At 32.7% G+C, this 72,089-nt stretch overlaps 8 protein-coding genes and 1 long non-coding RNA gene across 12 annotated transcripts in view; 6 read left to right on the forward strand and 3 right to left on the reverse strand.

Moving 5' to 3' along the window:
* The first annotated feature begins 3,940 nt into the window (after positions 1–3,940).
* dbo (Kelch-like protein diablo) lies at positions 3,941–10,509 on the forward strand. Of its 3 annotated transcripts, none has more exons than XM_076623241.1 (7): positions 3,941–4,425; positions 5,567–5,619; positions 5,709–6,082; positions 6,164–6,479; positions 6,557–7,254; positions 7,601–7,943; positions 8,118–10,509. In XM_076623241.1, exons 3-7 carry the CDS (start codon positions 5,769–5,771, stop codon positions 8,307–8,309), a joined length of 1,863 nt encoding a protein of 620 aa, XP_076479356.1. In that variant the 5' UTR covers positions 3,941–4,425; positions 5,567–5,619; positions 5,709–5,768; the 3' UTR covers positions 8,310–10,509. The 3 variants fall into 3 exon arrangements, with proteins under 3 accessions (XP_076479356.1, XP_076479355.1, XP_033186498.1); XM_076623240.1 differs by having other exon boundaries at positions 3,941–4,320; XM_033330607.2 differs by lacking the exon at positions 5,567–5,619 and having other exon boundaries at positions 3,941–4,320.
* Positions 10,510–11,964: 1,455 nt separating this feature from the next.
* On the forward strand, positions 11,965–13,084 carry LOC117155055 (uncharacterized). The gene is made up of 2 exons (XR_013059700.1): positions 11,965–12,537; positions 12,820–13,084. It is a non-coding gene; the product is annotated as an uncharacterized LOC117155055 (long non-coding RNA).
* Gp210 (nucleoporin 210) lies at positions 12,494–19,975 on the reverse strand. Its single transcript, XM_033330603.2, has 14 exons — positions 19,761–19,975; positions 19,240–19,511; positions 18,795–19,012; positions 18,546–18,686; positions 17,884–18,473; positions 15,018–17,778; positions 14,602–14,937; positions 14,299–14,517; positions 13,959–14,214; positions 13,642–13,883; positions 13,417–13,566; positions 13,216–13,342; positions 13,075–13,131; positions 12,494–12,997 (listed from the first exon to the last, which is right to left on the reverse strand). The coding sequence occupies exons 1-14, from the start codon at positions 19,907–19,909 to the stop codon at positions 12,801–12,803; spliced, it is 5,715 nt and encodes a 1,904-aa protein (XP_033186494.2). The 5' UTR covers positions 19,910–19,975; the 3' UTR covers positions 12,494–12,800.
* Positions 19,976–20,548: 573 nt separating this feature from the next.
* On the reverse strand, positions 20,549–21,669 carry LOC117155096 (BLOC-1-related complex subunit 8 homolog). Its single transcript, XM_033330665.2, has 2 exons — positions 21,255–21,669; positions 20,549–21,183 (listed from the first exon to the last, which is right to left on the reverse strand). Exons 1-2 carry the CDS (start codon positions 21,307–21,309, stop codon positions 20,726–20,728), a joined length of 513 nt encoding a protein of 170 aa, XP_033186556.1. The 5' UTR covers positions 21,310–21,669; the 3' UTR covers positions 20,549–20,725.
* Positions 21,670–22,148: 479 nt separating this feature from the next.
* Positions 22,149–23,788, forward strand: CNPYb (FGF signaling regulator protein canopy b). The gene is made up of 5 exons (XM_033330664.2): positions 22,149–22,565; positions 22,655–22,781; positions 22,863–22,997; positions 23,071–23,235; positions 23,327–23,788. Exons 1-5 carry the CDS (start codon positions 22,460–22,462, stop codon positions 23,478–23,480), a joined length of 687 nt encoding a protein of 228 aa, XP_033186555.1. The 5' UTR covers positions 22,149–22,459; the 3' UTR covers positions 23,481–23,788.
* A 316-nt stretch (positions 23,789–24,104) lies between these two features.
* Positions 24,105–25,655, forward strand: LOC117155094 (uncharacterized). The gene is made up of 2 exons (XM_033330663.2): positions 24,105–24,704; positions 24,819–25,655. The coding sequence occupies exons 1-2, from the start codon at positions 24,322–24,324 to the stop codon at positions 25,471–25,473; spliced, it is 1,038 nt and encodes a 345-aa protein (XP_033186554.2). The 5' UTR covers positions 24,105–24,321; the 3' UTR covers positions 25,474–25,655.
* mRpS33 (mitochondrial ribosomal protein S33) lies at positions 24,883–28,922 on the reverse strand. Of its 2 annotated transcripts, XM_033330668.2 has the most exons (3): positions 28,814–28,922; positions 26,052–26,136; positions 24,883–25,936 (listed from the first exon to the last, which is right to left on the reverse strand). In XM_033330668.2, exon 3 carries the CDS (start codon positions 25,908–25,910, stop codon positions 25,572–25,574), a length of 339 nt encoding a protein of 112 aa, XP_033186559.1. In that variant the 5' UTR covers positions 25,911–25,936; positions 26,052–26,136; positions 28,814–28,922; the 3' UTR covers positions 24,883–25,571. The 2 variants fall into 2 exon arrangements, with proteins under 2 accessions (XP_033186559.1, XP_033186558.1); XM_033330667.2 differs by lacking the exon at positions 28,814–28,922 and having other exon boundaries at positions 26,052–26,193.
* Positions 28,888–43,506, forward strand: Ggamma30A (guanine nucleotide-binding protein subunit gamma-e). Its single transcript, XM_033330669.2, has 3 exons — positions 28,888–29,005; positions 33,176–33,342; positions 42,059–43,506. The coding sequence occupies exons 2-3, from the start codon at positions 33,230–33,232 to the stop codon at positions 42,162–42,164; spliced, it is 219 nt and encodes a 72-aa protein (XP_033186560.1). The 5' UTR covers positions 28,888–29,005; positions 33,176–33,229; the 3' UTR covers positions 42,165–43,506.
* Positions 43,507–50,251: 6,745 nt separating this feature from the next.
* The window catches only part of Cht7 (chitinase 7), a 29,444-nt gene continuing 7,606 nt past the window's right edge, over positions 50,252–72,089 (forward strand). Inside the window, exon 1 of the mRNA XM_033330995.2 lies at positions 50,252–50,540. Within this exon, the coding sequence (XP_033186886.1) occupies positions 50,538–50,540 (3 nt within the window). The 5' untranslated portion in view covers positions 50,252–50,537. The remainder of the gene's footprint in view (positions 50,541–72,089) is intronic.

The raw sequence follows: 72,089 nt of genomic DNA on the forward strand, positions 1-72,089 counted from the left end.
GGAAGCTAAAAAGTTGCTCGTCGGTACGGCAAAGGATTATCTTTATTAAGTAGGATAATTTCATCTTTTTGGTTAAGATATTTAGACTAACGTTTATCGATATGAGTAATCTTTTGCTTTTATCGTTTATGCTTTCGCTGAATAAACTAAAAAGATCATATTTCGATAGATACGTAATCAATTTGTAGCGACAATACGAAACTCGGGGAAATTTCTTCTTAAAAAAATGCAAAGGGCTGCTCTCGAACATAATACCACGTTATTTCGTTAATTGAATTCGACGACAAGACGAGTAAGTAATAAAAATAATGAAAAAACAAAAACACCTTGAAGAATCGCGAAATAATGATAACTTGAAAAGGACGGTTCCCAAATTGTATCACCTTTATTACGAGTCTGTGAAGTAAGTATATTTCAATTACACGTATATGTGTAGTCCGTGTCATAAATTTTGTGCTTGTCACCCGAAGACACGTCCTGGGAAAAAATCAATGTTAATCGAGTGGCATTAACGCAGATGACGTATTAACGGAGCAATATTAAAATCCGTGTCTCGGGAGAAGAAGAAAACGAGAGAAAAAGAAGGGAAAAAACGGGGAACGGAGGGACATTAGTCCGGGTCGGGTTCCGAAAAGCTGCAATCGGTTCGAGTTTCTGTAATCGGAGTTAAACGCGCCTCCAGGCAGTGCGTTTAAGTCGAAAAACCGCGGTAACACCGACGATACCTCTTAAACCACTTTAATGACGCATCGACGCATCGCGAATTTAAAATTACACTGACGACTTACTCGGTCCGCGCCGATAAAGATCGTTGCCGATGCAAAAACCGGCCTGACTCGGTCGCGCCGACTGATAAACCGCGATAAAACTCGCGTGTGCGCGTGTAGCAACAGTATCGTAGCGCAGCCTAGTTGTTCGTTCATGCACACCGAGCGCAGTGATTGCTGCGATTTCATTACGGACGAAACGTACGACCGACGATGGATGTCAGCTTGAATCGTGTAACATACAGTGATTGCCGGAAGTACTCGAACGCCAGCATAGAAAAAACGTTTACCATTTTTACGAAAACACGACGTGTTTCCTACTTTCTCCGTACGGGTATAATCTTCAGGTGGAAATAAGAGAAAAACGTTGTATAGAGTCTGACAATAAAAGCTTCGTTACAGAGTTGAAGGCAAATATCGAACGTAGGCTGGATTTAGGTTTATCAACGCGTATTCTGCGGTAAGGAATGCGAACGATAGATCGTATTTACCTTAGTTCTATCGAAATTGTTCAAATGCTTCAACTTTCATTAAAGAATGCCACGTAGATGCGTTGATACACGCTCAACATCGATACAGCGTATAGTATACAGGGTGGTTGGTAACTGGTGGTACAAGCGGAAAGGGGGTGGTTCTAGGCGAAAAAAGAAGTGGAAAATATAGAATAACAATTTTTCGTTCGAGGCTTTGTTTTCGAGAAAATCGACTTTGAATTTTCGCTCGGTACGCGTGCGGTACGTTATAACGGATCTCACTGTAGATCGCTGTCTCGATGGAAAAATTAAAAAAGAAATTTTTATTCTATATTTTCGACTTCTTTTTCACCCTCTTTCCGCTTGTACCACCCACAGTTACCAACCACCCTGTAGATATAAATACGAGCAAAGTCTTGCGTGAATCGACTATAGATCATTTGAAACTTTACTAGAAAAGTATAAAAAGAATTCGGAGTGGGAATAGATGGTCACAAATGCGTGGTTACTACGAAAGTTTATTCTCTAAGTTGTATCTATTTCTAGACTTCGTCAGCATGATAAACTAATCAGAAGAATGGGTCTTCTGAAGTTGTTATACTTGCCCTAGGGAAAAAATATAATACTAAAGGTCAAACAATTTGTCTAAATTAATGTTTGAAGATGTTTCCTTGAAAGTAATAAAATATCTAATAGGTTAAGAGGAATTTAACGAAGAGTTCGTAAAATGGCTGTAGCAATCATCGGTGAAGGACTATGAATTCACAGTAGTACGAGTGTATCTTGTGTCAGACATCTAGCGCGGGGCTTATTTCTTCGCTCGAAACGCGTCTTTTTCTTTAAGTTGGTCTCAATGAAAGCTCAACTTTATATTATACATTCTTATATTTTTTTAAACAAACGTTTAAGCAATGTACAAAATTCCAGTTAGAAACAATTAATTGCAACTTGTTTGGAAAAAGGAGGAATACAAATTGTTGACGTAAAAAGCATGATATTCGATAATTAGAAATATATTACGTGCAGAAAACCGGTAAAATTTTAATTTATATCTCCTTTTATCAACTGATCGAAAGCATCTTAAAGAAACGTAGCAACTGCCGCGATGGAAATTATAATTACGTATATTCAAGCGACACCTGTTCCACAGTTAAGCAAGTAAACCTTCAGCAAGTAGTATCTTTCATTCTAACTAATATATTTATTATACGATATTTCGATTATTACCAACCTATCAAATACTCAAATATTTCTATCTATCCTTCTGATGTCGACTTCTTTCCCAATAATTCAAATGTTTAGTAAATAATTCTTTCGCAAGCTTCCAAATATTTGCTCACTTTTGAAATACATGCGCAACGCGTAACACGATGTTCGAACGGTATCAAACCGAGAACTAAATCACAAGCTATACATATATATATATATATCCTTTCGTCAATAATTCGAATAATTAAACTGGCAATACGGTTTTCCCTGAAACGGGAACAACTCGTCTGGCGCAATAAAACAGGCAGAACTTCCGTGAACGCAGCGTGACTGTGTGCAAGCTGCAGAAATAGCAGGCGCGCGATACGATAAAACGATTAAGCGGATCGTCGTGAGTTCGGATGGCAGGTGCCAATAAAAATCGGTTACGTCTTATTACGGTTGACCTAGATTTTAGCCGACTCACAGGCAACCAGCCCTTGTAATCTTAATAAGGTGATCCACACGGTGTAACGGCGGTATATACGGCCCCATTTGTCCCGTTCGTGATGATTGAATAATCTTGCGGCAGAGAATGAGAGCCGATGTTCTCGGAAGCGGAATATCCATAGACACGCGACCGGCTCTTTCCGCTTTCGCTCCAAGCGCATCGATCGCCGTGCTATTTTATTAAGCAGCGGCTTGATACAACCGATACGATGGCCGCGAAACACGGCCAGCTTTCACGATTCGCAGCCAAGATACGGTGTTCGAACATTGTTCACCAGATGCGAACACGAAAACAGTGATTGCGCGTTTCGAGATTCGAAGAGAACATCGTGGACCTTGTTCGCTGTGTAATCTTGTAACTATACGTTTAATGACGTACAGGATGTCTCGGGAAACCAAGTTTGACTACGTTACGAGACAAAGATGGATTTATGGCTATGCGTCATCATTAATTGTTAATACTCGATTTCAACATGACAGAAATAAAAATTTCCATTTATTAATCTGTGATCTGTTTGCTTCTGCTTCGTCTCAATGAACCAATTTCATTCTTTTTTAATTGAAATGTCTTCGATAATTGAAACATCCTCTATTAATATTATCGACTTGGCCTTTTTTATTTTTTGGTACTGTCGAGTCTGTAATTTCGTGTTGTTTCTGAACCTTGAGATTCTTACGGAATCTCAACAGGTAAGTGATTTTAAAATGTAAAAGTAGAAGCTGGTAGTGATTTAATCGCGCAATCTTATTGAATATGTTATGGGATAATTAAATTCTTAATTTAACTTAATTCCTTAAGATGTTGAATTTTTCGACTGGAAATAAACATTTTTTTCATGAAATCTTTTTTCGTTATTATTTAATTTTGCTTGAGAGCTATACGCGGGAAAGAAGTTTAAATAAAAATAACTGTAGTTGTGCCATCTGTTGTTGAAAAGAGAAAGCGTTGACACGGTTACAACGATTCGGACAGTTCTAACGATACAGTGCTTCTATCTGTTGGTCTTGGACGGAAAGCAAAGGTAGAGTGACACAATTGGCACAACGCGAGCGTAACCCTGGGGATTCGGTTCAGAAACGAAGGAATCGCTATTTGGTGCATTATGCATCACAAGCAAAGATATCAAAATGAATGTACCCTTGTGATATCATCCACGGAAATTTAGTGAATCGGATTTTAAACTGGTGTATCGGTTCTGAAGCGCGACGCTGATTCAACATCTAACATCATGCTATTGTTTTAACAGTATCGTGAAAAAACGAAGCTGGAACGGTGATCAAATTTTTGTTTATCGCTTATTAGCTGGGAAACTACCCAAACCATACAGAAATTCGATCGAGTTTCTTAATCGTACGTCAAAAATCTTCGTATCCATCATACAGTGAGTGTCAACGATGTTTCTACTATCACTTTCTCACGCCTACGAGCTGTCCAATTCCTTGAAAACACTTTTACACGATCCGTCGTTAAGATAAATGTATAAAAGGTGAAAATATCACATAAAACTCGTATCATTTATTCAATATGCAAAAATATATTCGCGTAATTAATACTTTTGCTACATTTTCGATTCTTTGTAAATTGTATTGTAAAACTGTATTAACGACGATTTATTTCCGACGTAGAAAAATTCAGTTAATTTAATCTCAACGAAAATCTCATTTTTCATAATGGCAGTAGTGTCTCAGTGTATAAATTAAAAAGATATATTTTTATGTTAGAATGTGTTGTATTAGATCTATGTCAGTATTATCCATGTTATTTTGAAAGATAAAATTCTATTGAAGATTTGATTATTTTTAGAACGCGTTTCGTATATAATGATTATTTTTTATATATTTCAAGCAAAATTTCCAACTTTATGTTATGCATATACAGAATCGTTTATTTTGATGACTAAATCTTTTATCTATAATACTGAGTAACATAGTTTCATTCAAAGTTTAGACAGATAAAGAGATTAGATAAAAGAACTATGTGTTTACTCATGTACTTAACACAAAGAAAACAAGAAAGTTTAACAAAGAGATTTTATTATATATATCACAAAACTTAAATGTATGTATAATTTGCTGTTAAGTTAAAGATAAGTTAATCGTACTATGATTTTGAAAAATTTATGTTTCTTTCTCATAAAGTGACTTTTAATATTTGTGGATATTATTTTAAACATTAATTTCATTATTAATTGCTACTATATGTTATTACTGGGGTTATGTTGTTATTTACAAACAATCATGCAATTACTATGATTACTATAAGAGCATTGCATTATTTACAAATAATCTGTATCAATTTGGAATCTTTATTAATTGATCTTATATCTATATACGTATCCTTTTACAATATAAGAGTCTTCTTTTCAGTTGTTTTCTTTTTAGGTAGAATATTTGTATCAATGAATCGTTAAGTCACCACACAACTATATTAATTTTTCTACTCATTCTAAGCTTTTCCAACTTGTTATATAATTCAAAAGTAAAATTTGAGTTTATTAAATTCTGTCAAATTTATATGGAAACAGTTACTACGTATAACTATAAAAGAAACTTGTTTGTAGCATGATCGTAGTTGAGAAGCCATAATGACTAATTTACAAACACTTCTTCAACCTTTGGTTTATATAGGAAAATAGAATTTTAGCACACGATAGCTCCTAAAATTCTTCAATGTATCAAATGTAATTATGTAAACTTATGTCAAATTATTTGGATACTAAAGATCAGTTAAATCGTTCAAACAGATAAGAAACGAATGCTTTGGTTTTAGGGATTTGAGAAGATCAGAGGGCCTGGTGCGGGCACGTTCGAGAGCCGTGGTGGTTGGTGAATGGTGTTGCAGATAGACTCGGTGTGGGGTTGGGCGTCACCCCCGCTGCGCCTCCAGCTAGGGGGGTCTAGGGGCGCCTCGGGGAGAGCGACCGCGGGCGCCCCATCCTCACAGAGGATGGGTGAAATGGTCGTAGAACGCGCACCTTCCCCAGCCCGCCTCAGTCACACTTCAGAGAAGCATCCTCGTGCTACACTCACCGAACTCAATGTTCTTCGTCGTCATCGAGAATTGTGCGATGTTGTTCTCAATGTCGGCTCTAGAAAGATATTTGCTCACCGTGTTATTTTATCGGCGTGTAGTCCGTACTTCCGGTAAGATACTGTAATCGTAATTAAACATTGGAACTTTCAAAATTTAAATTGACTAAATAGTGAAAACTGTATTGTTTGTAGAGCGATGTTTACTGGGGAGCTGGCGGAATCTCGACAAACTGAAGTCACGATACGTGACATAGATGAAATGGCGATGGAACTATTGATAGACTTCTGTTACACTTCTCACATCATCGTCGAGGAAGCGAACGTTCAAACTCTCCTTCCAGCAGCGTGCCTTCTCCAGCTAGCAGAGATTCAAGATATATGTTGCGAGTTTCTCAAACGCCAGTTAGATCCGTCTAATTGTCTAGGTATACGAGCGTTTGCTGATACTCATTCTTGTCGTGAACTTTTACGAATCGCGGACAAGTTTACACAGCACAATTTTCAAGAAGTATGTATTCTTCATTCTCCAAGATATATCTAATAACTAGATTTATAATAATTGTTTACATTTTTGTTCCTAACTAGGTAATGGAAAGCGAAGAATTTCTTTTATTGCCTGTTGGCCAATTAGTAGATATTATTTCTTCGGACGAGTTAAATGTTCGAACAGAAGAACAGGTATTTAGTGCAGTTATGAACTGGGTCAAATATAATGTCACTGAGAGAAGGCAACATTTGGCGCAAGTTCTTCAACATGTACGACTACCCCTCCTTAGCCCAAAATTTTTAGTTGGAACCGTAGGTTCTGACCTTTTAGTTCGGTCCGATGACGCATGCAGAGACTTGGTAGACGAAGCGAAAAATTACTTGCTGCTTCCTCAAGAAAGGCCGCTGATGCAAGGACCTAGAACACGACCTAGAAAACCAACCAGACGCGGTGAAGTTCTGTTCGCTGTCGGAGGTTGGTGTTCTGGCGATGCAATCGCTAGCGTGGAAAGATTTGATCCTAACACTGCGGATTGGAAAATGGTGGCGCCAATGAGTAAACGAAGATGTGGTGTCGGAGTAGCTGTACTGAACGATTTGTTGTACGCAGTAGGTGGTCACGACGGACAAAGCTATTTAAATAGCATCGAACGATATGATCCACAAACGAATCAATGGTCCTGTGATGTTGCACCTACCACATCGTGTCGAACTAGCGTAGGTGTTGCGGTATTGGATGGTTTTCTTTACGCGGTAGGTGGGCAGGATGGCGTCCAATGTTTAAATCATGTTGAGAGGTAAATTGTCCTATTTATAAATATTTTATTGCCATATAGTTAAAATCAAATTTTATTCATTCAGAGTCTCTTCACTAATTATACATCACAAGTATAAATAAACTTTGCCTACTTATCATGCATGTTATTCACGTTTTATTGTTAGAATGCTATCTCTTCCATTCTTTACTTTATAAAACACAATAACAAAGTGAGAAATAACATGACATGATAACTGTATGATATGATAGAACATTATTTGTAAGCTTTTACTCATTTTATCTACTTTCATGTATCAATATGAAATATAAAAATTAATATAATTTTAAAAGGATTCAAAACGAAACAAAGGATTTATTATATACAGGTATGATCCTAAAGAAAATAAATGGTCCAAAGTATCACCAATGACCACTAGAAGGCTTGGAGTAGCTGTTGCTGTGCTAGGCGGTTATTTATATGCCATCGGTGGATCCGATGGCCAGTCGCCTTTAAATACAGTAGAAAGATATGATCCGAGACAAAACAAATGGTCTCAAGTATCACCTATGTCTACAAGACGTAAGCATCTAGGCTGTGCGGTATTTAATAATCTAATTTATGCCGTTGGAGGACGAGATGACTGCATGGAGCTCTCAAGTGCAGAACGGTATAACCCTCACACAAATTCTTGGAGTCCGATAGTCGCTATGACATCAAGAAGAAGCGGAGTAAGTTGCCTTAACTTTTACTATTTATTGTTTAAAACGGTCATTAACCTGATTTCTTGTAAAAACCTGTTTCACTAAAAATACTTCACTTAAATTTCATAATATTGGATGCAGATAAATTTAAAAATCATACGTTTCTTACTAACAAAAGAATTCATTCACTTATATTTTCAGGTGGGTTTAGCAGTAGTGAATGGTTTACTATATGCAGTGGGTGGATTTGATGGAACTGCCTATTTAAAAACAATCGAAGTGTACGATTCAGAACAAAATCAATGGAAACTATGTGGTTGTATGAATTACAGAAGACTCGGTGGAGGTGTGGGAGTAATGCGAGCCCCTCAAACCGAAAACTACATTTGGTAGCTCAGGCCCCCCTCTTCAGCCCAAATGGCTGAAACTCCTTTAACTCCTCTTACACCGATGACTCCTGTTACACCCGTAACTCCTCCCGCCCCTGTGTCGGTTCCTGTTGTTATAACTAATACTAGAAAACGCTACCGCCGATCGATGAGCATTATATAAGTAATACGTACGTTTTATAAGACTTTGCCTTTCTAGAGATGAAGTCATTTTTGTTAGAAACTATTCTATGTTCTTTCATTAGCTTTGTGTAGCTTACACTTCATTTTCACGAGACAATTACTTTGTACTAAGTACGGATGTATATTTTCCTGATGTAGAAAATTTATTCCTTGATAATGTTTATATTGTCGCGATTTAATCATGTTTTTTATACAAGACTTTGTAAAATATTTCTCTTATGTTATTTATACATTCTGTTATGTATTACAAAATACCAATTCCAACTGTTCTAGATTTAAGTGCAATACTCTTGTAATTTCTGTTCTATTTTCCTTTTCTTTTTCTTTTTATATATATATAAAGCAGCTGTGTTTATTGTGAATATTTAAAATACAAAGGAACAGAAAGGCAAAATCTCTTTGAAACATATTCTCGAACACAATATTCACTTCAATGGAATGCTTGCAGCTTCCATGTTTTCAGTGATTTAAAAAAAACAGATTTTTAAAGTATATATTGACATCAAAACTTCGTTATGGAGGACTGCTTGTGCAGTCACTGATAAAAAAAAGAAAAACAAAAATAAAGAGTTAATCAAACAAATTGTTTCTGTCTCGATAGTATACTTTCTACATGTATCGTATTTTTATCAATAAGACTGAAGTGAAACCAAAAGTTTATGTAAAATTAATAAATGAAACGAATGTTTCAGGCTCTAAGAATATTTTTGTTTTAAGATAATGTATAAAACATGCATAAGTTATAACATGATTTCATCATGTACTAAATATTACAATCATTGGATTTACGTTTCTTAATCCTTTTAATATCTCTACAGAAAACAAAGCTTGATAAATTTACGTTTTGTTTGAAGCGATAAAGGAGTACTCTTATTGTACAAAATGGTAATAGGGATCATTATCCAACAATTTCATAATGTAACGTTTGTGATAATAATCTAATAAGAGTCAGTAAATTTGACTGATTGTGAGCAATATTTTACTAACATAACAAAATATTGTTTTGTAATTATTTAAATAGAAAGTTATAAGAAAGCTGTGAAAATTTCTGTCGATTAATTACAAAATTAAAAAGTTTATGAACTTACTAGTTGTGTTACATCTATGAGATTGTTGAAGAAAACAAAGCACATGTCTAGTATAAGAATATGCTGACGATATGATGTAACTATCTTTAAACAACTTGTTACAAAATATCATTATTAGAAACTGTACAGATTCTCGATATTGTATCGTAATGACTTTCTTCAATGGAACAATCAGTTTTAATTAGACATGAAACGCAAAAACGTTTCTATTTCTTTACGAACACAACAAATTTATGAAATCTATATAGTATATCTATATAAATGAAACAATTATATTGAGTTGGAATAATCCAATTACAGATTTAAAATGGTACAAATTATTGTAATCACTAAACAAAGTTCAAATAAGTGTTCAAAATTACAGATTTAATTTACAAATAGTTAAAACTGTAGTTTCATTATAAGATGTTGCTAAAAATGTTAGTATTTTAGTTGCTTAAATCAAAATTTAATTCAATTTTAAACTCATGTTGAAACATTTTTACAGAATGACATTTACATTTTTTTTTACATCAATAAATTTTATTATAACCAATTGCTATTCTCTAATGAGACAATGGAATCTTTGAAGTAAAATTATTTTATTATTTTTTATATATACATATATACAAAGATTTCATTATATTCCTTGGGAAATATATTAAAAATGTTTTATTTTCTGCCTACTGGTGAATTCTATTACGTGGAGCAGATAATCAAAATGAAAAAGTTTTACACATAATACGGAGTAATTTATGGAAATGCTAAAAATTAGATGTTTTTTTACAAATAAAACATACATTTCAAAAGTACAGATTAAATTTTTGTTTTATATAAGATTTCATATATGTATAATATAAGTTTATAGAAATGATAAGTTTTTAGTGTACTTAATAATTCTGAAAGATGAATTTCTTTTTTAAATCTTGTATAATAAACAAATTTCAGTTTGTATTTTTAATTTGTTTTTATGCTAATGATCTCTTTCTCAATTATACCAAATGTTACCTCCTATCTTCTACAGTGAATAGCCAATTTTCCACCATATTTTATATGCTAATCTTGAACCATTAATTTTATTTTAAATACTTGTCATTTATACTATACAACTATAGAGTAATCATATATAAACAAAGAGTTTTCTTAAGGTTTAGTTACAACGGGAACAAGTAAAGTGTACTACAAACTGTCTTTCTAAAACCATTGAGAATATCAAGTATTATTTCTTTCAAAATAGTTTCTAACACATGAACACAATTCCAGAGATAATTTACCAGAACGAGAACTATTTTATTATATTAAACACACTTCTGTAACAGCATTTTTATATTTTACTTTTGTATTACAAAGGTAGAACCATAAAATGTTCTACTATTTTCTTATATATTAATGTATTTGTGAGTTATCTAATACAATTACATCCTTTTTCATTAAAATTTTTAATAAAAGATAAGGAAAATATTAGAATATATAAAATTAAATAAATGTGAACTAAATAAATATTTTGAAACATAATCAGTGCAAAAATTGGAGATATGTGATATCTTTGATGGTTTTAGAGAAAATAGTCTGATTAATGGATCATGTTACATGTTGTTTATATGCAATATAAGAAACTGATTAGAACAATATCATTATACATATGTATGTATATCTTTGGAGTAAATATGAAAAAGTATAGTACAAAACACTTTATAAAATAATCTTTTCAGTTTTTAAGCAAAAGAATGGGGGAGAAAACAGAAGAAAATTAAAAAAATTATGAACATTTTACTGTAAGTAACATTACATGCAATTTCCAATTTCTTTTTATCATTAACATAGAATACTGTGCAATATTATTTAAACTAAGAAAGTTATCTTGCATAATTACTGTAATTGGAACCATACATGAATATATAAAATTTTAGTTCAATATTCAGTCTACACATACTTTATTTTCTAATTTTATATGCTTTATTTGTATATGAATACTTCTGTATATATTAAAGATCTGTTTAAATCCTTTAACAAAGAAAATATATCGTTAAGATAGAAGAAGAAAAATTCATTTTGCTGTAATCAACCCTTTTATCAACTAACATAAACTCAATTTTAGGAAAGAACATTTTTCCTAACATTCTCATATTTGAATGATATGAAGGTGGAAAAGAAATAGTCCATCATGATAATTTTTTAATAAGTTTAAATAGTATTTAATTATGATTGTATCCTACATCATAATAAAATAATAATTTCAAAGAGCTATCACATCAAAAATTAACCAAAGCAATAAAAATTAGTAATCAGATTGAGATCATTATCTATCGAGAATATAATTTTTGGCTGAAAATTGAGGAATGTTAACAGGAACATAGAATATTAAAGGAGGTATCGTCATGATGAGATAAGGAGTGATACTGAGTGACGATGTCGAAATTAGAAAATAAATTTTACATTTTCACGCAATTAATTTACATCCTACGCGTATGTATCAAAAGTTGATGCTTTTAACTATTTCCAGGTACAATTTTGATCCAAGTACCGAATATAGTTTGTGAAAAATGAAATATTATTCAAGCAAATATATATCTATTAAATGAAATTTGTAAATCTTTATTTATGTATTTCGTAGATTAAATGGAATATTGGAAGAAAGCTGAGAGCCTAATTTGGGAGAATCAATCATAAAAGTTTACAAATTAATCGATTTAATTAGTTTTTTTCGAAATAAAATATTTCATCTATTTGTGGATATAGAAATACTATTCACCACGCAGTGATGAAAAGTGGAACTAATAATTTCTCTATCTATCCTTGTTGCACAGAAATGTGCTCCTTATCTAAGAACAGACGAATGCTGCCATTTATCCATAACATTCAAAGCTTATGTTCCTTCTTTATCTCATAGATGACGCCATATAAATGCCATTAGATCGGAGTTAAATTACTTAAAACATTCTACATATACATATAATAATATATTTCAAATTATATATTACAGTATGTACATTGGCCTACATACGTAGTTATTTAATAGTAAATTACAAAATGTACACTGTTCTATACACATACACACATCTAATAGTAATACACAAAACCATATCATGATCATAAACAACATAAAAAATTATTAGTTTTTAAATATAAATAAAATATGATAAGTTGTGACAATAAGGCACTATTCTGAAATAGTTCGTATAAAAACAAATCTAATTAGTATAAGTACACTGTACAACGTATCTTTAAATTGAAACTATTCATTTTTATTGTGTCATATTCAAGGACCTATTTCGTTTACTTGCCGAATAAGGACCACGAGGATCACCATATACAGGATCAAACGCAGAAAATGTAAATCTTGTTGGTGTAACTGGACTCCTTGGAGTTGACATAGTTGTACTATTTAACGGAGATGAGCATGGAGTACTAACCTTTTTTAATTGTGGTGGACATTTATCAGCTATAAAAGATGAATTGCGGTTAAACAGTTATTTATTATAAATATGAATAGAAATTATGTTAAAATAAAATACATACCAAAAACTGATCTATTCTTTATGTTTAAATCAACATTTGCTATTTTATTCTTCCATACTATAAAACAAAATATAAAGATAATATTGTAAGAAAATATTTATACGATAAGCTAAAACCAATATGAAATACTAAGAGACTCACTGTAGAAGAAAGTAATTACAATAACAGCAAATGTTCCGAATGTATAACGATGGAAGTACATATAATCTACCCAGTGGATTCCAGATAATGGTATGAAATTTTCATATTTTGTTACACGTACAAAAAGCTACAGAAACAAAATTAAATTATTATTTACAATAAATTATGATGTTTGATAAGTGTTTTTTTTTATCTACTCACGGATATATTTTGCTTTGTAATGTCATTTACAATAACAACTTTTTGACCTTGGATTTCTTCCTGATTATGCATCAAACGCAGTTTGTATTGCATTGTAGATTTTGAAATATATTGTCGAGCACTTACAGTCATTCCATCTGGTACATCAATCTATAGAAGTTTATTACAAATGAAATGAATCGTATTTTAAAATTTACTTCAGCTTCCATAGAATAATAAACTTACAGTAAGATGATTTAATACAGATTGCAACCCATATATTTCAAGTGTTGCTGTTGGAATGGTTTGAGAATGGGTATTAATAAAAATAATTTCTTTGGCATCAACATAGACAGGAGGAAGATATGTAACTTCTAAAGGCACAGCCTCAATGTCTTTACTTTGTGCACTTATTTGAATACGACTTTCTAATGTACTAGAAATTATGTTTGGAGAACCCATTGGGATTACATCACAATAATAAAATCCTACAATAAACAATTTCTATGTAAAGTTAAATAATAGTAAATTTTGTTATATGCAGCAGATCAAATTAAACGTACCAGTTGCAATATCAAATCGTGGTTTGACAAGAAACAGGTCTTTTATTCCGATAGATGAAGTTGATGAAACAAATTGTATATTACAGGTATAGGGAAATGAATTTAAAGTAAATAAACTAAATGTTCTACAACCACCTAAGCCTCTAGATAGGATATTGTTTTCTTTGACTTGTTCATCTTTGCTTTTAAGTACAACAGGAACACTAAAAGTTTCAGTTCCAGTAATATTTCGACCTCTTAATGGGACAATTGATACCTGTATGTACAAAACAATACCATGTACAATTTTCGAAAAAATATTAATGATTAATAATTCCAAATGATTCACTGAATGTAGTACCTTTGCAATAGGTTGGATGTGAACTTCTATTTCACCTTGCATGTGAGTTGCAAGACTATGTTTTACTACTGCATAACCGATATTTTTTGCTCGACCTATTCCTGTAATAGGATCTACAGTTAATATTTCAGGAGCAGAAGATTGCCAATAACCTGGATCACCGTCAGAAGATAAAAGTGGCATTGAAAAGCATACTATATCGCCCACTGTTAGTGTAGTCTATAATACATTATAAATTTAAATGATTTAAATGATTCATATATGAAAATTTCTTATTTAACATAAAATAAACACGTAAATTACCTTTGTGGGGAAAACTATATCACCAATCATCATATGTACATAATCAAACATTGCATTAGGATATCTTTCATTGTATGCTTTTACAACAAGGTCTCCATTTTCAATAAATTTTGCAGTAACTACATTTTCGGAACCTTTAGTAAATGATGCGAGATCAACCCGATTTAATATAGTTTTAGCATCAACTTCAGCAGCATGAAACTTTGTTCCAATATTATCATAATATTCAAGAATATAATCCAATTCCATACCCTTGGGTAACATATTTAATTCTTCTCCACTCCGAATTCGTAAAATTGATTTTAAAGACAACATCATATAATGAATAGGCTTGACCTATAAATAAAATAATTAAGATATAAATTTTTTAAACTCCCAATCAAATTCACATCTTAATAATATAATATAAATCTTACTTCAACAATAACAGTTATTGATTGTTTCAAATTATAGGCTTCAGTATTTGTAATAGAAATAACTATTTTTCCAATACTTTCACCAGCTTTTATGATGCCATTTTTATCAATAGTGACGGTTTTAGATGCAACTGTTAAAGCCTGTAAATCCACTGAATCATTTCCATGTACAGTAGACAATACTTTATAAATAGTTGAACCATGTTTGTCACGATTTGTTTCTAATTTTAAGACAGAATTTGGGGACATTAGTATCACTGGTGCATCCAAAGGTAGTCCCAAATGCATTAAACGCAATTCCTCAAAAATTTCAACTTTTATAAATGTAGTATATGTTACATCGCCTTTAAAACCGGCTAACATATTAGATGGCATTGTAACATTTAAATAAATAGTTGCTAATCCAGGACTAATTGCTTTGGCTCTCAAAGATACCTCATTTTGGTATCTAATGTTAATTCCAGTACCTTCATACATATTATGCAATGTTATTAAATTAGAATCACTAGATGACCACATAAAAGTTAGTGGTAATTGCATAGAACCTATAATAAGAGGAGTTAAATGTTCTGGGATACCAAATGCCCAAAGTGGAAACATTGCACCCACTTTTACTCTACTTGTTGGCACAACAATTTTAACTCCTTCAAGATACAATACATGTATATCAGCATGATCCTCAGAATAAATAACTTTATTGCCTTTAGCATTAAGACCAATGGCTCTAACAATAATTTTTGTTTGTCCAACTGATTTTCCTTCAAATATACCATTATAGCCAACGTTCAGAATATCATTATCCTGTGTAGAGAATTCAATTTCTGCATTTGATGGACCTCCTGTTGTTTGTACTTGATAAACAGTCCCTACTAGTATTGTTAGATTTTTTGGAAAAACTCTTAAAGGAACAAAGACTTGGATAGTTGCTGATTCACTCTGTATCTCCTTTTCGGCCCCTTTATTGACGAAAATTAATTGAGATTCGCCTTCTGCCATTCCATATACCATATACAACAATTGATTATAAGGAGGATTGCCATGTTCACTAGCAGGTAACTGTTTAACTTCTATGTATTCGTTATCAATTTCTGCTCTAAATTCTAAAGCATTCAAAGAAGGCAATTTTATAGCATGGCCATTCGTGTCATAAAGTTTCAATGCAGCTACTATGCACTTTCCCTTTTCGATTTTATTCACTGTTTCTATCTCTATTATGGCAAGTTGTTGTATTTCAATCACAACTTCAGCTGGTTTTGAAGGTAAACAAAGATCTATCAATGATAAATGAAGCACTCCAGATTTTTTTGGAGTGAGACTAATTGCTTTTGTTGACTCTATATATCGAACTTCTGCAATATCATCTGAACTTAATACAAATTCGTAATATCCAGAACCCTGACTCACTTGCAAGTAATATTTTGCAGTAGGATCATTTAATACCATTAATTTATCAGGGATAACAGAGGTATCATTGACTAAAACTACTTCTATAGAAGTTTCTATAAGAGGCGTTTCATAGATTTTTCTTTCAGTCTCAATTGCGAATGGCGGCCATTCGGGAATTATTTTTAATTTACTCAATATATATTTTTGATAACCCGTAACTGTAGCTGTTAATATAAGAGTGCCAAAATGTTTTTTAAAAATGACATTTTGATAGTAACTTTTTGGTAAAATAACATTCATATCCGTGATTGTTTCCTCTATAGAACTAGAAGGCATTTCTACAGAACCTACAGTCGAGGGTTTCAAATTCCATTCAATTCGTAAACTCGTAATATTATCGAATGTTCTACCTTCTTCATCCTTTATTATTGTAATAAGCTTCAAATTTTTATCACTGTGTGCCATTATCCTTTCTATATTAAGATTGCTGATAGGACAATTCTTATCCTTAAATTCAGGTTGAAGATAAATATGTCTAGGTTTACCACAAATCACTTTTACTGTTTCAAATGCATATGTACTTTTACAGTTTGGCAGTAGAGGAACATTTGAAATTTTATATGTTACATCCACCTCTCCAAGGGCACGACACATTACTTCAATAACGAATATATCGTGCAATCCATCTGAAGAATCTACATGTTCTGTTACATCAACAATTTTTTCCTCAGATACTTGAATTTTTCGCGAATAACTTTGTGGCTTGTTAGACCATGGATGGGGTCCACCTTTAAAAACTATTTTCCTCAATGAACCCACTGTTAATAAAGTTTCCTTGCTACTTGGATGTAATGCTATTAAAGGTTCATAGGCCGACACAGTAACGTTGTCAGTCAAATATTGATCGTTACCGTTGTATACTACAGTTACTTCGGATGTTCCAATATCCACGCTAGTAACTGCTATAACGGCACATGCAATTCCTACAGGTTCTATGACATTACTATTGTTTTGTATAAAATTACCGTCTGGAATGTATGTCTCAAAATTAATATCTCTACAATCATTGAAAGGAATTTCTTTGGAGTCTGTTCCATTAATTAATCTTCCATATAATGCAATGTGAAGATAAATTTGTTCTCCTACAGCAGCTTCCATGTTATATTCAATTACTTTTACTTTGGAAGGAGGTAATACATACACTTTTGTTGTGTCTTTATTATACTGATTTCTTGTCATAGCAACATTTATTTCTGTTACACCTGCTGTTAAAATTCTCATTCCTCCATTTTGAGAAATTGTTGCTATAGAAGGATGTTTGCTTGACCATACGTATGATCCATCTCCTCCACTTGCGTTTAGTACAGTGTCATACCTATAATAATAAAATAAAATTTCATATATTAAATTTAATAAAAATATTATTATTAACGAAAAAGAATGATGTATTACACATAATAATAGTAATATAAATGACAACCTTGATTTAGCCTTAGAATCCCATGGAACTGCCAATACCTTAGGTTGTATAGTAACAGGAGTATGAATCAAAAGCTCAGCTCTTGTAGTAGGACGTGAAGCAATAAACACTTTTCTACCATGTTTATCAATTATACCATTGAGGGTAGCTTCAACAGTCATTGTTCCACATGTGATAGGCACACCAACAATATAAGTGCCATTTTGTGTTATCATCTTTGGTTCAAAGTAGTGTTCATCTAATTTCACTGATACTTCAACACCTTCTCCAATGTGAAATTTATGATCTTTATTATCATATAATTCAACAACAATTTCGTGAGTATGACCAAGTACTAAACCCCAATTTCTATTGGGTAAAACAGCAAGCATTACATACGCTACATCATTTACATTAACTGTAGCAGATGGTAAAATAACGGGATATTCGTCACGTACATTTTTGTCATGTAAGAATATTTTGGTACGTCCTAGAGATTTAGCATATGCAAAATCACGATCGTTATCAATTTCTAATATATTAGGATTTTCTGCTTCTAAGTAGTATTGGCTAGATGGTAAAGTTATTTCTTCCAAACGACCTTGACGAGCCTATAAATATATTAATAATTCAATCAACATTTATATGCAAAATATGTCATGCATAATAATAGTGATACTTACTTGCATTATTTTATATTTAAAACTATCATATGCCATAACTGTTGTGTCTGATGGAATAATAATTAGATTGGCTATTACAATTAATTCAACTTCTATTGGTGGAACATGTTTATATTCTGGATAAGTTAATTTCACAGAAACCTGCAATCAAAAATATTTTCTTCTCTTTATATATTTTATTTATAACTAAATATTTTATTTTGCTTGAAAGTGCAATAATATTTACATCTGTATAGAATATATTGATACCTTTGCTGTGCCAGTTTTTATTCCTTCTAGCAGTACGATATGTCCTTTTTTACCAATTACATCTAATGCGGCAATTGTTGGTGGAGTTTCATAATGTGATTCTTGATAAGTCATAAATCTTAAAATATCATTTGGTGCTTTAGAATCTGACATATGTTTATCAGCATTGTCTATACTCCAAAGAAATTCGACACCAGCAAGAGTAGTAAATTCATTTCCTACAAAAGCATATCATATTATAATCGAAATTTATGTATGTTTTAAAAGCTTACAAACTTTAAAATAATAACTTTAAAGGAATGTTCAGACAATCAGTATTGTATGTAAAAGACCCTGTAGATGCTCAATATATATTATTAATACAATGCTGGAAACCTTAAATATTGACACATATAAATGCTCTTTTATATAATGTAATATATAAGGTTTTATCAAATATCTTTACCTTGTTCATCGTATGCTCTAACTTCAAATGCTTCTGGTGCTTCCTCTATATATAATTCTCTGGTAGTTGTCACAAGATTTAGAGAAAATATCACATCTACTATAACATCACATCTTAAAAATTGCCCATTATTAACATCTTCTGCTAATACTATTGCAGTATTTCTATTGGACTCTCTCGTTATTGTTTGAATCAATATAGCAGAAGAACAAGTTCTCTCGACATTTTCATTTATAGGAATTAGTTGAATAATATCTAATCGCGATGTTGACCTATTGATAAATGTATTTTTAATTTTAAATATAAAACCATAACAAGGTTCATCGAAAATCATAGTACAATCAGAGAGAGATAGAGAGAGAGGGAGAGTGAAAATCCATGAAAAAAATTACTTTTGAACAAATAATAAAATATTAAACATATGAATGAAAAATTGAAAAGATTTAAGTTTTAATACTAAAAATTGCAACTAAATAAATAACAAATTAATAAAACTAGGTTGTAAAAGAAATAGTAGTTACCATTTATAGCAAGCACCATCAGTAACTTCAAGTGTAAAATTTACAGCAAAATCATTAAATACTGGTAATAAAACTCTGGGAACATTTAATCTGTGTACTAAGGCATTCGATGTTACACAAAATAAAACAAAGAGTACCGAGAAAAACATTTTTAAGGGTTCTACAAAGTCAAGTATAATTTCTTCACGTGTATTTAACGGTAAGGAATCTACTGAACTTGGCGGTCTCTAAATAGCTTTCAAACCAGATTACATACTTCGATACTGATCGATAATTATCGATACTTTCAGTCGATATTTAAATTATATTTAATTTTTATTGTAAAAAGAAAAACAAATTTATACATTGTACTGAATCTCAAATATTTCTTACATATCCATTGCTGGTTAAAGAAAAATATTATTTACTTAACTTCCTTTGATTTTTAATTTATTCAACTTTATTTAATTTTCAAGAATCATGACCAATCAGAAAGATTTGTAGTAGCTGCTACATGGAAAAGTGCCAGAAAGTCACAACGGTACTGCGCATCTGAGTGCGCAGAATTATTTTCCCGCGTAGAGTCAACGAATAATAGAATAGTGCGAAGAGAAAAATCATTTCAATAAGCTTTTTCCTCAGAAGTTTTCGAAAAGAGCGAGACTATGTAAATATAAGTATGTAAATATCGTTGAAATTTATTATATTTCCTTATGTAAATTTTTTATATATATTTTCATAAGCCTCGAACAGCTTTAGTAACACTGAACTAGGCTGTGAATATAGAAAGAAACATTGAAATATTAAGCTTCTCAGAACATAAGAACAATAATTTATTTCACTTTCATTATACATTTTTTTACATAACCTTTTAACTATAAACAAGTTATTCATCTATAGTTAAAATCAATTATTATTTACAATATCCACATTTATATCTCTTGACATTATTATATTTTAATACATTAAATTGTCAGTTGTGAAGTTCAATTTGTTTTCTGAACCTCGGTAGAATATCTGGCATGATTCATCATAGACTCTACCCTGTTAGCAGTTTCTCTTACAACATCAGATATTTCATCCGGTAAATGATCTAAGGTAGGAATGTGTGCAGATAGTCTTTTGTATACAGAATCTCTATTTCCATCTTTTTTGTGCCTACGCTGTTCTTCATACTTTAATTGTTGTTTGAAAAATATAGCATTCTTGATAAATTCTAAAGTGTTCTCAAAACTCTTCCCAGCACCATGCATTGTCTTAATAGCGCTTACAGCATACTCTACATCATAACACCTGCCTAAAAGTTGCTGTTGAAGTGTAAGCACTTCTACTCGTTTATCCACCATAGGAGGCAATGCCTTCCTTACATGTTCCTGAAGTCTATAAAATGCAAGCGATGGCTCATTTGCAACTATATGCATGTTTTCAGATATGCGTTCAGTTGCTGAAATGTTAAAAAATGAGAGTAATGATAATCTAAATGTATTCGGTGATAGAAGTATACAGAATCCTAACCTTTTTTAACCTTCGTCTCTAATTCTTGATCTGGTTGATATATTTTTGCAGTCATTGTATAAATATTGCAAATATTGTATAAATAATAAGTTACTAAGAATTTATAAGTTATAAATATACAAAATTCAAAAATTAAATCAATTTAGTTAATGAAAAATTCTGTTTTGCTGTTTTACGATATACTGAGAATATTCAACACAATTTCTTTATTGTTATTAATGTATGATATATAATATTACAAATAAATTAATTAAATTTTCCGTATCAATGAAATTATTGTATACATTCAACAAAACATTAGTTTGTTTTCACCGCCATTTTATTAAACGCTCGTTGCCGGAAATTAACTGCTAACAAAACTGTTTTCTTTTTACGAAATGTAATATCTGGTAATATAGAAGTGTATACTGTTGGTACTGTTCTCAAACATATATAAGTTGAACTTGGCTTTGTTGGCGTTATGTTTAATGATTATAGATATGTAGATTAGAAAATTTAAAATACTCAATACATCCATAACACAAAACATATCTATATATTGTTCAAGTATTTGATGCGGCTAATATAGCTAGGAGGAAGTTAGAACTTGATAAACAACATTATTTGAAAATTTGTATCATGCTTCAGATAATAGATCTGGATAGTAGATATTTAGAGAAAGTAAGAAAATTTTTGATTGATGGGATAAAACTTGATTTATGATTGAACGAAGATTTAGGAAGATAATCTCAAAGATATCAAAGATCTCTGTAAGAGTAGAGACGTCAAAAAAGAAAGAGAAATTTTTCAAATCAATATTTTTATATATTTTAAATAATAAACATTTTGAGCCACTTGTTTTTTTAATAAAAGTTATCTTTGCCATACCTAGACATCTTTAATTTTTTATCTTATAGAATGGCTCAGTGCTCCATGGGCACCAACTCATGTGAAAAAGCCCTTAAGAAACTACTGAATAATAATCTTAAAATGTTTACGATATCCAAGCTTTCATAATTATAAATGCAATCATTATTCCCGGTCCTTTCATGTACGTCATATAAAAATTGTAGATATATTTGATATAATGTTAATAAAAGGAAATACAGATATGAGTAAATGTGAGCTAGAAGTACCATAGATGTGAATGAATAATTCGAATCATTCCATAATCATACAGTTCCTCTAAATGATTACTATAGTTTTGTGAACTTATAATTGTTATAATGTACATTCTAACGCAAATATTTTTGACACATTTATTATTTCCGTATCTTGTAATTGGTGGTCCGGAAGAGGAACAAGGTGTTAAATATGCAAATAAATGCGAAGGTAACTATATATATACATACGTGCAGTGTATATTGATAAATTTTTTTAAATGTACACAGAAAGCAATACATATCACTGTTTTGTTATAGTTTGCAAAGTTGTGGCTATCGAATTAGAGGCTAAATTAGATGAAACCGGTAAAACGCACGATGTACTTGAAATTGGATATTCTGTTGATGATGTTTCACCCAAGAGGAAAAAGGAATACAAAAAATCGTAAATATGAAATATATTTTTAAAGACGCAATATTCTATGTGTTCGTAAATTCTAGTTTACATTGGTTTTATTATGTTTAGAGAATTACGTTTAGTAGAAAGTATGGAAAATCTGTGTGAACGTATATTGGAATATAATATTCACAAAGAACGTACAGATAGTACACGATTTGCCAAGGGAATGAGTCAAACATTTAAAACACTTCATGGACTTGCGTAAGCTATAATTTAAAAACAAGAAGTTCGAACTTAAAGTACCATTAGAAATAATTATATTATATTTACATAGGCATAAAGGTGTCAAAGTTGATCTAGGAATCCCATATGAATTATGGGATAAACCATCTGTTGAAATTACTACTTTAAAATCACAATGTGAAGATTTAATTGAAAATCATGAGTCTGACATTGAAGACTGGTATCATAACTATCAAGGAAAAGTTCCATTAACTAGGTACTAATTTATTATTATTAGTTATATTTTATATTCAGGTTTTATTTATTGAGTTTAATTCCATTATGTAATATGATTTTCATCCTATTAGGTATTTGTGTTCAGAAAGGGTATTAAAGGATAATGATGATTCTTGTCTGAAAGAGAAAGGTGATACTAGTGGTGAAGTTAAAAAGAAAAAGAAAAAGAAGATGCAAGTTGCAAAAGTTGAAAACAAAGAAAATGATGTGAAAGAAGAACTATAAACTATTCCAAAAGTTATCATCATTATTATTGTTATTGTTATTACTATAATTCATCAGTGAAACACTTTTAATTCATAATAGAAAAATTAATGGCAACATATAAAAAAGATAAAGTGACTTAAAAAATATAAGTAGAATAATATTATGTAATAATATTTTCTGAAGCCAGCTTTTTCTATTAAAAATTTTAATATCATCTTTTTATATTTGATCTATAAATAATATAAATAGTGCCCTATGATTGCCATAATTATTATGTTAATATACTTACCTTTTAATTAAATAAACAATTTTACATTCATTAAAAATCGTGGACATTTAATTTAAGTTATTATAGTATTAACTTGAAGATAGCTACATAAAAATAAGATATATTTCAAATACATATTATATTTTCTATTTCATTTTAATGAATATGTCATTTTACATTTCATTTTTTCTGATCTTTATAAATTTGAAAGAATATAAAGGTATACTATTAAAAGGTAAAAGAGCTCAAGATGGTCAGTTTCCCTGGTTGATACAGTTTCAAACTGTAGCACCATGTGGTGGAGTACTTCTATCACCAGATTGGGTTTTAACCGCAGCGCAATGTGTGCAAGACAAGAGAAATGTATGATACTTTTTCTACCTAACACTAAGAAAAGGATATATATATAGTCATATCTTAATTTTATTAATACAGTCCATTACTTTATTTGCAACTGGACTAAATGGAACTGACTCTAAACAGACATTACCTGTAAAAGCTACATATATATATCCCACATATGAAGCTTATTCTGTTCTTCCTGATCGAGATCATAACATAGCTCTTTTAAAACTTACTAAGCCATTTGACATGTGCCATAATAAAATAATCCTACCTAAGGTTGTGCCTGTCAAATATGATTATGATTACAAACTATGTTTGATATTTGGATGGCAAAGTTATGTTGCACCATCTTCAAAAGTTCTAGCTAAGCCAGTTCTATATTACGAAGTAATTCTTAATTCCTGGAAAATGTGTACGTATATGATAAAAACAAATACAACTTACACAAATGTATTTTGTACAATGGTTGAGTTTAAGGATGAAATGAGAGCCTGTGCTGGTAATCCTGGTTCTCCAGTTATATGTGAGAATCAAAAACATGAGATAGCTCTAGTTGGAATTGCATCTTGGACAAATTTTTCTTTAGAATGCGGAGATCTTCCAACATATATCGATGTCGGTGCATTCAGGTATAAGTTCAAAAATAAACTTACCAACAATTTTCATAAAATTTTAAATTAGAGAAATAAAAATTTGACATATGTATTTGAAAATGAATTATAATGTATAACTTTTGCAATTAGGGCATGGATGGATGATTTAGTTTTTAATAACAAGGACACAGAAGAATGGGAAAATAACACCAAATTAAATGAAAAACAGAGTACATTTAAAGAAAACATTAATGTACATGATAGTTTATGGAATCATTCAGATCTTTTACAATTAGGTTCACGAATAAGTTATTGGCCAGGTAATACAAAAATACATTTACATAATAAAACTGGGACAGCAATAAAGTATCAAGAGGTACCTATAGAAAGTATGAACAAATCTTATTTTTGGAATAAGTTATATCCATCTATTTCCAATAATTTTAACAATAAGAATGCATCTTCCTCCGATGGCTACTATAAAATGTCTTATCTAGATGTAGCAAAAGAACCAAGTAGTAATATCTATAAATATAAAGAAATTGGAAGTTCTCAAAAAAAGAATCAATTTGTAGGAAATTTCAATGGTGCTATGAATAAATCATTATTGTGCAACATTCAACAATTTGATAAAGTTACAGTACAACAAAATAAGGATCAAATAGAAATAGATGATTTTGAATTGTTATTACCACTTAATTTTGAAGCTGTTTCTTATTCTAATATTATTGTTGCATACTCTAAAAAATTATACCTATTTTTTCATTTTGTATTTTGGTATCTTTACATTATTATTTATACATAACATTTGGCATTTAAGTAAGCACATGTATTATATGAAATACATTTTATACAAATACAGTTTGATTTAATACACTGAATTTAAACAAATCAAATAACTTATTACTTCCTAAATGGTGGAGGAATCCATTTCTTTTTGCCACGAAGTTCTCTTAAATGTTGATACTCTTCCTTAAAATCTTGATGTTCATCTCTGTATAATCCATAACTCCTAAGATGTTTCATTAATAAATCAGATTCAACGTGCCGTGGATAATAATCAACAATTTCTGGTCGCTTATTTATTGGTCTTTCGCTAAATAATGTCACTACTTTCATCGATTTTTTATTAGTCGTTCTTGTTACTTCACCAAATATTCGATTACTTAAACGATTCATATGTTTGGCATAACTGGTACCTGTTTTTGCAAGATCCAAGTATTTATTCATTTTAAAAGACATTTGATTATTTCTTTTCAGAATGTATCCTATGTAAAGAAGAATAAATTAAGGTTATATAGGTTAGAAAGTATAATATTGTCTATTAAATTTAACTAGTTTTGAATTTTAATCATTAATATGTTACTTTAACTAAATACGTACTATTAAATACGTATATGAAGGTGTAATAAATTATTGATATTCGCTTCTACTTAGAACTTTAAGTTTCAGGCGTGAATAGCAGTACCTTCAATAAATATATAGAGTGTTAAAATATTTCGAATAGAATCAACTGCTGATTTAAAATAAACATAATTTTTTTTACAAAGATTAATAAAAAGATAAAAAATTGTTAATAATAAACTTACAAATTCCTATATAATTATCTAAAATTAATTTACAGGTGAGATTATCATAATTACATTATTACATCAACATTGTTATATTTTTATTTAAAAAAGTAAATTTTCTTCCAATAAAGAATGTTGGAATTATTAATTAATTGATAATATGATTTATCATTTATTTGTTATATGTTGTTTTTTTATTATACAATTTTCGTTTGACTTTTTTGCAAATGTTAACAAAAAGTATGCATACAGAAAAATACATATATTATATGAATTTTTACTATTAATCTTTTTTATTTTTATTTCAATTTTTTTCCTTATATCTATTTATTTTATTACATTTTATTGAATATTGTAAAATATTTGATTCATTTATAGGATTTAAATTTCCTGCTCAGTAGAATACGCATATGGCGCAATATGTCAAATCGTGAAATTTGAATTTTACTGATTAAACATCGTGAACTGGTATTTAAAAGTTTTCCTTGTGATAAACGTAAGTATATTAGTATCTATCTTATTATCATTCTTTGATTAAAGAAAATAAAGATATCAGAAAATGAAGTTAATAATTAAACGAATTTGACGATACAACAACATATACATAACTGCCGTTTCTTTAACCTGTTTAATGGTCCCATAATTAGAAAAAAATTAATATCTGTTAGATTGATTTTAATTCTTGTAAATGTATGTAAATGTAATATACATACTTTATTTCGGATATAAATGATACTGTGCCTAAAGAAATAGGGAATCTTTGGTCCACATGTAATTAAATTAATTATAATAAATATTAATTATAAATTAGTTACATATCTATTATCATTTGTTCAAGTGTAATAATGAAATAAATAGATTATTCTTTTCATTGCTTACAATGTTGAGCTACCGATACAAATTTTATGTAATAAATCTCGACCATCAGTCAATAAATCAATCCCTGTAATTCACCAATGAAATTCTCCCTTTAGTATTAATCGGTTTTCGTCTATCCGTGAAATTTAGTTAGAAGTCGACAAATGTATTCGTTTAAATCTCGAGTGATCTGCTTGTTAAAATGTAAATACTTTAAAATATACGATATCGTAAATAATTCCTGAGAAATTCAATGAACTGAGGATTCAATTATAATAATATCAGAATTTTTAATTCATTGTTCATATTAACTTTAATTTATTGTGTATTGAAATTGTAATGTTGTATAATGATGTTGTATTGTCTGTTTTGATTAATTTATTTCAATTAACAATCAAAATTTTGCCTAAAATCAATGTGTGTATTTCTAATATCAAATTTTTACATATATATATTATTTAATATTTTAATATAAATCTAATTGTATATTTTTTTTTATTAGGAAACATTAAATGGAAAAAATTAAGTGAACAATATGACCCAACATTTTAATCTAGTATACCTTACAAGTAGATTTTGCCAATCTTGTTAGCAAATATAATAAGAAGCTTGTACTGTGCAACAATGATTAACAGTAGGTAGCAAATATGTTAATACTAGGACTAATTGCAATACAAATGGGAATCCATGCTGTTAATTTTTGTAATGTGTTCAAAATGAAATAATATTGTTTTTCTGATTTTATGTAGACTCATTTGAAGATTGTTATATACTGTTCTAAGTTGTTAAATCCCTGTTGCTCATTATTAACTATTACTAACTATTATCCAATTATGTCATTATGAACAAAATCAAAGAGTACAACAAGATATTATCAATTTTCGGAAATCATTCAAAAATGTGATCTTTCAATTTCCGTATTAAATTTTACTCATCAATTTTATAGACAAATTTTGTTTGAAGAACATGTTTTTAATATATAAATTACGCCATTTCTTTATTGTTCTTGAAGCATTGTGAAAAAGAGCCACAATAAATTCACTGATAACAACGAAAACATCATAATCCTTATGTACCATTACGTACATAACGATCTGCATATACATATAATATGTAAGCAACAGATTAGAGATCCCCAGGGTATGAACTTTCATACATTTAAAACGGGACTTCACGAAACTTACTGCTCTCTAATTGAATTAATATCATCAATAAACAATGGCAATTACACACATACTATCGTCTTACCTTTTCGTTTTATCCTTTAAAATATATATGTACTTAAAACAGAAATCAAAATTTAAATTAAATTTCCTCCAAATCTTCAATGTTACCAAAAATATAATTTCTTATCGGCTCACATTCTTTTAATACATTAAATTCTGTTTTTTTTTTTTTCAAAGCTTTATTTTATACCATCAAACCTACCTTAATCAGAAATTACAATATTTCCCACTATCGATATTATATCCTTATGAATATGCATATATAACAACGATATATTGTACTTTTAGAAACAATGAACATTATTTCTTTTTCACAGAAAGCTTACTTTCATCGGTACCATAGGAGGCCTGTAACGGAATCAAGATCCATCCAGGTCGGCAGGAAGGTTAACACGGTCAGTTTATTCATTACGGATTATAAGCGGACGGAGCATTCGTCGAGGAATATTCTTATGACAACAATGATTGAAAATATCGGCACGTAAATTACCAGCAAATTAGATTGGCGAGTTTTGTTGAGGCTTCCGTAAGCGAATCGAGAAACCTGCCAAGAGTCAGCGCATCTCAGAACTTCTCCGACCTCCGGCAAGGTGAGTGCTACTCTCTAATATTCGACCACGACTATCGGACGGACTTCCTGTGGCACGTGACTTCTTCTCGTCACCGAAATTCTGTTTACTGGGTAAGTGCCAGTATCGAGAATACCTGTCGAAAATATCGTCAAGAGAAAACACCGATTCGATTCTGCGAGCGGACGATTTCGAAACAACGAATCTAGATACGGCGATAATAATTATTTCGCCGAATTTTCGCTCGGCATTTGTTCATATTTGCATCTATCTGTATTAATTACGTTGGTGGTGGTGCGCCAAGATATTTCAAAATGGTGTCCGAAAAATTTCCACTGCATTTTGCAGTGCTGATTTTTCAGATACCATTGGTCTTAGTTTTAGCGTAGGTTGGCTATACATACGTGCCTTGCATTTTAAGAGACATTTCTCGAGACTGAAGTGAACGTCGAGGCAAATGGTTGTAGCAGATTTTGTTCTCTCGAGCTGCGAAGTTTTTCTCCGTTGATACGTTATATTAGTCGTAGACCGCAAACGTCTGTAATTTTTACGCCTGATAAAGACTTCATTCGTTGGAAATAACATGTTTGATCACTGATCACTAATCAAATAATATGTCAGACTAGATAAAATGTGTAATATTGTATTATAAAGATGAAAATCGCGATTCTGGGGAAAGTCGTAAATTGTACGAGCGTTTTTGTTGGAGGAACATTGAATGTTTGTTTTCTGCACTTAAAATTGGATATGGTGCATACAACATATTTTAAACGGATTACTGTGTAATTTATACAGGATGTCCCACGAAAAGCAGTATGCGATTCTCCATAGAAAAGAACAAAAAGCATAAGAAGAATACAATTTTTGTATATAAAGCTTCGTTTTCAAGGAGACTGACTTGGAGATTTTGAAAACGTAACAACTATACGTGCGTTTAACTCATAAGTAATGACGTGATGAATCTTGGTTTACATTCTTTCTTTACAATCTATTATCTTATCAACGTAAGCTAACAAAAATATTGAATAAGACAAAATGTTTCATCAATCTAAATGGTTCATCAAGTCATTATCTAGACATATACTCTACTCGATACATTTTCAAAATTCATTTTCTCGAAAACGAAACCTTAGATGTTTTTAAAAATTGTGTTTTTTATTTCTGATTTATTATCTCTGCTCGATGGTATTACCGTATTTTGGAGCATACTCTATATGTATAGTTTGGATTTGTTTAAAAAGATATAAATTCTATAGTATAAAAGATTTCTATGAAGTATTAAAGAAACACGTGCGAAATTTGTTTGTTGTATCAGACTTTTTACTGGAGAGAATCGATTTTGAAATTTTGTTTGCTACATGTCGTAATTCGTACACGTACGTACATATGCATGCATAATGCATATGTGTGGTAATATAGATTACCAAATAAGTACAATGCCAGTAGAAAACTGATTCTCCATGAAAAAATAAGTCGTAAATATGGTTACTGTTTATGTGATAGTAATTAGCAATTATATGCAGGGTGTTTCACAGTAAATAGAAAAGTAGAATGAAATGTAAACTATGATTATTATCGTAACTTAAAATATGGGAGGAAATAAATAGCAATAGAGACACTCGCACCGATATTTATAGTATAGATGTGACAAAAATCAACTCGTATGATAGGATCGCTAAAATGGAGATTATTTTTGGCGTGCGAGGAGGAGTAGCCTTGAGCAGTAGAAATCTTTATTTTTAATTATGGTAACTTTTTATAATATGAAATATAATCATCCATTCATGAATATTGTTTAATTCGATCTTTCTAATTTAGGAGTGAAAAAATATAAAGACGTGTTAGGGTAACAGCTAACATTTTAGATATATGTAGTTATAATAACTAATAAGATACTGAAACTCGAAATATCGTAAATTCTAGAATCAATGTAGTACTTTGTTTTATTTTTGAAACTTCAAGAAGTTGTGCCAAAATGAGATAGCTGTAGCATATATGATCGCCTAAATTTCTATTAAAGGTGACATTATTGCGATTTTATTTTTGATTAATAACAGTTTGATAACTTAATTTTCTTCGCAATTAATTAAATTTCGTATATTTTGAGTTAGTTTCTCTTCCAAGTAAATTCATTTAAATATAATTAGGAAATTTTGTTATTTCCACTTGTACAACGTTATGTGAACATGCATACGATGGACTTAAATGTCTTTTAATTATTTCAAGCCTGTTTGCGAGCATGTTCTGGCTTGACATTGTGAAAGTAATTTCTTGGAAGATTTTATGACAAATAAAGTACATAGCCAGTACAGTTCGTACAATCAACAGAAACACAAATGGAATTATCCTCTAAGCGTACATTGTAGTGTTCGTACATTTGCGTCTAACATTATTTAGAATAAAACAATGAATTTATTTAATGATTTTCTTTCTCTTTCGAAAAAGAATATTACAGATGCAATTCTTCCAAGTACCATGAAATAATGGTTTTTACTAAAAGTAGTTGTTACATACAGGATGCCTGAAAAGATTGGGACAAAACAGAAAGATTCATATAAACTTATATCTGAAAATGCTTTATCGAAGAGTTATAAGTGTTGAAAGATTTTCGGGAGGTTACTCGTTATACAGAATCGCAATTAGCATGCATCGAATGCATTTAGTATTCCATATCTCTACAACAGCAAGAATATTCGAAAAAGTTCAACAATTATTAGTTCGACGATTGGGATTCTGTGTTTCTGCAGAAGCAGGAAATTTTGATTCTTCATTTACTGTAACTGTTAAAATAATTAATACAAATTTTTGAACGCTTATAACTCTTCAATAAAGCATTTTCGGACGTAAGTTTATATGAACTTTTTTTTATCTACTTGACCTCATTAACATATAGTATGAGTTTTGTCCCGACCTTTTCGGATACTTTGTACATAGTATATAGAAAGGGAAATAGAGTATTTTAACATTTAGGATAATATAAGACTTAAGGTAACATAGACAATTTAAACTTGAAAGGGCAAATTATGAAACGTCGAAGAACGAAGCCATAGTAGTTATTTTATGTGGAATGTATCCATGAATTCGATAATTACGATACATGATACAGTAATCTTGATCGGTGTGTAAGGTAGAGCAACGAATCGACTTTTTCATGAACAGACTGTTCCATTCAGTGTTTATTTTTCAAATCTGACGGTGTTATAGTTCGTATTAATATTTTTGAAGGTAAAGAAATATCGGAATTAATTTTTGCTTAAAGCAATAAATATTTTCAAGAGTATTTTCACTTTATCGTTCGAACGTTCAAATTTCATTCATTTATGGTTTTTCTCTGCCTAATGGTCATTACCGGTAGAGAAGAATAAGTGTGCAAACCGTAAAAAGAGAAGAGAGCATTAGAAATTTATTATGGGTACGCGCATTGTGCTTGTTCCATGTGTTCCTCGTTAAGATTCAAGCTTCGTTGCTTCCGTTGGAAGCGTCAAAGGGTTCTTGATTGAAAGTACTTAAAAACAGCTCATCAACGAATGGAAAAACAAGTATTGAGAAAAAAATAATTATTATTTTTTTAGGTTTTTGTAGGTATTAGTAATTGAAAGATCATCATTCGCGAAGGTTTAATATTTCAATTTTTTATTCTTCGAAATCTTATAGTTCTAATAGTTCTGAATCGAAACTATAATTCTAACTATAAGTGTCATATTAAAATATTTTGTTCTATACATTTTATTCGTTTTTAGATATAATATGGCCCTGCTATTTATTGTACCACTCTTTATGGGACATTCTGTAAATACTCAGTAAAAAGTAATTATTGAATAATTTATAATTCCCCAACTGTAGTGATAGCATCCCTCTGCCTAGAGCAAGATAAAATAGGAAAAAAACCATCTTCTCTTTTATAAGCGACGTTGTACCAATTATCCAAACCTATGGCAAACCATTTGTTTACGCAGTTGCGAGAAATCCAAGATCATGTCCTTGAATCCTGCTGCATCAAAGTATCAAGTGTCTTCGGTATAATGATCTATAAGCTAACGATTAGTGAAATAATGGCTAAATAACTATATAACGCTTCGATCCGTATCACGCACGGCTCGAATATCACGTGTGTACGAGGAACAGAACAAGATCCATTGTCATCTCGCGGAGGTCGCAACGAGGGAAAAGTTCGTGCACTTTTCCTCGCAGAATCGAATTTCCTGTTGCCAGTGTGTGACGTAGGTTTGGTGTTCCAATAACAGGAGTCCCCATACATAGTCGGTTCTATTGATTTTTCGTAGAGGCGCAAGCGCTATTCGGTTCTTATCTGGCAAAAGGGAGGCGCGGCTATAACCATGGATCCCAGTGTACTAGCTAACATGGACAAGGACGCATTGAAGAAGCAGATCGAGAACATGAAGTACCAAGCTGATATGGAACGGTGGCCCCTTTCGAAGAGTATTGTCGCGTAAGTCCATTAACCCCTCTTTTTCGTCCCACCTTCGTCGATTGTTTCTCCAATTTTTTCTTATTTCCGCTTCCTTTTTACGGTTCTATTGTGTCACCTTATTTAGTAGACAATGATACGACCAGGATGGTCCACGGAAAGTTTCGTGTTACGCGTCCAACAACCCCATCTGTCTCATCCTATATTCGTCAATTATTCTTGAAATTTCATTTGCGTCTTTTCATTTTGCTTCTTGTTTCGTTTGATATACTGATTAACGCATGATGTTGTTTCCTATCTATCTTTGTTATCGTAGAAATCTATTGGTCAGTAAAAGTAGCTGTCCTGTTTCACCTCATTTCTTGTTTTATCGTTGTTCGAGTAATAGGTTGAATTTTTTTTGTTCAATTTTCCCGATGGACTGTTCCGTCCTTTCAACGAATTTTTTTTGTATTTAATTATTCCTTGTTTACTTATTATGCCGCATTTTCTAGTCTGAATAGTTCATCTTGTATTTTCTTTATCTTCTGGGTATCATAGAAAGAATGTCCTGTGAAATGATTCATTATTTTTTGATAGGTTGCATAGATGAAGTTAAAAAGGATTCAGGATTTAGACAATATTTTTATACAAGACGCGCAGAGTAACATCTTTGTACCATTCTGCAGGCTACAATTTAGTAAACATACCGAACTTTTTAAATAAATAACGTACTAAAAGATACAGAAACATTTTACACTGGGAAAAGTGAATCGTATGAGGATTTTCTAAAAATTGCACACAATATTAATGGAGAAGTTTTAATAGTCAAAACCACATTCCTATTTGCATTTGATATGTATTTTATGATATTGTTTGGAAGATTAGTTGTACTTCAAATGGCTCTATCACAGCCAAATTTAATAAACATATGATACATAATGACGTGACACGATATTTAAGGAAACTGTATGTCTGAAATTATTTTTAATTTAAATTTAAGACGGATTAATCTAGAACAGCATCCAGTAAACAATGTTCCATTCAAATGACCCAAGTGATTTTGTGTTATATTTAGCATTTCTTTCGAAGTTATTTTTAGCTACGAAGGTATTCATAACACATACATACATCGTGTAATACATAAACAGTGTGATGAAGATTGTGAGAAGCAAATCATTTTTATTTTCTGATCTTGTAAAATTCAGTTCAGACATTCGAAAATCTCCTAATTATATACAATACAATACGTTTTACAATACATATATTCCTAGTAGCTTTGTAATTGATTCGAGATCCTCTTTCTTTCAATTTTTTTTCTCGTTTGTCTTCAATATTTAAAAAAGGCGTTCATAGTACAAAAGGAAAATAATGATTATTCATACTATTTAGGAAAAATTACCATAGTTATCACAAGAAATTAATAACATGGCATTGTAATCGTTTTAATCATATTTGTTAAATTTACAATTATTTTAATGTCATAGTATCTATATATCATTTATAACAAATTGTTTTAAATACTTCGAATCTTTTTATCAAGCATCTTTCACATTCTTGCACATATTCGTTTATTCGAATTCATGTTTGCTTCCATGTAAAAACTGTTTCCTTCTTAAAATTCATATGGCGTATTCCAAAGTCCTCGAAAAACTTTAGAAGCTGGACGAGACGGACAATTTTGTTGGTATTTTACTGACTTTGATAATTAATCAAAAGAACTTGAATGGTCAAGAAAACGATTATGAAGACTTTTGCAGCAGAAAACCTTGCAATAGTAAACGCAAAAGCTTGCAATCTTTCGTATCGACATTATCATTGAAACTACCGAGAATATGAATGCTCTTGCTAATTATTTTATAATTTTTTTTCTTTGTTCGTCAACTTGCTTTTGTCAGATTACTTGGGCGTATCCGTCGAGTCGTTAGGTGTCAGGAAAATTGATTTAACGATCAACAGGTTGAAAGTTAGTAATATATATCTAATGAAAAATGGAAAGTAAATTGGATAAATAAGTTATAGTACTTTTGTGGAAAGAATATTTGTATTGTGGCGAATTTATAATATTAGAATGGAAAATGTTATCTGTATAAAATTAAGCCGAGATAAGAAAGGAATTTTGAATATTATTTCATGCGTTGATTTGTCATTTTCTGCGCTAATTAATCTTAGAATTCCAAATTTGCACAAAAAAGATAGGCGATTATCGACGAATACTATTTTCAATATTATTTTACATTATACTAGGATATTAGGTCAAATCAATATTAGTAATTCTGCTGTAATGAATTCAGAATCCTTCAGCTGCTATGAGTACTTGATGCTTAATCGATTCTCTTCATTTTGGAAATTCATTCTTGTAACATATTAATACTTTATAGTTTAATGTCAAACGTCTAGAATCCTTCGTTCATAGATTACATACTGCCATCTGATCTTAAGACTTTTCTTAATTAGTTACTTCTCGAACTATCGTGTTTCTTTGTCTCGACGCTGAATTAGTACTTATTAGTGCTGTTTTGCATGTATAGTTATCCATTCCAAATTATAAAGATTTATAAGTTTTCAAAACAAATGCAATTAGTTTTAGAAATAAAACGATATCATCATAAAGAGGTAATTAACACTTCCGTAATTATTTAAAAGACAAGGTATCAAATCTATGTATTTTACGATTTTCTGATGAAACACCGTTACATTGATTTTTCTTGGAAAAATAAAGTCTCTTCTCATTTACTCTTCTCACGATTACCGAATTCTTTGTAAATATGTAAGAAATTCTCGATTGCTTACATTTAGAAGAACCGTATATTTACTTCTTCTGTACTCGAGAACAAAAGCTGTTCATATAATTTACATTTGCTTTAAAAAAGAAATACAGTTTTTCCATTTATTTGTTTCTTCCGTGTATTGGTTTTTATTATAACCTCTGGGTTGTTCACGATACTTGAGATATTATATTGCGATAAAGTGGCAACTCAGACGGTGGTTAAAAAAACAAATCGAACGACGCAGTATTGATCGAGTCATGTTGAACCGACTCGAACGAAACAATCGTCGCGGTGTCGTATAAAAATCGTTCGGACAAAGTGATCATAGAAGCAGTTTCCTAGACGAATCGAGAAACGCGAGACGTATAGATAGTGTAGATGACGACGTAATCGGTGTGGCGTGGCGCGGTGTGCCGCAACATGCTGCTAGTAATCGACAGTCAAGGTTAAATTACACCGACGTTCCCATATTACACGTTGGGACAGGATCTCCTTGGACGTGGAGTATCTGTTAATCGCATATTCGTGGACTGATCGCTTTTAGACGCTCGCACTGTGCATACTTACATACCAGCTGGTTCGTGCAAACGAATTAATTGTATCAAAGTTGTAGGAGTTTTATATGTTAATTATCTTGCCTAATGTGATAGAAAGGCGTAATTTTCGGATAGTCCCACGTCATGAACGAAGATGTAAGAAGATGTGAAAACCATAGGAGAAAATGTGATATGTAGATCCATCTTTGTTGATCTTCTGATTCTTATATTATGTTAGTTGAAGGAGACTACCTCGGATTGGAAAAATTTTATTAAAGAGAGAGGACGTTTTACGTGTACGTTACAACTGAATGGATACATACTGCACTGTATTATAAATTCATTCTGCTTTTATATTTACTACTAGCAGATATTTATGCAAATTTACATCTTTATGGGCACAGTTACGAAGAACGGAGCTTAAGCGCAGCGTGTTCTATACAATATCCGTATTATGTGTATTCCGTGTACCTTTGCATCCTCAAATTTCCCATAAATATATCAAAATCCGTAGTCTACCACCTATTGCACAATACCCACAATCTTGCGTTATATCTTTGCCTTGCCAGTGGCAGCAGTTAGTAGAAAATATTCTTTATTTCTTTATACGTTTAAAATTTGCCAATGATTCCTTTTAATGACGATAAATTTTTACCTAAACGGCTGCTGACGTGTAACTTCTACGATGTATGTAACATTAACGATCGTACAGTCGGTAAAGGATCGAAAAAACCATATTACATCACCAATCGGATATGTTACACTCTAGTACAATAACATAGACAGCTATTTTAATTAAAAAGGTCTCAGGCAAATCGACAAATAAGTAAATAATCGATCTTGGTTCGTTTCAGTGGACACACACAATTAATCGAATATTCCTCTGAGGTCTAGAGGCTGTAATGGCGACGCGCACCTAATGAGACACACGTTCAGTGTTCGATAACATATGGGAAGTTGCACAGCGTTGCGGAACGAACGCGGAACCGCATTCGAGCAACGACGTTGCTCGTTGCGGTTTTCGAGGGGAATCGTACGCGAAAGCAAAAAGTTTCCGCGGTCTGCTACTCGGAGAGTGCCCGAGTGAAAGGTACCTCCCATTTTTTTCTTCCTCTCTTACCGATCGAGCTAATCTCTCGCTCACCGTCTTGCACTTAACGCCGGGCATTCTCCTCTTTCAAACGTGGTGCGCTTTTTCCCTTCGCGCGCTTTGAAATTCCTTGGAAGGAACAGTATTTTCCGTGCCAACTACATACAACGTATATTGTATACAGCGACTCATAAAACTATTCGAACGCTTACCATAGCAAATTTTTACGTACACACGGTATATACAAAAAGTCTTTACACGTATCCTTAGTTTCTAATGAAGTGATTTTTCATGAGGTCCTGCGAAATTTTTATAGAAATTTAATATACTTGGAGCTAATTAATCAGTATATAATTCCTATAATAAACACAGTGGCGTGCTAGTACTTTTTGCAGCCACTGTATTATGTGTATTACATAAAACGTCTTCGCAAATTTCATTTATATCGTAGCGAGTTACGACTGTGAATGATTTTATTCGTGAAATTTGGAACGAATCTGAGAATTGATGTAGAAATTACAGGGTACTTACTATTAACATGTATTTAGTAAAAAGTTAATGTACAATATAGAAAGCTGACTGTGTTCGTAAAACTTCTCTATGCCAAACATTCCGGATACTTTCGCGAAGCATTATACTTGTGAAACTTTGCTCTTGTGGTACATAGGAAAAGTTGGTTTTGTATCGTGTATTAGCCTTATCTAGTAGGGATACTTATATTTGTATATCATAGTCGCTATTAGAATTTCATACAGTGACTTACTATAGGCGATTTACGTGGACAATGTAGTCGACTATAAACACTAATGGCCTGGATTTAACACCCACCACTTTTATCGATATAATGAAGCTCTGATTGATTCAGAAAATAATAGACTTCAAAAAGAAATTAACACTCTAATTGTTTCGAATTCTAATTTGCTATTTGCTATTGTAAGATGCATTGTAAACAAGCATTTATTCTTCCTTTTTGGCTGAGAGATACCGAACCAAAAACAGTCGCAGTACAGTAAAATAAGAAACTCTGAGTATCATATATTGTACAGGTATTTATACGGTGGTGAGCATCCCACTTTATGGAGGTTGGTACAAGGGGAAGCTAGAACCTTATGGTAAGAGCAAGATGTGAAAATATGGAAGAAGGAAATAGGTATTGGAGAAAGGAGCAGGACACACTGTGTAGGATATACCGGAGGAATATATATAACGATAAAATACTTAGTAGAGAACTATACAGGTGTGCAAACAGTAAATTTAAACGTGGAAAAAGTTCTGTACGATAGAAAGGAGTAACGCGTGGTGGAATGGTGGAAAGGAGCAGCATTGTAGGAATGAGGAAGGAAAAGGACGAGAGCGGGAGAAAAGAAAAGCAGATGCAATGAAGTAGAGGATAAATGGAGGGATTAGGATAGTTCTAAAGCGAATAGCAGAGGCTAGAGTAAGGAGTAAGCGTTCGAAATAGAGTCATCTGAATAGAGTTAGGTGGATAAATGTTAGGAATGGAGTTATGGAAGGATGAGAAAGACGAGTGAATAATTGTACGGGTATGTGTGTTGAGTAGAAGACTATGTAAACCAAGTTCACATTTCCTAGGCTATGAGGCTGAAAATTAAATAAATTATTAATGCTAGTCCATTTTCGAAAAATATTATAAAAACTACTTAAAGAACGTGAAAAGGAACGTATTTGAATTTTTTTCATAAAAGGTATAAAATAAAGAAATAGAATGAAAAAGTTACTCTTTAATTAGGTAGATTTTATACTAATAACGTTCGACGTTCTTTTAAGGAAACGTGAATGAATGTATTACTCAACCTAACAGTTTAATAGAACAGAATACGTAAATGTAATATAGAAAGTATCTAATAAACATGAAATATCTATATGAGTCAGTATTGACCCAGTCTTTGCTGCCTGGGAGTTAAACGAGCTTTTACATAGAATTTAATGTCTCCAAACTTGATATATTGAAGTTGATAATATAGTTTATATTATAGGGTTTGGATGCATGTGGAAGTCTAGAAACTATGTTGTGAAAGTTGTAGAAATTATTTTCTATCATAATGAACGGGGGTCCTTTAAGCGTAATAGAATGATGTGCTTGGTAAGATATTTAGATCTTAATAAATAGAAAATAATAATAATTCATTCATCTCATTCACCTATCTTAGGAAGCAATTGACAAAGTTTAATAATAATTTGACAATTTTTAAATAATCTTGAATAATACGATTATAAGATTTTAACATAAAACAGTTTTCTAAAACAAGCATTGAAAAGTTACTTGTGTAAGTAGTAACAGGTCATTAACCTACATTCGTTTCTAATAAAGAGCGATAAGTGAAAGCTTATAATTTTCTCGCATTTTCCGCTAAGCTGCGGGTTAACTGGAACAGGGGATTCTTATTATTATAACTATTACTGATTTACTGATACTACCGACTAATACAACCGATTCATTAACAGCTTTGCTTGAATGTTCTAACATACACAGCATACCACACATAATACTAAAAATAATAATAAGCATACCACAGAGTTAAGTAAATTAAAGTAAAAACTACTATGTGTACAAAAATTATTTACTACCGTTAATTAATTATATTATTGACCATTGCTGTGTTTTAGAACACGTACGATACTTTTGGATATTTTTTTAAAAGAATGATACCTAGTTCTAAGATTAATTTTTTCATGATTCAGAATAAATCCTGTACAATGTCCTGCCTATTCAACTAAAATAATTCCATTACCATTACATAATCCCTACTGTATCTCGATACCAGATACATAATTCAAATCTTTCCCCCTGTAGCTCATCAACTTGAAAAAATCGTGCTGGAATTATAGTTGCGATTGCATCTAGGCATAGGACGACCTGCTTTATTCAACGACATAGCTGAAGAATTCGTGCCGTATCCTTTCAACTTATTCTTTGCGATCAGATAGATTCAAGATAACGTTGGATATCTGGAGATCAGTGCAAACAACAGAGCGCAATAGAAAGTGCTATAAATTCATTTTAATCAAGAAATCTGAAACTATTGCAAAAGGCATTATCAGAAAGTTAAGAAAAATTTTGAAGATATCGTTGCGATCGATAAATTCTCAATAAAGACAAATTTCAAAAATAATTTGCAATAAATAATTTCTAAACCAATAATTGTAACACACCTACAAGAATAAGTTTACATTGTTCTACACTACAATTTCTAGATACCCACCTACTACGATACTTTTTAACTTTTTGCAAAGCCTTAATGTTTCTCTGATTCTTTTTATTTGAAGGCGAATTGATTAGGCCGACGTCATAAAGCATAGTTGCACGAATTGAATTAGATTTTATCGAAGTTGCTTTATCTACAGGTATTTAGCGAGAAAATCGGAAAAATTGGTCGATCGCGATTGAGCAGTCGCGAACCTTCGGAACACAGAATTCTCCTTGAACGCAAAATCGGCCAGACTGGCCGCGAGTCCCTTTCACCGAGCCTTCTCGGCGAAACGACCAACTATTCGTTCCTCGCTGCACTTTTCCTTGCATCGCTTGCAACCTTGTTACGTTTACAACGATCCTGTATCTCGTCAACGTGTTCTCCTCAGGCACCTGGAAATTTACTTGGATTTTGTTCTTTCCTGAAAATATCATATTTTAAATACTTATTAGATCAAATATATTTCGAGCGAGATATTCGAATTAATGTTTTATATAATCTGTTGATTGAAATTCCTTTTAAAATTGAAATTACAAAACTAGTCATTTTTCAGGATATAATTCGTAACGAAATTGATTAAAATTGATATACAATCAATAGGTAGAGTCGTAACCAATATGCATTGATAATGTAACTGTTGCATAATGATAATGTAAGAATTATGTAATGGTGATATGGGAATATGATTGATCACTGAACGTGTACGTAATCAACAAGTAATTGGTAGTTAAATCGACAATCATAAACATGTTAGAAATATCATGATTAAATGCATAATATATCGTAACACCTTTTAGTATAAACAATTGTCTGCAGCTTTTCCCAATCGATTCTTTTTAATTTCTTACTTCTTCGCAAGAATTTCTGTATTGAACTGTGTTGTAGCTTAGTTCAACATAATTTGCCTTTTTATTCGAAACCATTCCATCAAAGGTTGCAAATCGTTGATATTTCTTCATTATTTCGCGCTCTTTCGTTTTTAATCTTGTATATTCAATCATTAATAAATATTTCGTTTTTTTCGATTCCTAGAACCATTCAACGTTCTCGTAAGAGATTCCACCTTCAGCGATAGTCGAAAATATAAGCGAACGAACACAACTGAATCAAAAGAAAACTTGATCTAGTAGACGATCTGCTTGCTTCCAGGATGAGGGAGTATGTGGAAGAGAACGAGAAGACTGACCCACTGATACACGCGCCCGACAAGAAGAACAATCCCTGGGCCGAGAGAGGCAAATGCATAATCATGTAATCAGGACGTAGAACCGCAGGGGAGAAGGAGAAGGAGAAGAGGCGAGGAAGCATCTGAGCGAATACCATCCGAAGCGAACAGGAGAAGCGGAAAACGTTTTAGCCGCGTTTCAAGTTAAACCAGCGAAACGAATAATAAAACCAAAAGAACGAAACAGATAAACTAAAATAAAAAAAAAAACAGAAAGATGAGGAATACATACACGTAAAAGAAGAAAAACGTTAAAAAAAAAAGACAAAAAGTAAGAAGAGGAAGGAGTTAAAGAAAGGATAAGAAAGACGTATGACGAATGGGAAGGAATTACGATGAGCAAAAGAAGAAGGACAAGAGGAGAAAGAGAAATTAGGCGTTGGCGGAGCGATTTGGATGAAATCCTGGAAGAGGAAGGTGCCAGGAAAGCAGCAAAGTCTCGGAAGGAGGAGCACGACTGGCGCGAAGCGAAATCAAAGTAGCCGGAGCAAATTATTCAACAATCTAATTCCTCGCGGTTACCTGTTCGCGGTAACTTTCCCGTTTGGCATGCAAACGAACGAGTGGCACGTTTCAGCCCGGCTTTCTTTGTCTCTCTAATCTCCGCGGCTCTCGAATTGACTACTCGAGCTATTCTGAGGACGTGGTCCTTGATCTGGCTAAGTTTCGATCGATTCGCACGACGGCGAACCGAGACGCGAAAAGTATCGTGTATCGATATTAATTGGTTAAACTTTCACCTCGTGCGTCTATCGCTCTCTATGTCTCTTTCTCTCTCTCTCTCACTCTCTTCAGCCTCTTCATCCTTCGTTTCCTTCTTTTCGAAGGGCCGCTCCCTTTCTCTCGGAATAAATGGATTCCCTCTGAGTGAGCTCGATCTAATCTATCCGAGGATTTTAGAAAAGAAAGGCTACGAACGAAAAGGTACGGACACGGTGAAAATTTAATCGATCTAAGAGGACTAGACGAGAGAGCGGGCGAAACGGCGCGAAACGAACGGATCTTCTGAAACGGGCTCCGCTACGAGTACGCGCTTCCGCTTCGTCGTCGTTTCGAGTTCCGAGTTTTGGATCAGTTCTGAATAATATCAGTTCCAATTCGACTCAATTCGTTTCGATTCGATCCAATCCGTTTCGACTCGGACATGTGTTACGCGTCGTAATACACATCATGTGCAATTCGAATCTAGTACCACGGAAAACTCTTTTGAATCGTTCATTATATCGTGTAAGGATTATTTATCTTAAGTACACAATGTAATCTAACGTCATTATATGTACACACGTTATACCATATGTCGTACGATTAATACGCTATGCATATTTCTGCGAATTTCTTACGAAAATATAATATATTCACATCGTTTAATGGAGATTATTGTATGCTGTTTCGTCCTGTTCCTTTACATCGGGCATTAGTTTCTGTCGCGTGCTTTCGTAATCTAGCGTTTCTTCAGAATTTATAGAAACGTTTTTATTTTGCAAAAGAACGGTAGTGTTTTCTACCTTTTAATTAAGTTAGTTAATTCGACGTTTCCGAATTGGTCATCGTAAAGTTTAATCGTATTCGTTGGTTATTTGATTAAACTCGTGTTTATTTTAATCACTGTGGTAGATACGTCGTTGCTTCAAATAAGTATAGCGTTAGGTAAATGCAAGGTGTTTCATTGTTCGTGAATATCTTGAATATTTTTGATATTTATGAAGATGTGAAAAGTCTCTGAAGCAAAATTATACGACTCGAAGGAATAAGGTGTCTGCTCATTTAAAAATTTTTATAAAATGATAATTTTGATATTATTATACGTGTTTCATCATCTAACATCTAAATTTCATTGTTAAACATTTTTCCATACTTTTAGCAGATATTTAAGAATTTATGGCGAATGAAATATCTTGCGTATTTAAACAAATAATTTCACAGACTCTTATTCCTAATACATATTTCATTAACATCGTATGTACATTAATCTAACAATCATTTTTATATGATGTTCTATTTTAATTAATCTCGATCGTCACTAATTTTAGAAAACAAGAGAAAACAACAGCGATAAGCTTAAAAAGTTGGAAACTTCTCCACCAATAAATTAGACCAACACCGATATTTATAAATACATCAGACAAGATTGCGGATATACTCCGTAATTTCTAAATTCAATTCCCTAAGAAAAATGAAGTATATCATTGAATAACTCTTTCTTCAAACGATCCATTGCTTTTTCCTCCAATTTAATTGTACCACGAATGACAATTTTGCATAGCTAAGACTGCCAAAATGTATGCTTAACAACAAAACACACGGATAATTATAAAGTCTATACCCTAAAACAGATCATAAGAAAGAAAACTTAAAAATAACACGTTTCACGGTGCAGTGTACAGTATTAATTCGTACCAATTTCCTTTGTAATTTGTAAACGGAATTTATAATGTTATTAAAGCAATTTTCATTGCAGGGACCATCCTGTATGTACCACAGACAGATAAAACAAAAATAAAGTATCGTAAACGCCTAACTCGAATTCTCTCGAGGGTTGTTCAAAACCACAAGAAACTGCCGAAGAATACACCGTGGAGATGCGATTCTGCTGAACGGCCATTGACGTGGCCCGTGATTCTTCGCCCACGATATTCTGTATCGATTCTAGCGTTCATTGTTCAACAACCGTTTCCACTGTCGATTACCAAGCAAACCTCTTAAGCTCGCTCGCGCAGGAAAACTTATCTTCAGCCCTGAAACGTCTGGCGAACGAGGCCGAGATTCCTTTTGGAGGAGGTGTTGCATTTCAGAAATGTGTTTACAACAATGTAGCTACGTATTTGTAAAAATGATGGATGAGAAGAAGAGAACGAAGAAAAAAAAAAGCAGAAAACGAGAAAGGAGATTGTATTTTCGTTGGGGTACAATGTCGAATTATATCGTTGTGTCATCGAATAAAACGCGTGTGAAGGATGAAAAGAGGAACATAATGAAAAATTACTTTCACTTTTTACTACATGCAAGAAGCCTTATGGATAGCTGCTTGGCTTTCCAACAATTAATAATTATCGAGGATATGCTTTGGTCACGGTATTTTATTTCGATATCGTCTTCCATGAAACGTTCTAGACGATGTGGGCGATTAATAAAACCGATGGTGATTTCTTCCTAGAGAATGCACGATAATTATTTCTCTACGTGTTTGTACTTGTTGTAGGAGACGTTAAGAAAAAATCACGTGGCCCATCCGTTTGCACGAGGAAAGAAAGATTTATTGTTAGCAAATGTGTTCGAAGGTTAATATCTATTGAAATATAAGTGATAACGAATATAAAATATTTTATGATTCGTTTGTTATCGGTGTACGTACTTTTTTAATTGGTACCATAGTTTCTTATCTTGGAATATGAAGAAGGAACATTGTGATACGTAATTTAAGCCTGAAAATATTTCTTCGTTAATTTTTATTAATGAACTGCTAATAGATAATTGAGGAAGAAGATATTTGTTTTGAATGTTGAATCATAAATCACTTAATAGCATCAAAGTGTATTAAATCGCTATATTAATATGTTAAATTATTAGAAAATTGTAAAAGATGATAAAAGTATATCGGATATTCCAGTTTGTAGGTGTATTTGTTGAGACATAATTTAAAATCATTCAAATTCTTCGAAATAAGTCAAATTGTTCGTTTTTCATCATATTATATGTAGGATTCATTGCGAAAAAATAAATGTAATGAAAATATACATTTTTATTCATAAAATTAAAGAATTATTCATGAAATTTCACTAAAATCTCTACAAATGAGAAACGAATTTCAGATCTAATACTCTATCTATCTCTCATATGAATGAAACACATACGCATACAATACTTCTCGGTTTTAATGGTTTAAATAATTAAGACAAACGATTATCTTATCTCCAAACTTTAATTAACGCTTTTTGAGACGTTTCTAGTATGTGATCTATTACCAAATATTTATCAAACTTATGCACCTGGCTGAGGATTAAACATCCAGAAATTCTGTGTAATTAACTCATGGGACCGGTTATTTTACCGCTATGCTTAGAATATTTTGCCTTAATTAGTGATAGTCCATCTAGTTTATATGCAACGATGTTCCATCTTTATAGTAAATTTGGTCGTATTTAAAGGAAATTTCTCGTGAAAGGTTAATGTGGTAGGAAAGTCCAATTAAACGGCCTCCATTTCTAGATTTGAATCTCCTTAATTGTATGTATATGTCATGAATCCTAGGTGTAGGTTCCTTATTAACTAGTATTTTTCAAGAGTTATAACAAAGTCCGGGTATCAGGACAAAGTTATAATTATAAATGTCAAAAAGATTACTTACAATGCTTTCTAACAAAAAGGAGCATGTAATGACTTCCTTGCAAGAAAAGAAAATGAATAACTAAATATGCATATCTTCATTATCATAATACAGTATAATATTTAAAATAATGCATTCATTTATCGACGGGAAACTTTATAGATATGCTCGGAAGTTTTGAGTGGCAGCATTTTCAAAAATGAAATTAATTTTTTATTGTCTGATAAATAACATAGGACAATGGCGATAAAATTTCGTTTTACTCAGTCAGTTTCTATAGAATTGTACCAAGCAAGCTTATCGCATACCTTATTGTATCATTGATTAACATCGATGATCGATACTATTTCCTCCGCAGTGCCATTTTGCAACGCGTATTAGAATATTTTCATGGCAATCAACTGTTAAGCATAAATTCAAGAGCCTGACTTTCAATATTTTCTCATTATGCACATTGCGATATAAGGATGTTATTTGATATTATTATGAAACATTTAAACGATCGTCATTCGGATAAAACATATCTCGAATATTACAGATATATTATTTTGTAAAGCTTCTACAGTAACAAACAACATTTCTATTGTAGAGCGGATATTGAAATCACAATTTTTTAACGTTTTCAGTTAATTTACGTATAAATATTAAACTTAATTATAAGAAGAAACACTAGAAAAGTCTACTTTTACGTTGCAATTGAGTTTTGGAAATTAATTTACCTATGAAATGACGAACTTACATCAATGTTATAATAATTCAAATATTCGTATTTATTGTTATTTTCTACTAAGGATATAGATAGATATAAATGTCTAATATGTATATCGATGAAGTAACGATATGGAAGCCTTCAGACACCCGGTTAATTAAAGGTACTCTTTCATTTACGCGACAGGTAAAAATGACATCTAGGTTGAACAATCACCTTCTCGTTGCAGCCGTTCCTTTTCGTGGAGGACACGGTGCATTATGTTTTCTTTTGATTAAGGATATTCCCATATAAGCTTTCAACGTGTTTCAGCGAATGAGGCGACAAAAGAATTTGAAGAAAAAGGCGAGGACAGTGAAAATTCGTCCTAAATACGAGACCCCTTTTCAAAACAGTCAATTGAATAGTGAGAATGACAGCGGGTAACAATTTCTTTCGCGTTTTGTACGCTAGCTGTGTCTTCTTACAATAATGAGAATATTTGACAGAAACGACGTATGTGCATGTGCCTGCGTCGCGTGTGCATATGTAGCGTATCCTTTCCAAGATTTAACATAAAGATAATGTGGGACCGAGTGAAATTCTGTTGTAACTGTCGCTATTTCTTGATCGCCTGTTTGCTGATTTTATACGAATGCGCTCTGTAAAAGTTTGCGCTCTGCGCGTTCCTGCATTCGGTATGCTGCAAGTATATATTTCTTGGTTGCAACAACGCGTCTTTTCAGATTACGGAGTATTGCATCACGAAGGAATGTTGAATTAAAAAGTAATGTTTAACGCGAAGCTTGACGACGAGTTGATCGAGATTGAGTTAAATCGCGCCTTTCTTTCTAAATCTGATGAAAACTAAAGTTCGTTTTTGTACGATTCTATTCTTAACGCGTGTCGTATCTTTCCCCTTAATTGCAGTTAAGTAGTTTGGCAGAGGTGAAAATTATGGGATGATAACGATTAATAGAAATCTTTAGATGGTTTCCCAAATTTATTTTATCCATGTCCTAGAAAGTTCGAAATTATACGAGTCTTCCGTCTATATTTCTACAACCAAGAAAACTGGTTCGCAAATCCTACGACCCATTTCTTACTACGGTTTTTATCAACTGAAGCATTTTCCGATTGCAAAGATTAAAAGCCACATAATTATAGTTTACTGATACAATAGTCGGAGAGATATTGTTAACCAAAGTTATAAGAACTGTATAGTTCATTTATCAATCTATTTTTGGAATCATTAATCGTACGAATATTTATCTTTATTCGAAAAAAATGTTGATTTTACTCGAGATTTATAGTAATGAAGATATGTGACGTACAGTGTCATAATATTTCATTCAAGCACGATACCATGCAAAATTATACATATATAATCGTGTGACGATATAATTTATGTCGTAAATCAAACCATATGCAAGAGAAGTTTTGACAGAGGTGAAAATCATGGGATGGTAAAAGTTAATAGAGATCTTTAGGTGGTTTCCTAAACTTTATCCATGTCCTAGAAAGTTCAAAGTTATAGGAGTCATTCGTATATATTTCCACAATCAAGAAAACCGGTTCGCAAATTCTACGGTCCACTTCTTACTGGAAGCAAGAATCTGATTTGCGCAGTTGAATCTGATTTACGAATAGTTTCATGATAGATCAATCGCTATATTAGAAATAGAGACATTCCTATCCTTCGGAGACCTAATTGCGACCGTTTTCATTTGTAAATGAAGAAAGTGAAAGCATTCGAGTGAACATTCAATTGATCGAAATGATTTGTTTCAAAGTATAATAAGCAAACGAACAGATGGAGCCTTTTCTTATCTTTTTGACAACAATTTTTTTCGAATTTCGTCACTTGAGAAGAGAAAATTCGATACTCCAATTGTTTGAAACTGCAACAAAGAAACAAAGTCGTTTAGAAGTTTTATGCAGATAGTTATTAAATAAAAGTCATCAAAATTATTAATTAATAAAATACGAAATTATTAAACTTCGTTTCATAATATATCGTACAATTGCATCACGTAACTTCGAATTTTCTTATGACGAGTGAGGAGGAAACGATTCTAAAATCGAATTAGGCAAACTTCCAAGTAAATTATTATATGAACGACAGCCACTCGTTTTCATGCCCGAAAAGGAAGTCGGAAAAGGAAAGGACTTTGAACGGATAAGTTACGTTTGTGGTGTTCGATCGAATAGCGTAGGGAAGGTTCACGTAGCATAGGTTGGGAAACGCTGTTCTAGTCGGCCGATGTGGATCGCTGGATCGCCGTTTCACTCTCGCGTTCCCATTTACCGAGCAACCGATTGAGCCCTGTTGTCAGCGTTAATGCGTTGCCAATATAAACGAGAATTACCTGTCAATCCAACACTGATCTATATCCAATACCAACCGAATAATTATTATGATAAACACTGATACGTATGACGCTTAAACGGTAGATATTTTCCCAATCTATCGCAAAAATAACAGTTGTTAGAATTTGATAAACCACAATTAGTCGCAAGTTAAGTCATTCATGGAATCTTAACCCTTTGAAGTTGGATATCGCGGTATTCAAAATTTGTTTTCACACTGTAAGTATCTATCATTTCGAGTAGTCGGTACCACGAGAAAAATCTGCCAATCGCAAAGGGTTAAACATTTCCTTTCAATATCTAATCTAAACCGTTCCGTACATTATACTGTGTGTGTTTATAGGTACATACATGTGTGTAGATATATATGTATATACTTAGAGCACGCATAGTCACTTACTGTACACAAAATGAAAGGTGGCTTTAATTGTCGCCGCGGCTACCGAGGACAATGTTCGTCTACGATATCGTCTGCCCCTGTTGCGAAAATTTTCGTGCGGCTTTTGAATACCGGGCTGAAAACGCGTGTGTGCAAAAACGATGGAAAGGAAGGGTTGTGGGGGCAGCCACTATCGAAACAGCCTGATCGTGATTGTGAGTATTCCTCGAGGAAGGGGGTTCTTCCTTCCTCCGTTGGGAAAGAAAAAGAGAGTTGGAACGAGCTGACTAGAAACAGACAGCAAGAGAGTGAGAAAGAAAGGGAGGAGGGAGAGAATGACAGGAGGCACTCGTTCACTACGGTCAGTGCTTTCTGAACTGTTGTCAGTGACAGTTCCTCGATCATGTGGCGGTGGATCCTCGATCACTGATTCTCCTATCGATTACGTTTTTCCTTTTTCTATCATTCGTTTCCGTTCACGGACTGAGTTTCGCCGCATTTCACACACGCTCTTCTCGTGTATAGTTTCGTTCGACCGCGCCTTGTCTTGTTTTTACTCATCCCCTTCTTCGTGTCTGGTCGATATTGGTGCTACTTTCCACGTTCGGAGCGTCACGCGTGGCTGGAAAAACTGGACGAATCATGGTAAGTGGAAACGTGCGAGCTCCGAATCTGTTTGTTATCGTGTTTATTTGAGAGTAGAGAAAAAAGAGAAAGAGAGTTTAATAGAATTGGTAAATTGGTATCGCTGATATCAATGTTGTATAACATGGCAATTTTTCAACACTGTTTTATTTTCTTACTTACTTTGTTAAGAAAAATTAGTCAGTCGATATCCGATCAATTTTTGTAAGTTTATTCGCATTCACCAAAGTAACAAAATCGTGATTAATCTTCAGGTCTACGTCGTATAGTATGTAGAAAATTCGTGGACGGTTTGACAGAATTATTTTGGTAAATTATATAATACTATTGATACTAATTTTCTACAGTATAGTAAATTTTAACGAAGATTTTATTTTACCCTATCAGACTTTAACGCGTAAGTTTCTAAAGCAATTTTCGTAAATTGATTCACGTTTGTCAGAACCAAGAGATTAGCTTGAATTCCAAGTTCTTCTCACTTTATCTTGTTAGAACGAGGATCGACTTTTTAATCAAGTTTTTATAAATTTATTCACATTTATCAGTAATAAAAGAATCGAGATTGGCTATTAGGCTCACGGTGTTTCGCAGGCGATTTCTGAAAAAATTGCTCATGTTTTTGCAAAATCTTTTCCTCCATCCTTTTTCTCTGATCGAATCGGCTCCGTTTTCAAACTCGTTTTATTTTTCATTCGAACGATATTACATCATGCGCGGATTCATGCAAGACCACCGTGGAACCGGTCTGAAAAGAGATCGATTCGGAAAGGATTAAAACAGACATCGAGATCTCGACGCAGTTGTGTTATTCATTTTTCTTTCTCTTGTCCTTCTTCTTGCATCAATGACCGGACCAAATTATGGCAGAATGATTTTTTGGACATTTAATCTAGTGATCTCTGTTTGAAGATTTCTAGCAAGTGTTTGATATCATGATACATATGGATCGTTTGAAAGTACGCGCAACTCTCATATTCAAGCACAGAGAATAACTATTAATGGTTCTATTTATTCTACTTAAATAATACGATAATATAATATTGATTATATGTGTGTAATTGCGTGTAATGTCGTGTGATTTTGTTTATATATGCGTACAGTGTGAAAAATAGTAAAAGAGTTTGCCGGTAGTAAATTTTGACAAACTTTGCTTTTACCAAGTTTTATATTAGGCGAAGTTTCAGTTTATTAATTAGAAGTAAAAGAGCAAACTTAGTGACTATATGGTGATGACGGTATAATAGTGCAATATTAAATTACAATAATACAGTGATAAAACAGAAAGCGAAAAACTTATAAAATGCAGATGCATAAATATATAACCTTCTGGCTATATATAGCATTTTATGTCCGGAATAAAGCAATCTATAAAATATTTAATCACACTTAATTAAAATCAATTAAAATATTTAGGTTGCTATAAAACAAAAGTTACATGGAATCCTGTTCAATTTTTTATTCGCGTATTAAGGAGAATTTTCCTTATCTGATTAATATTTCGGAAATTACCATTTAAACGATGTCATAAAAACACCACAAGACTTATTGCCGTTTTCGACTAGGCGAATAATCCAGTCAAAAGGACAATTTAATTATTCCGGAATAATCGCCAAGGTTTTGCAGAGCATTTCGCGTGGATTGTTTTGCGCCAAGGTTAATGAAGCTGGCAGAAATGTGAATGAAGAAGGAAAGTTCACCGATATCTGGATGTATCTCGTAAATCGGCGGAACAGTGACAGTTGTCTGCCTACGCGATTCCCGTGGACCTTCGTCGTAACAAGTATCAAGAACTCGTTTTTGTCCTTCCGGGTTACTCGAGCCCTCTCACTTTCGTCGAGCGACGACCTCGTGTGTCGATTCTGCACTTTGATAATCGAACAAATTCGAAGCGAGATCGAAAGGAACGGGACCGCGTAACTGACTATCGCGATTCGAGAAAGGTGGGCGTCAAAAAGTACGGCACACGATCGAGAAGACAGGTAGAAATAGAGATTTGTGTCACGAAGAGGTGTTCTTAATGGTTAACAAACGTTTTTTCAAAATTATCATGTTACGAAGATAACTATGTAGGCATATTGATTATATTTGTCAACAGATAAGACGTATGTATACATCTAAATAGACAGTTTCAGTCTGCGATTCCGTATTATGATTTTAATTATGAAAATCGATGTTAGATAAAGATGTTAGTGTAATAAAAGAATGTTTCTTTTTCACCTTGCAGACTATTATACGTATACTGTATCGAACATGGTTGAATTTGTCTCCACGTTCACTTTCATATGATGTAAAAAGATATTTATAATTCCAAGTAGTTGATTTTATTAATATTAATGTTATGACAGTTCTACGTATAATGTTCGTTGACAGATATTGTTAAAGGAACTTAATACGTATTATTTTCATGAAATATAGAATTTTCATTGTATTGGATTAACCAGGAAATACGTATGAAATACGTAATACACCTGATTGTCTCTTTAATAAGTAATATGCCATCATTTCTTACAAATTCTCTGCTAAATCTCATACAGTCGTTGATCTTTGACTTCGATATCATCGTAACATTTTAGATGGTTCTTGATTTTTAAGACTGAAATACCTGTTTCTAAATTTAGCAAATCGCTACGATATGGTGCTACGTCGAATGAATATTTACAATTTGGTTCTTCGATATCTTTCCTGAATTATAAAATTCACATGCACTCAACCGCTTGTTTTCTGCTCGTAATGTATTTCTAAAATCACGAGTGCTAATCCCACAAAATATGCAAAAACTTTCCGTTCAATCCAATACTTATAATATATTCACAAAAGAAAGTTTATAAATTAAACGATAATCAAAGAAGACACCTGTTGTGTTTTTGTCCATCATTTCGATCCCACTGTGGTGATTTCACCTTCGACTCACTATTTCAAACTGTTTCTCTTTCATTGACATTTACCTAGCACGGATCATAAACTTCATTTTCTTGTATAGGAGGCGAAAACCTTTTGCAATCACGAAGAAGATGGCTCGTGAACACCTGTAACGACGATCGTGCGCGGTTTAATTCGACGTTAAAACGTGCGGACTAGACGCGATATTAATCACCGGACTATGGTGAAAACGTCGATCGGCTGAGTGAACTCTCGATCTTGATTTACGAAGTCTACGAAACGAAGAGAAGGAAACTGACACGGTATCCTCCTTCGAAAGAATTGAATTGCCAACGTTTCGTTTCTCTCTCGCTCGTGTTCTTTTCTTTTCTTTCTTTCTTTTTTTTTTTTTGTTATAACGTTTGCCAGCCCGTTTTCACACGAATGCTTTGTTGCATTGTGAAGCAATGCAAATTCGGCTTGTTCATAATGCTTAGCTAACGAGTCCCTTCATTTGCCGGCGATGTAACGGGTATGTAAATAAGAAAATTGCTGCCTTTCCATTGCATTAACGCTACATTAGAATCCCCTAGGCGTAATCATTTTGATCACTTTTTCTCCTCGTTCTTTTAATGTTTCTAGTTATGGAATTTTTTTACTTGATGACATTTTATATCTCTGTTAACATACCATACGCATGAAGTTTTGAAGTTATATCTATTCTTCATCATTTACGAGATGATTGTTATACAAGGTTTTGTTCCAAAAGAAATTTTATTATTGAAATTTTATTATTTATCATATTGAATATTCACCTGGTAGTGTGTATCTATGTTTCCATCTAAAGGAGCCCACTGTAGATCAATATTTCTGTTCAGTTTATTACGTTGAATGTTGAATATTGGAGAACGTGCAACAAGACAGGGTATTAATGCATGATAAATTTTATTATTTTGCAAATCGTTCAAAACATTTCCATTCTGCGGAATATATTTTGTTTTTTGTACAGACGAAAAATTTGACGCAAACAACCCACACAAAGAGCGTTCGTAGTCATCCTCGGATGCAACGTATTGCGCTGAATTATTAATGGTCGTCCCTGGCAATCGCTAATCGTGACTAGTCGCGTAACGGTAAAGAAAAAGAGAAATGTTCTTTCTACATCCAATGACACCGATTGGTGAAACCTGCGACAACCTGGTTCGCGACAGGTCAGCACGCTCAGGAATTTTGGCTTCTCTGAATTCGCCATTTGCAGGTTTTCGCTGATTAATTAAGTGACAACGTTTTCATTATAACATTTAGAAGCAAGCATAGATAGCTGTCTTAAAAAATTTCAGTTGATCAGTAGAAAGTTCATAACGATTGAAATATGTATGTAGGAAGCAAATTAATCATCAATTCTAGTATATTTGAATAAAGTTTAATCAGTTGTAGAATTTTGTTAAATTGGGTGCAGTTTCAAGACTATTTTACATTTTATTTCTTTTATTACACCATATAATTTTGTTATCTAATTAGATATTCAACTGGAGCAATTTCTAATCGCATTACATAATGTAATTTTATGTAACCGCTTCACTTTATAATTTCTTAAATATCACACATGAGTAAAATCTTGAAATATTGATCAACCTTAGCTACAGCTTATAATCATTCAAATAATGTTTTCTACGTATGATGAAACGTAAGAATCATACCCTGAATATAAAATATATTCGTTGATTGACAAATAATTTATGACAAATAATCTTTGGAATATACATTAAATAAACTTTATTTTGTATTCTGTTCAGTATTGGACCAAAATTATGAATGCTTGAAGTATATGTACCTATAGTATCACTAAATTTAAATGATTGTATTATATATAGATCATGATCATAAAATAAATAGTGGGCATATCAGATATCTTCTTTCGAAAAGGTAAAAAGAAACATTTTGAACAAGGAATTAAGAATTATTAATTTCGAATTAACCGATTATAGCCAGTAGTATATGTACATTATTTCACTTACACGTTAATTGATTTATTTTTCTCAGCTGTAATTGCTTAATAAATTCGTCCATTTATACATGAAGCGGTTTAAAGATATAGATACATAATTTTTAAAAACATACAACGTCATTTAAAATCAACAAGATAATCTACCGATAATCTTTGATTTTTGTGTATATATGAATTATTAAATCCCAAATATTGGCAATTTAGTTAATCCTAGTTAATATATTAACGTTTACGAATATCAATTCTACGAAGATCTTAATATTCGAAAAAAAAAAAAGATAATTCACGGAGATTAATGATGATGAAATGATGAAGCTAGCCAAGAGAAATTCATAATTCATGATTCTTAAGATTGTCTCGCAGATTGTATTTACAATTCAAATACCAAAATTAAACGGTGTAATTCTGGGTGAAAGAACAATACTAATTTGATGTATAATTCCTGAATCTGTTTGTTATCTAATTAACAGTTTTATGATTTGCAAGACGGTGTAATGTAAGATATAAACGGAGTTTACCTGTACATGCGTACACGGTGCTAAGGAAACCGAAGGCCGATTTTTATCGGTCTGCGGTCGATCAGGCATTCGAGAAGAATCGTACGAGTCTAAAAAATAGTCGATTATGCAATCCACGTAAGATATACTACATTCTTTATGAATTTCACGTTAGCCATGCTTTTGGCAAGCGATCGTTCAAATAATTCTTGATACACAGCTGCAATAAGCGTTCACAATTTTTACAGTTAATTTATACAAATTGGTGTTGAAAATACCTGTGTTCAACATGCTATTTAACAAAGATTAATAAAGATAAAATAACGAAAGTAGTCAAAGAATGTGCATGATTTATTAATCGCGAGACTGCATTGAGGCTTGAATTGGCGATTCAAACGTTGTGAGTCATCCCCATAAAGAAAGATTTGTAGCTGTAAGAAGCTTAATATGTGATTTGTAGTTGTAAGAAGCATAATATATGTGGTTGGGCCGTGTCTCTATTTGTGTTTCCTTTGACACATAAGAAATTTGGATCTCTTTCAAATTTATAATGATTGCAAATGAATAATAAATTATTGCGCGATACAGGGTTAATAATAGATAAAGGAACTCTACAATATATTGCAACGTCAAAATTGTTTATCAATTTTCCAAAAGATTTACCCTAATATAGCACATGTACATCTAATTGTAATCCAATAATTACATATACAGATAACTAATAGTAATAATAAATACACACAACAAATAACAAAAGTTGCCAGAAAAGTTGCTCAATAAATTTGTAAAATACTTCCAAAAATAAATGACAGTTTCGACTATCATGCTATTGTCGCCATTCCAACCATAAAGAATAACTTCAATTTTTTAACAAAATCGTTTCCAAATTTTTAAGTTTATATTGATGCAGCAAGACCTAAATATCTAGTTGTATCTTTCCAATCGATGAGTGTTGTCCTATTTCTGTTATCCTACACACATGCCTCAAGTTCTTGAGTCTTTACATTGGATCGACAAGAAAGAACGCGTTCATCTAGCGATTCGTTCGTACGCGGAAAAATGCGTGCAAAAGTGACCAGGAAAAAATTCGGTAGAAAGCAGTTGGAATCCGGTGGAATTTCTATCGAAGCACGCGATACCATCCCGTCCTCGCCGTGTTTGTTCCTCTACCAGCGCGATAAACACGCATGCACGGTGCAATGCACGCGCACGTTTGCTCAGTTGACGTTTTCTAAAAAGTAAACGCTACATCTCTTAGGATTTCGAGCGTAGTTTCTATTCCTGGTAAAAATCAGCCGGCCGTGAAAACTAGAATCGTTTGGTCTACCTTGTGTGGCTAAAAATTCATTCTTTAAATTTCCACTCATGCAATTTTGAAAAAATTCCTTTTTATCATAGTACGATATCATTTTCACATCATTTTTGCGAAAAGTCAATGATATTAGAATGATGGAATAAATACGGATAAATCGACTTGAATTCATTCTATAATTATTGATCTAATTACGCATATCATTCCTAAATACGCTCATCTTTTTATGCAAATAGATCTCTATGACTAAAACAATCGAATGGAATGGGATTATGTCAATGATATGTAAGGAATAATCAAAGCAAGCATCAAAGATGCCGACGTGTACGTTAGAAGGGTTTGATACGTGGAACAGAATTTCTGGGAATATTTTACAATCTACTATTGTATTAACCCTATTTGCAAATCTGATCTTACCGCTGTAAAAAGTCATAGAATTGCTTTTAATGAGCTATTTATAACTGACTGAACATTTAGATAAATCATTCATAAATTCTAGAGTATATCGTGTTACATCTAAATTTTAGTCACGTACAGATTGATTTCTATTGGCATAGAATTTTTAAAAATTTGAAATTTATCATTCGTGACTTGTTACCTTTAACTTATATGTCATACGTATCAAACAGTAAATTGCTAAAATAATTAACGTGTCTACGGATTCAAATATATACAAAATGAACAGTACGAATAAAATATCGTAGACATAGCTCGATATAAAATTTCGCGATTCTTGACTTTCAAAGTTTTCTCCAGAATGATCACAATTAATTACACTTATGAATCCATTCTAAATTAGCTCTTAATTACGATCTATAAATTCATGAATGTTTATTTGGACCACACTAATCTTAAATCAAACAGTTTTTCTATCCTCTAAGACTAATTAATTTTAATTTATCTTAAAGTCCTCTAATTTCGATTAAATTCTAATCTACTTAATTAATTCGAAAGTAATTTGATAAACCTCATCTAAAAATTTTATAATAGAAATTTTTAATTCTGTAGTTTGATTATTATTTTTTTTTTTTTTTAGATATTTGTTACAGATAATGTTTTCTGTCTCAAGGTTCAAATAATTAATCAAATAATTAGTTACATATGTATGGACGATATATCTGAAGCAACTGACCAAACAATAGCAATATTTTCTACCAATACAGATTCGCGAATGCATTCTCTACGAGTCGCAGACATTGAAAGTTGCATACTTTGGTGAAAGGAATGTAGCATGGTATCTGAGCCACACAGTAGTGCGTAAAGTGGCATGCCTAAAAGCGCTAACTATTTTTCACCATTCACTGTAAATGCTTGTACATTGAGTTTCAAATTAACAAGTTTGTTAATATCAGACGAAGTCGAAAAACGTGCCCACAAAAATATAAATCTCTACTCTATAATCGTAATTAGTCGAGTGATTAATCCAAACAGATTAAATGCAGTAAGAGTATCGTTTGACGGATACTAATAAAAGATGATGATATTAAATACCACGAATAAAATACCGATCAGATAAAATGTATAAAATTGCAAGTTTATAATCTACATCAAATAGTATAATTTCATTAAAAATAAAAGATGCTCCGAGAATTTTGAGCGGACATTATGTGTAAAAAAGTAGGTTTTCGCAGAGGAATCAAACCAACAGTTGTCAAAAATCTGCCACTGTGATGAAAGCAAAAATAGAAGACATCTTCAGAATTTTTTAACAACAGTTTACGGTATAGAAATGGGAAAATTCTCGCGTGAGAACCAAAGCAACAGTTGGCCGAAAGTCTCCATCGCCATAAAAGCAAGGCATCGGTATTGCATGGTATGCCATGATGTAGATAAAAGGAAGAAAGGAAATGGAAGAAATTCGATAGATTTCCCGTAGCGGCAGGAAACTGCTGAAAGTTTCATAAGCGGTGGCCGAACGGGCCCCTCCGGCGGAAGTCGAGTGAAAACGGTCCGCAAACGTGCGTGGTTTGAAAACGATACGAATCGATAAGTGGTGGTACGTTGCTCCGGTCAGAAGAAATACTCGCGCGATCACAACGAATGAACCAGCCTGAACGGAGCTCGGATCTGAAGTTTTTGCTCCTAGCAAGCCGGCGAAGTTTTCAGGTTAAAATACGCTCGCTTCAACCTGACAACAGGTCCGGCAACTTGCACCTTATGTAAGTTTCACCGGTGACTTGGTGTGCATTGTATTTACGTATATGCCTGTATGCATGTATTTATATGTGAATTTACCTTTCGCGGCATTATCGCGCTATTATACGCGGCCACTATATCTAGAAATGGTAAATGCTAGAAACAATACGACCGGTCTGTTATTAATTGCACTGTCGAAGATTCGAGACGAGGCGAAGACAGGATTCGGCAGGAGCAAGAAGAAAAATTTGCGAATCGAAGTTTCGTCTGAAATTAATTGTATAACTTGTAGCGTAATAACGTATTTGGATTATGTGCGTTAGGAATGCCGGTCGGTTTATTAAAACGTATTTTTTATAGAATAGAGCAACATATCGGTTTACGATTACGTTAGATATCGAGAAAACATCACCAACTCTTTCACTACGAAGCGTCCCCATTTTCTTTCGTTACGCATCGCTTCAAACGACTCTTTCAACACAAGTTAGGTCTGCGCATAGCTGCAAAACTAAATTATTATTAATTTGATCGTTGCGTATGACGCAAGAGGCAAACGTTTTCCTACTAAGTTTGTCAAATTTCCTATTTTCCTATTCATAATGAACTTGTGCGATGTCCCTATTATTCCAAAGAAATTGTTCTACGTTGACCGAAAATGATGATTTATTTTACTTATATTTTTCTACGCATCAACACGTATTATTTCACTGCTTGGTCGGTTCTTAATGGGTCAATGAAGTCACACAAATTACTATTTCTATTTATTCGAACGAACTTTTAGTTAATAACCGATGAACTGAACTGTTGCTAGCAGAATCTACTTATCCGAACGTTTGGGTTCTTATTGATGAAAATTAGTGAGCTCCTATTCTATAAATTCTAATCGACTCAACTATGTTGACCAACTATGTTGACCTGACGACCAAATACGTAGAGTTCTACTGTACAGTCGAACGATTTGACTGGAGGGTGAACTTGAAGCGAAGTTGGCGAATTGAACCGCCTCGAACTCAAGCAACTCGGATAATCTCAACAGAGATTGAACTTTCGCGTGTACAAATTGGTCGGCACAGGGGGTCTGGAAATGAAGAATCGAGAAATACGCGCGTGATTTCGCGTTTCTTGCGCGTACTTTTTCTTCGTAAGTGCTCGTATTGAAGCGAGGCCACGAAAGTCGGTCATTGCCTTCTTTATCGTTATATACGTAAGAAAGGCAGGCCACGAGGCGCATGGAGATTGAACTTCTTTTTTCGAAAACCGTGTTTGTCGAACGTCGGAAGGCGAGCCACGATGAATTATGCGGGAACCGTATGAAATGGAACGAGGCGGGATGGGACGCCACGAAATAGGAACGAAGGAAACTTTGAAACGAACTGTAGGACACTCGTTGGACCACCTGTTTTAAAATACTTCGTTTTTCCTTTGTCACATTACGCTACGTGATTCACAGATACTACGAACTAGAATGGCCAGAGAAAGTATCGACTAATCAAGTCTAAGTATATTAAACCTCGTATCATTCTGTGGTATTGCATCGTATTATACGAAAGGTGATTTTTCTAGAAATTAAGTTGAAAACAATGAGAGTTGTTACTATCGGAGTTTCAAAAAATTGGAATAGAAAATTTCCTAAGGAAACTTTATAGAAATAGATAGTGAATTATAAAAATATACGTGAAGATTCGTCACTGATTGATCGCCAAAAGGAAAACCTATGACCGCGTTACTTACAGGCTGATTCATTCTTTTCGTACGAGTATAAAAAATTTGACGCTATAAAAATGAAGCGTAGGGCTTGATAAAAAAAAGATGGCTCATTAGAAAGTGCGGGTCATAGGAAATCTGTTATATTCAAATATTTCGATACATTACGCTATGTGATTTATATTACATGTTATTTTGTTTGTTAGAATACGTCAGGTGAAACAATGGAGACAGTTACGTAACTGACATAATTGTATAAGTTGTTTTATAACTGGAACGTAATTAGGAAGTTTGGACGTTAAAGCGTGTCTTAAGGCAGTCAATGTCAAATCTGCTGGAGTTCCTTCATATTTCGCAATTATGAAACTCGTGTGATATGATATAATTAGTGTACAGCGTTCAGAATATTATATCACCAATGAAGTAATTTAATATCAAGTTAAAACGACAGCCCAAAACTTTACGTCTCTCGATGCCCTTCGTCTCAAAGATCACACGCGGTCTACCTAGGCTTCGCTTTCTTACAAAAGAAAAAATTAATCGTGTCTTCTCTCGTCAATCGAGGAAAGTGAAAGCGAATAAAAGAACGCATACACAGGCCATTAAAAGAGTTCATTGCTTTCAGCAAAAATAAAAATGAACATTCGTCTTTTGTCGGATGTACATTCGTAAATATCGCTCGAAAGCTTGAGATCGTTTGTTACGTTTGATCGTTTGAGAAGAGAACTTGAATATCTTGATGTGGGAAAAAATGTACATGTACGAGATTTTTCGTACGGGTTTTCGTTTTTCTTGATATCTTTGTCATTTTTTGCCAAATTGTGCCAAGACGAAGTTCGTTGGTTCAGAACAAGCGACATTGTGATTCTTCGGTTGAGGTTAGGTTCTTGGATTGAGACTGTACAATTTTTCATTTAAATAGTAAATAATAAATTAGTAAATTCTAAGCACAATTTTTCATTTAAATAGTAAATAATAAATTAGTAAATTCTAAGCACAATTATTTCATCTCATTGGAATTTATTTAGAGGGAGGATATATTAGTTTGTATTGAAGCAAGATGATATTTAAATAAAATGGATATGCATTTAAATAGGTTTAAATTTTATAGTGAGTTTTATATTTAAATTTAAGCTCACTTAAGTAGCTATTTGTTTCCTTTGAATATTATTTTGCATTGGTAATAATTTCATAAAAACATAAATCTCTGTCGAATCCACAGGCTAATTACAATCGATAGCAAACTCTTAAGTTGCAATGTACACGCGTCGTAATTATTTCATCCAATTGGAATTTATTTAGATGGAGGATACATTAGCTTGCATTAGGTTGGCAACTACGTGATTGCGGATTTTGCAATACCACCTAATGACAAAATCCGCAATCACTTAGTTACCAACCTAATAAAAGCTAATGTATCCTCCCTCTAAATAAATTCCAATGCAATACCACCTAATGACAAAATCTGCAATCGCTTAGTTGCCAACCTAATATTAAAGCAAGATAATATTTAAGTAAAATGAATATCTATTTAAATAGGTTTCAATTTTATAGTGAGTTTTACATTTAAATTTAAATCTACTTAAATAGGTATTTGTTTTGCTCGAATATTATTTGGCATTGGTAATAGTTTCATAAAAATATAAATCTCTGTAGAATCCACAGGCTAATTGCAATCGATAGCAAACTCTTAAGTTGCAATGTACATGCTTCGAAATGAAATAGCAAGAGAGGTACACGCTTGAAGAAAGGAATTCGACTTGTTCCTAGTGTTACGATTAATTGAGAATCAGGAAATGGAGTCAATTGAAGGAAGGAATGGTAACAGTAAGGAAAAGATAGGAAAGTAGCAGGGGAAAGAACGAAATGACAGAAAGGAAGCAAATAGATGAAATATATGGGACAGATGCTTGTTCCTACATTTTACATAAATCAACGTGAGAGAATTTCTTCTCGGTTGGGAACGTTGAACGAGCCAAAGGCGTCGAGCATGATCTACAACGAGCCGAAGAATAATAGAAGGCTCGCTGGTTGCTTTCACCTGATTCCAGGTTAAGCGTTAATTGTACCGGTTAATAAAATTCGCAGGCCTGTTTTAAAAGTCCCATGTAAAAATCGTCGATCGTGCTCGAAATTCAAATTTCGGTGAAAGTAGGAAGACACCGGAAAAAGGTTGTTAATTGGCCGGCGGCAGAATTCACGAGTTATTTACCAATGACAATGTTGTTACTAGACTCAGTGAATTTTTATGCAATTCTGAGAAATATGAAAATACAAGGCTCATAAATATGGATTTCTATGCAAGCACGTACTTTGAAAAATGTAATTAAAAAGATAGAATCTTGGGGAAAAATTGTTTTACCTACCAAAAATTATGGAAAGCATAGTACTTTGAATGTTTCATATACCACGCATATATATTCATATATTATGCGTATTTTATGAACTTTCTCATCTTTGTATTTATCTTTCATGCATACGACTCCACAATCTATATAATGTATTCGATTGGCTCTAGAGGGGGACATATGTCTATTCTTGTCGCACAGTGGTCCGCTCTTTGTCTACGACCACACCTGCCATCTATCGAAAACGGTTTAAACTACGAGAAAGTAACAGGATCATAGAACGTGCGAGGAGGTAACTCAGCCTCTGTTAGACAAAGAGCGTGTTAGTGTGCGACAAGGACAGACATACGTCTCTTTCTAATTCATTGAATTTTCATTAATTGCTCCGTTTCTGGGACAAATTCTCGCTCATTTGGAATCGTAGAATATAGACGGGGATCCCTGACAACATTTTGGCACCGCTTTCGACCGGAATTTGTACCTAATTATTCAGTTTTTAATAATTATCTACGGCGTACCCTCGTCACCCAGGGGCGACTTTTATGCACGAAGAACTTAGCGTAGGATTTAAGGAAGCTTCTAAAATTCCATACAGAGCGAATTAATGCCGCAAAAGATTGATATTTATGAAAAATCGCAGGCCCGTGCCGCGGTAGCCGCGACACTTACAACGATAATTGTTGATAACTAATTAGTTAAAGGAAAATTCCGGTCGAAATTGATGTGTGAATCTTGCCAGAGATTTTACCTTTATCGTACGATCCTGAAAGTCCATGAATTTTATCAAGGAAAAGCGTAATTAACGAATAATCCTGAAATTAGAGGGATAAGTACACTTGTCCACAATATAGCTTTCCTTGTCTGTGACGTCACGTATGTCTGTCCTTTTCATACAGTAGTGCGCTCCTTGTTTAACAGAAATTGAGATACCTCCTCGCACGTTCTATACTCCTGTTACTTTCTCGCAGTTCCAACCAAATTCAATAGATGGCAGCATCGATCGTAGACAAGGAGCGCACTACTGTGCGACAAGGACAGATATGGAAATTAGTTGCACCTTTTCGCCACTACGTGGCGCTAGTGATGCACAAATGGCGCGAATTTTGATTTCGAAAAAAGCCAATTAGGAGGATTAATTTACGATCTTTTGCTGTTGCATCTTCCTAATTGAACCCTCAGCTTTCTTTCTTACACTATTCGAACCTCGAATTGCCTCTACGAACGTTTACAAGCATTTCGCAAATCAACATTTCCCAGTTTAATATAGTATAACAATTAATTTACCACGTTGATAAACGAGATACAGAAATCGTTATATAAATCGTTGGACGAGCCGTATGTACACGAAATGATGATTCATTTGTAACATGTTGCAAGATCAAGTTGCCGTATGTATGCCGGTCGCATTAATTACGGGGAACATCGACCTTCGTGGTGTTAAAAGCTTTCACGAATAAGCGACCTTATTATACAATGTCGCACGCCATGAGGTGTCTTCGAAAATTTCCACGATAAATCAGCGAACTATGAATGGAATCAAAAAATGGAATTAATTCACCTGAACACTATCCTTCATCTGGATAAATTTTTATTGGATGACAGGGGTCTGTTGAATAAAAATGCCATAGTAATACAGCGATAAACATGCTTCGCCTGAATAAATTTTAATTGGACGAAATAATTTTATTAAGCACAGATACATTCGAATAAAGTACAATGTAGAGTACACCATGTGTTATCAACAATTTGCCAAAGTTAGCAAACCAATAGACTAGCAGCATTTCTTCGGCGACTCTGTATCTTCTTTTAAACTAAAACAGTTCTCTTCTTTTAAACTACAACGTTCTTCAAAACGAATTAGATATTTAGAGAATTATTAAATTAACGTTAATTGTCTAAATTGTGGCATTTCGCTTACATACAAAAGACGAGTCAACTTGTTTGTAATAAAACAAATAAATAACTCTCACAGAAAGAAAATATCCATTTAATTTCTATAAGTGATTGCCACTAGGGATTTTGTCACTAGGTGGTATTGCCAACCTAATAAATTCCCCAGAAATGGCTACTATTTTTACCTAAGCCATTCAAAATTACTTTGTCCGAATAAGTTTGCCAAATAACCTTACTTTATCTGAAAACACTAACAGTATTACAATGACTCTGTATCTTCGTGCATTTATGAATAACAATGCACGCCTAATAAATTGCAAAGATGTACATGAATTCTTTAGTTACGTTCATAGAAACATAAACTTGTATCGTATTTAAATTCCTAAATAAATGCATCAACTTCTATTTATCGCATTTTTATCTCTTCCTGTTGCACGCCTGCGTAGTAATTATTAGGTTGGCAACTAAGTGATTGCGGATTTTGTCATTAGGCAGTATTGACAAAATCCGCAATCACTTAGTTGCCAAGCCAATAGAAGAGAAGAGAAGAGAAGAGAAAGAAAAGATTAGGTACATTCAACTAGTGGCTGAGCTCTCGTAACAGTTAAATGAAGAAAACTAATAGATAATATGTCATGCAATTAAGTTCATTCGTTTCAGACGAACATTCTATTAGGTTTCAATCTAAACGATTCCATGTCCAATAGGAATGATCGTTGCCGAGCTTTCATAAAACTTTAATTAATTCGAAGATCGTAAAGGAACAAACCTACGAAGTTGCTTGGATGATCATATTCGTTAGATTAAATATGTGTCGCACAAGGCAAGCATTTATGAGGATACTCGTTACGAAGATACGTGTTCAGATGGAATATATTGGCTACAAAAGCGTAGCAACGACAACAGTTTGTTAATTAATGAAGCGAATGATGTGCCAAGACAAGAAGAAATAGCCATACTAAAGTGGACTCGTAATTTTGGTTCGATATGCTTGAACATCCACAATTACAAGAAACACTTATGAAGATATTTAAATTGGAATGAAAGGAAAAGGAAGAAATTATAGAATAAATTGTGCTATCGTTTATTTATTAAACGTTATATTAGACGATCTATTAATTGAAAATTAAATAAATAAAAATTACAAAACCTGACAAATATCGCGCAAACATGATTCGATGGGGTGAACGCTATATTCCAAGCGAAGAACTGGACGTGATGGTTTTAGTTTACGTTTCTATGGGTTGAGAACCGCTCGAACGTCAATCGAAGCATCACATCAATTTCACAAATTGCTTTATATTTACCGTGTAATAATTTGACGATGGCATTACAATAAGCTGTGTCCTCTGGACACAAATAAGGAATGTGAAGTTTCCCTGACCAATCCACGGAAGCAATGTTAATAGAGATGAGAACTTTACTTTCAATGAAGCACAGCCTGTAATCTGAAATCTCGTTATTCGGTTATTTCCCTATTATTCGAACACGTTCTTGTCTCGACATTCCATTATCCAAGTGATCGTTTACGATACAGGTTGCCTCTCTTCATCTTGGAAGAAATATTTCATCGAGTCTGTTCATAACGCGGTACCATGCAAGTTAAGTGGCGTCCTTACAATTTTCTGTGTCTCTACTGAATTTTATAATTAAATAAATCCTTTTATATTCCTGTATCTGTAAAATTTGAACCACTAAATTACAATAGTTAAAATATTACATAAAATAATTGCCCGTGATCGTACGGAATTTAAACGTTGCATTAAAGCGATATTTCAATTTTTAATTATTTTTATTATTCGAAATCGAAGAATTTATAATGCATTAAAGTGATATTTCAATTTTTAATAATTTTTATTATTCGAAATCGAAGAATTTATAATAATATGACGCGCCAGTGTTTTTCAAATCGCGGAGATCTCTTCGTGTCTTCGGTTTACGTAGATCACTTCCACGTAGTATTTATTCTATTATTCTGATAAACCTTGGCAAAATTATTTAACAATTTTCAATAACTCTTTTCGTTAGAAATTTCATCCGTCATTTCGTTAAAATAAAGAAATAACGAACAAAAGAAGGGGAAAAACAAAACTTCGCCTATAATTCATCCAGATATATGATTACAGTGTTAAACTGGACAACGTAGCTATTTTTCGCATCGCGGTTTCGCGGGTAATCGTTGGCGGCGTTTCCATGAAACGGAACGAAACGAAACGGGAGCGAGAAAGGAGGTGAAAAGGGTAAACGCGACTGAGAATGGGGAATATGGCGAAGAAGAAAGTTAAACGCGGTCTCTCACGGTACTTTATGCTACTTTTCTCTCCCGACAAGAAAACGTTGTTTTCTTCCCATTAGACTACTAGCTTTGGTCGGTTCTAACTTCCAGGTATAGTAACCTTAAGGCTCGTTTAGATTAGTCAAATCGTTCGACAGCAAGTGCCCCATATCCAGTTCAAGAATCTCGAAACCATTTCACTAATATGAAACTGCTAGTTGGAAATTTCAACTTATTCAAAGTCAAGTGACTTGACCAATAAGAACGAACAAAAGAAGAAATTTATATATAATAAATAATATTTATATAGAATGTATATGCGATGGATATATGAATAATCTCCTTTGCAATAGGCTGTTTGTCTGAAATACGAGTAAACATACTACTAGACATATAAAATATAGTAAAATATAGTAATACTTGAAGCGAAGTAAATAACAGGCATCCTGATGAAGAAATTTCAAATTATTTGTATCGACTAAAATTTTTACAGTAATTTTTGTGTCAATTATTAACTTCGATTGGTTCAAATGAGCTTAATTGAATTTGTCATTTGATTTTGACATAACTAAAATTTGATGTGAAATTGTTAGAAAATATTAAATACGATATTTCAAATCTTCTTCTTTACACAAAATTATAATTAATGATTTGTAAAATTTATAGGAAAATAATAATGTAAATCTAATATAACATGTAATAAAAAATATCTATACAATAAACTCTATTATAAAGAGTGTTTATTCTTCAGGCGTAAGTAGAATGAGACGCTACTGTAGAATGCGAGGCTACAGTAGAATGAGACTTCACGAACGCGGCTTTACGCGGCTACCGCAATTTTTCACGCATCGACAAACGAATTGATCGAAGAGAAAAATCGCTTTTTATGGCTCTCGTCCCTTTCCTTCCCGCCTCGCTAATTACATTCGCTGGGCTGTTCGCTCATTTCCGTGTCGTTTCACTTGTGCTCGGTCACGTTCGAACAGTATCGAGAAATATGACACACTTATTACATTATGGCTGAGCGTCGCGTCGTTTCTACTGTTAAAATTTGATTAACCGAAAATTTAATGGATTTACTTTTGAATCTTTATTGGCAACTTATTCGGCATCTGAACATGTGCGCTCTGATTTCACTTTAGATTGTACAGAAATGTTTTGTGCCTTGCTTTTCCATCATATACGGGGTGTCACATATCAACTGTACTCACATAATGTTGTTAACGATCTGTGAGTAAATATAAGAGAAAAATATCGTACAACGAGCGATGTTCGTATCACTTAAACATTATTCGTGTTCGTACTAAAACATGGAATTTATTTTTAATGATTAATTAAACGAAAGGTGTTGAAAGGTTAAGATATATACAGAAGAGAAGAGTAAGATATAAAAATGCCAAAAGTCGATGCAAGCAGAAGATAAAGAATAAAGAAATTGCACTTTTTCCTTGAATTTATTGAAATTTCAAATAAAATATGTGCGTTGATGAATAGTAATAGATAATATATTTCTTTGATAAATAGTGAAATGTTAAAAATAAATAATAATCGCTTATGTATATTGTGCGTTCATAAAGTCTCTTAAAAAAAGAAAAAGTAGGGACATAATGGCTACGAGTTAAGATAATCTTTAATGTGTGCTGTGTTTCAATATGTTTCACGATAAAGCTACGAAATTTCGTAAAATAACAGGATTTATGTAACACGATGAGGGAAGAGAAGAAAATAGCGGCGGCGAAGAAGACAAAAGAAAAAGGGAGAATGGCGCGTACTGCGGCCGATATCGGCAAACTGTATAATCGACGAAATAATTACGTTCTCCCCTTAATAGGCGATCTTGAGAATCGATTTCTCTGATCGTGGAGAATCGACGATCGAACGTTACCTCGCGACAGTTAGCGATACGACGTTGGCTCTTGGCTTTCGAAAATCTGTAACGCCAGTGAAATTTTCACGGATGGTCGATCTTAGCTGGTCAGCCAACTGCGACACTGACGAACCGATTCCTTTTTCTTCTCTTTTCTTTTCTTTTTCTTCGCTAATTAACTCGCTACTACGACCTAAACAAGATACATATTCGCATTAATGTTACAGCGCTGTTCAAAAATGTTACATAGACGAAGAAAATATTTTGTTGTTGCTAGACTATGGATAATTGTGCAAATTTTTATGTACGCGACTAAGGAGTCACTCGCAAAGATCTTCGTATATTCTACAAAAAGGATTTTATAATAAAATGAAATACCACAAAATTTCACGCCGAAGTTACGCTATGTATTTCGATGTAATTTAGAGTAATTAATATTTTGGCTATCGCCTCTTTTGCTCCGCTTCCGACTGCAACATTTTCTTGATAACTTCGTTTTCCGTAATTTTTTTCGTAGCAGGTCATCCTCATAAGTAACATGGATCGTGTGAAAAAGGAATTTCCGTTACTATAAAATACAAAGTCGAGACATTCGGTTATTCGTTAAGAATATGATGTTAAAACTATTTATTTGTTTTTTAATAACAGATATAAATTTTTCTACGCAATGGAACTAGTCTACGATCCTTGCATCGGGAATAAAGTGGAAATAAGAGGGAAACAAAAGCACTTGTCTGCAAATGTACATACAAAGTGGTTTTGAAAGCATCCGTTTCTAGTTGTGTTCTTTAATCTACGCGCATTGTGCTAATTAGCTAAGCTACGCGAATAATGAACATAAAATGTATAACGTGGAATAATTGCAAACCTAATAAAGACTCGGCTAATTGCCACGCAAATGACAATAGAGTGAAAATATTGTGAAAAAGTTCTCTTCGCCGGAGAATGTAATCGGATTTTTAATCAGTTACCAGTTCCTCTCTTATCTCGAAACAACTCTGGAACGCTCTGTGAAGCAGAACTCTACTTAGATGCAGTATTACAATTGGAAACGCTTTCACAAGATTTCAGAGCGCGTAGTATGTCGCAATATTCTTTTATCGCGATACGTTGATTAAGTAAGGGATTGAAAATTTATAAAATATACGATAAATTCACAAGTGGGCGTCCTGTTCTGAGAATAAGAAGAAACGAGAAAAGATCGATTTTTTTAGAAATGGGAAAGGTCAGACATACTTTTTAATAAATAGCATAAATTCTGTAGAAATTTTTATTGGCATTTACTCAGACGATCTTATTTAAGATTTAACATTTGGAATATTATAATAGGATATTTTATAAAATTAATTATTAATACTGTACTTGATTATTATTATTATGATAATGTTAATTTGAAAAGATATTAACGGTATTCTTTAGTTGCTCTTTATTCGTGCTAAATATAAATGAAATTTCTAAAATAAAGCCTTCTTATTGCAGAAAGCATTCAGTGTCTGGATAACATAATTATTAATGGCTTGTGAAACTCGATAGGAGAAATTGTTCACGGCGCCAGGAAACGTTTAAACAAATAAACGATATTACAATTTTACGATTGTTTATAATGAAACGAAACTTTCCATAAAACCTTTCTTGAATGTAACAGCTTCTCGTTTCCCACGCAGACTATTATACCCCATTTCGGTTAAATAGGGAAGTTTACGATTCTCAATTTTCAATTCAGTAGGTCTTGGTAATTGATCGTGGAAACCGCAAATAACTTTCTCTGGTTTTTGTAATGGTGTTTGTCGTGACTAATATCTCATCGTAAGCCCGCATTTCTTTCTCCAAATGTAAGAATAATTCGCCAGAAAAATTTCACAAATCAAACGGCCAGCTATTTCTCCGTATTCCCTTCATAATATTTGTAATTTTTAACGAAATACATTTTCACCATACCTCTCATTTCGTTTCACATATTCACTATTCATCCTATGGCGATAGAAGATTCGTCTCTATTTACAGTGTGAAGTTATTCAACAAAAGTTGCATAATACTGCGAAACAACTATGTATACGTATTACGTATTGAACGAGACTGCTTAATCGTAAAAGAAATGAAAAGTTATGTTTTCAATTCTTCCGGAGATTAATCAAACTTTAACTTTTAACTTTGTATTTCTCAACGAAGTTCTCTTTAAAATCACATGTAAATTATATAGTTGCATTATTCAAAATAACAGCACCATTTTTATCACTTCGTAAAGTGTGTTATTTATTGCATGTTTAACAATTTCTGCATCATTAAATATAACAGTGAATAATATTCCCTGCATTAAGAATTCCCTCCTATTAAGTACGTGTACCACCGTATGGTACACGTGCATGTACCACTGAATAATTTTCCACTCGTTGAAAGTCGTCCACATTGCTGAATAATAATACGACAATAACTTACCACGATCAAACGCTTGTTCGCTACATGAAGCTAATTAAACATCTACGAGCTAAACTTCCACCTGTCTAATACGTTTTTCTAAAAAAAGAAAAAATTCGACGTTTAAGTTAGGTGATTGATAGGTTTGAGCAACACGCGGTATAAATCTGAACGTTTCCTCAACGGTGACCGCATTTTTGTTAGTTTATCGACCCGAACGAGCACAAAGAAGAAA

The sequence above is a fragment of the Bombus vancouverensis genome, chromosome 12 (genome assembly GCF_051014615.1).
Source record: "Bombus vancouverensis nearcticus chromosome 12, iyBomVanc1_principal, whole genome shotgun sequence".
NCBI classification, from domain to species: Eukaryota; Metazoa; Arthropoda; class Insecta; order Hymenoptera; family Apidae; genus Bombus; species Bombus vancouverensis.

Excerpts from the sequence above, each read along its gene's own strand:
- Gp210 (XM_033330603.2), bottom strand. The coding sequence starts at position 19,909 with ATGTTTTTCTCGGTACTCTTTGTTTTATTTTGTGTAACATCGAATGCC. Across the intron at positions 17,779-17,883 it reads GATTCTAAGGCTAAATCAAG|GTATGACACTGTACTAAACG; the intron begins GTTGTCATTTAT and ends TTATTATTATAG. Across the intron at positions 14,215-14,298 it reads ACATCCAACCTATTGCAAAG|GTATCAATTGTCCCATTAAG; the intron begins GTACTACATTCA and ends TTGTACATACAG.
- LOC117155096 (XM_033330665.2), bottom strand. The coding sequence starts at position 21,309 with ATGACTGCAAAAATATATCAACCAGATCAAGAATTAGAGACGAAGGTT. Across the intron at positions 21,184-21,254 it reads AGAGACGAAGGTTAAAAAAG|CAACTGAACGCATATCTGAA; the intron begins GTTAGGATTCTG and ends TTAACATTTCAG.
- Ggamma30A (XM_033330669.2), top strand. The coding sequence starts at position 33,230 with ATGGATCCCAGTGTACTAGCTAACATGGACAAGGACGCATTGAAGAAG. Across the intron at positions 33,343-42,058 it reads CTTTCGAAGAGTATTGTCGC|GATGAGGGAGTATGTGGAAG; the intron begins GTAAGTCCATTA and ends GCTTGCTTCCAG.
- mRpS33 (XM_033330668.2), bottom strand. The coding sequence starts at position 25,910 with ATGTCTTTTAAAATGAATAAATACTTGGATCTTGCAAAAACAGGTACC.
- CNPYb (XM_033330664.2), top strand. The coding sequence starts at position 22,460 with ATGTACATTCTAACGCAAATATTTTTGACACATTTATTATTTCCGTAT. Across the intron at positions 22,566-22,654 it reads ATATGCAAATAAATGCGAAG|TTTGCAAAGTTGTGGCTATC; the intron begins GTAACTATATAT and ends GTTTTGTTATAG. Across the intron at positions 22,998-23,070 it reads AAAACACTTCATGGACTTGC|GCATAAAGGTGTCAAAGTTG; the intron begins GTAAGCTATAAT and ends ATATTTACATAG.
- LOC117155094 (XM_033330663.2), top strand. The coding sequence starts at position 24,322 with ATGTGCCATAATAAAATAATCCTACCTAAGGTTGTGCCTGTCAAATAT. Across the intron at positions 24,705-24,818 it reads ATCGATGTCGGTGCATTCAG|GGCATGGATGGATGATTTAG; the intron begins GTATAAGTTCAA and ends TTTTGCAATTAG.
- dbo (XM_076623241.1), top strand. The coding sequence starts at position 5,769 with ATGGTGTTGCAGATAGACTCGGTGTGGGGTTGGGCGTCACCCCCGCTG. Across the intron at positions 7,255-7,600 it reads TGTTTAAATCATGTTGAGAG|GTATGATCCTAAAGAAAATA; the intron begins GTAAATTGTCCT and ends TATTATATACAG. Across the intron at positions 7,944-8,117 it reads TGACATCAAGAAGAAGCGGA|GTGGGTTTAGCAGTAGTGAA; the intron begins GTAAGTTGCCTT and ends TTATATTTTCAG.